The sequence below is a fragment of the Natrix helvetica genome, assembly GCF_964273705.1.
Source record: "Natrix helvetica genome assembly, chromosome: 3".
In the NCBI taxonomy this organism is placed as follows: domain Eukaryota; kingdom Metazoa; phylum Chordata; class Lepidosauria; order Squamata; family Natricidae; genus Natrix; species Natrix helvetica.
Window position 1 is genome coordinate 89,161,255 of NC_138549.1, and position 72,089 is coordinate 89,233,343.

Below are 72,089 nucleotides of genomic sequence, written 5' to 3' on the forward strand. Positions count from 1 at the left end.
TTTTTTTTCTAACAAAGTTTTATTGATTTTTGGGTGTTTTACAAAAGGAAAAGGTATGGGGAAAGTTACAAATTGTGGCAGCCGCAAACTGCGGTAGGTATACCCCCCCTCCAGACTCATGGTATACATTTGCATAGCATTCAAATATTACATAATAACATATAGTCAGTGTGATAAATTCATTAATAATTTCAATCAATTTATGTCATGTGGATTTTCTTACTTATTTGTGTGATCTGAGCTTTCTTGATGTCGCCCCATCTCCCCCCCGTTGGCAGTGCTCCGGCCCCTCCCGTGTCTTGTGCATCTACTGGGATATCTTCTGGTTTTTCTAGGAGTAGTTTATTTTTTTCCATAAAGGCCTGCGCCTCTATGGGTGTATTAATTCTGACTCTTGTCTCCTCCCAGAATATTAACATACCTTCAGGCAGCAACCAATGAAACCACACCCCCTTCTGGTATAATTTATTCGCCAATTGCGAATAATATTTTCTTTTCTCCCTCACTTTCTTGGGGATCTGTTTCAGTATGGTTATCTCCTTATCTTTGTATGTCAGGGCTTGTCCCCTTTGTGTATTCAGAATTTCATCTCTTGTGCTTTTCCTAAGAAATTTAATATGTACCTCCCTGGGGACATTGTGTGTTCTAGCATATGCAGAGTTCACTCTATAAACCTGGTCTATTTCCCACCCCATCTGTTGTTTTTCTTTCTGGATATACTCAGCCAAAATATTTGTCATGATGTCCCTTATGTTTTCATCATCTGTCTCCATCACATTTTGAAACCTAAGATAAAAAGACATTCTCTCAAACTCTATTTTCATTTGTTGGGTGTCAAGCTCTTTGTTTCCCTTTTGCACGCCCTCCACCCCCCCCCCTCATCTCAGCCGCCCCCTGCTCCAAGAGATCCAGTCTCTGTGAGTTCTTATTAATTTTTTCCTGGTTCCCTCTAATTTCTTCTTTCATCTCCTTCAGTTGTTTCTTTATTTCCTCTTGTCCCTGTAGAAGTTGCTGGAACATTTGATGAAACTCCAAGTCCGTAGTTTTAGCTTGTTTAAAGGCTGTCAATGTTGATTGTGTGCTCGGACTTGAGGTTGCAGATGTCGGGGCAGAGGCAGCAAAGCCAGACTTTCCAGGAGGTGGTCTTTTAGATGTCATTGTTGGTAATAAAGGGTCCAGTCAGTATAGAGAGGAATCAATCAGAGTAGTAGAGCAGCCAGGAGAGTCCGGAGGGTAGAGAGACCAGGCACCAGGGAACTCTCTAATCACCCTGGCAGGGAACAGATGTTTTTCACTCCAGAAAGTTCAAAAACAAACAATCCACAAGAGAATTATCCAAATAACACAGAGACAAAGACCGGAAGCCTGAAGCTAAGAGGTGGAGTCAAGTTCAGCTTTCATGAAGACAACGGAAGTGTGCCATCTTGCCCTGCCAACTTCGGGCACTGAGGCAACAAATAAAGTTTTCAAAATTCAAAGTTCCCAAGGCTTCCAGATCGCATTGTCTTAAAACCTGAAGGTTTAAATCTGAAGATCCATTTAGTTGGAGTGTGACCTCTTTGGTTTGGCTCTCCCCCTCCTCCTTCCCTTGGGGCTACGAGCACATTTGTTTCTAGCCGCTTGTCCAAGGGGGGGGGGAATCCCCCTCCCCTCCAGCCGCACCTCTCCAAATTAACAAAAGTTCCAATTAACACGACTGACAAGTTTTAGAGTTGGTGAAGGGTATGAAGAGAGTCTACACCTCACCGCACCGCCGCTGCATCCTTCAGCATTCTTTTTTTCTTCCGGACAGCCTCACAGCGAAGACGCTTCAGCGCGTCTCCCCTTCGTGCTCCTCGGTGCCTGGAGCGAAGCGAGAGCCCCCCGACGGCCGCCACCGATGCAGGGGTCCTCCCGCCGCGCCACTCCTCCGGCAGAACGCCTCTCCGGGGCGTCCTGTGCCCCCCAAGAGGTGGGGAGCCCACCGGGGATGCGCGGGGCGAGCAGTCTCTGCCCGTCGCCGTCAGCCGCCGGAACCGGAACGGTTGCAACTCTTATTATAGTGGGTTTGGGTAAGTGGAAAGGGGATTTCACTAAACTAGAGGATTCTTGCGGAAGCTCAGAGTAAGGACTTGTACCAGCATTCCCAAGGCCTTAGGAATCACATGCAATTTCTCAGGAAGAAACTAGGACAGTAATTGCTAACTTTTTTGATGCCGAGTGCCTAAAGTGCGCTTGTGCGAAACACCAAAATGCAATGCATGTGCCCCCGCCACATATGCGCATACTTCCCCCACGCATGTGCCCTAGCCCCCTTGCCCATTTTTGGCTTCTAGGTTGTGCAGGAGGCCTTCAAGGCCCAAAATCGGGTGCACAGGGCACATATGCCCCCCGTGCCCCATTTTAGCTTGCAGATTGATGCAGGAGGCCTTCAAGGCCCAAAATCGGGTGCACAGGGCACATATGCCCCCCCTGTGCCCCATTTTAGCTTGCAGATTGATGCAGGAGGACTTCCAGGCCCAAAATGGAGTGGTGCCACATGCAATGCCCTGTTTTGGTTTGCAGGTTGGTGCAGGAGGCCTTCCAGGCCCAAAACAGGGTGCGGGGGAGCGTGTACTCATGCAACACCCCAACTGAAATGCGAGCGCCCCCCCTCATACATCCCATCCATGCAAAACGGTGGCCGAGGACCTGCAGGAATGTGTGCGCACGTTTTGCACGGCAGAGACCCAGAAAGCAGCTGGCCGGTGGGAGGCACGCGCGTATGCGCGGTGGAGCTGGGCCGGAGTGATGGCTGGCGTGCCCGCAGAGAGGCCTCTGTGTGCCACCTGTGTCACGCTTGCCATAGGTTTGTCATCACTGAACACCTCCTCCTTGTATATGTATATGTCTTGGTATACGTTTTTGTTATATGTATGTTTGTTTATATATTTATTTCCTATGTTTTATTGTACGCCGCCCCGAGTCCTTCGGGAGAGGGTGCGGCTAAGAAATAAATATTTTTTATTATTATTATTATTATTATTATTATTATTATTATTATTATTATTATTATTATTATTATTATTATTATTATTATTATTATTATTATTATCCTGTTTTCCCCAAAATAAGACCTCCCCAGATAATAAGCTCAATCGGGCTTTTGAGCACATGCACTACAATGATCCCTCCCCACAAAATAAGCCCTTCCCGAAAATATTGCAATACAGCAGTAGCCATGAGGTGACCATGCTCACCACCTCCTGCACCTCAAAAATAATAAGACCTCCCTGAAAATAAGGCCAAGTGCTTATTTCGGGGGTCAAAAGAAAATAAGTCCCCGTCTTATTTTTGGGGAAACACGGTAGGATATCATTGCTTTCCTTGCTGAATTTTTGCAAAGCAAATCTGATGCCTGTGGGTGTTGATCAGGGGTGGGTTCCTGCCAGTTCTAATCTCTTCTATAGAAGAGGTTCCACAAATCTACAGTGCCGTTTAAAACCGGTTCCAGCTCCCTCTCCCCTCCCGTCCGCACATCATCAAGATGAAGAGCGAGAGGAGGAATTCTGGGAGTTGAAGTCCACAAGTCTTAAAGCTGTCTACTTTGAACACCCCTGGGGTTTTTTCTCTAAAGGGTTAGTGGTGCAAGGGTCTTGTAACTTGACAGCTTTAAGACTTGCAGACTTCAGTGCCAGAGTTCCTGAGCCAACATGACTGGAGAAGGAATTATGGGAGTTGAAGTCCACAAGTCTTAAAGCTGTCAAGTTTGAACATCCCTGGGTTTTTTTTTCTAAAGGGTTAGGGATGCAAGGGTGTTGTAACTTGACAGTTTTAAGACTTGCATGCTTCAAATGCCAACATTTTGGTTGCTAAGCAAGAGCGTTGTTAAGTGAGTTTCACCACATTTTACAAGTTGGCCACACCCACCCAGTCACATGGCTGGCAAGCCATTCCCACCCAGTCACATGGCCCGCAAGCCACTCCCACAAAGCAGGCCACACCTTCAGAAGGGGTTCTAAAAATTTTTGAAACCCACCACTGGTGTTGATCATGCCATCCTATGCTGAAAGAACAAACCCTGTCAATGCCTGATATCTTGTGTGTGTGTGTGTCGGTGTCTGTATCTTGGCACGGTTGGGAGAAATAGCCCATGTCTAATTCTCTTTGCTCATTGTCTCCTTGTTATTGTGTTTGGGCTATTAAAATGCCAATGCCATCTAGTACAAAAGACACAATTTCGGTAGGTGTTAGGTTCACTCAGGTATCTTGCCAGCTTGTGCTTGATTGTGCAGCCATGATTATGCAGAGTGTCAGGAGAACTTTATATATAAACTTAACCTCAAGAAATAAGAGAGGAGGAGGGAAAGCCTCAGTGAAAAGCTAAGCCAGCACATTATCTAATTCTCAATGTAAAATAATGCAGGGGTGTGGAAGATGAACATCTGATTTGTCACATCTGATACACTAATGTTTTATCCAAAAGGAAAAACACATTGTAACATGCTCAGTCATCTGCATAAACACCACCTGGCCCTTTGCAGGCACCTACTCAAGTTGCAAAAGTTAATGGCAGCCTATTTGAAGCCATTTCACCGGTAGAAATTGCAGGCTCTTTGCTTTCGCTTCTTCTCTTTCTCTTACTCTCCCTCCCTCCCTCCCTCCAGCCTCCTCCTCCTGGATAATATTTACAAGACTATAAAACATACATTAGTGTCTGGGTTGGACTCTTAACTTGGCAGAATTCCAGGTTGCGTGATTTACAGATGTCAATTTGTCTTTGAATGCATATTATGCCGTTGGCCATTGAGGGTTATATAGTTCTATTTGTTTTAACAGCGTTCCAAACATAAGAAATACAAAATAGCCCTGGAATAGTCAAAGAATGGTTTTCTAAGTTTGGGATATACAAAGAGCACAATGTAGCCTTAATTTATGCATCCCTAATTCAGAAAGTAATCAGGGGTCAGATATTTATTATTTGAAAAAACAAATTAAACAATATGCTACCTAGCCAAATTATCTATTACTACATTTAACATTCTTAAAGTTCTGATGTACTATAACAAAATTAGTCAATTATACAATATACTTAAATCTAAAACAAACACATTCATATTTTAAAAAAGAAAACAATTATAGTAGCTCTGAGCTGAAAGGCCTACAGAATGTGTGTATAAGTGAGGGAGAGGGAGAGAGAGGGGGGGGAGAGGGAATAACTGCTTTTTGGAAGAATCCTAGATTAGACGGAACATCCTATAGGTTAATAAAATGTACATGTTTATGAAATAACAGGGTTATTCTCTGAGATAAATAGAATAGAAAATTCGCTTCATTATTTGTCTCTGAATGAAGCAGTTTTTTTGGTCTCTCTCTCTCTCTCTTTGTGTGTGTGTGTGTGTGTGTGTGTGTGTGTATCTGTCTATACACACACACACATTCATACAGTGTGTGTGTGTATACATACATACATACATACATACATGCATACATATACATACATACAGTATAAGCACATCATTTTCAATAGAAAAATACTGACGGTATGTGCTACCACCAGTATGATCTCGTGAAAAATATTTGATTTTCTTCCCATAGAACAATAGCATCTAGGAACTAGAGCAGGGGTGGCGAACAAGTTCGACAAAAAGAGCCAAAATTTTAAACTGTGAGAGTCAGAGAGCCACACCACGCAGTGACCTGCCAAAACAGACCCGGAAGCAATGTTCCCTCTAATTTTTTTTCGATGTGAGCAGAAAAGTATAGTGTTTGAGCGGCACATTTTCATGCCTGAGCACCCGAATTTTTTTCACAGATGTCACCTAAGACAACAACGAAATCAGTATTATTTGAAACTCAAAGTTATGTTTCTTCAAGGTACCCGCTTAATTCAAAGTGTTATATAATATCAGTATCACTTAACAACGCTCCTGCTTAGCAACCAAAATGTTGGCTCAGAAACTCTGGCATTTGAAGCACGCAACTCTTAAAGCTGTCAAGTTACAAGACCCTTGCACCCCTAACCCTTTAGGGAAAAAAACCCCCAGGGGTCTTCAAACCTGACAGCTTTAAGATTTGTGGACTTCAACTCCCAGAATTTCTCCTCCAGTCCTGTTGGCTCAGGAACTCTGGCATTTGAAGCATGGAAGTCTTAAAGCTGTCAAGTTACAAGACCCTTCCACCACTAGAAAAAAAATGCAGAAGTCTTCAAACCTGACAGCTTTAACACTTGTGGACTTCAACTCCCAGAATTCCTCCTCCAGTCATGTTGCAGCGACGTCATCTGCGTGGATCTGCTCCATCTTTGCTTTCTTCATTGTGGGCAGGGCTTCTGCTGAAGATGCCGACGAGTACGAGTTGCCACCAGAATAACTGCTGCTACCTCCTCCTCCTCCTCCTCCTCCTCCAACAGAATCACCAGATTTGCTCCTGAGCTCAGCGCTGGGTTACCTCTGCCCCCTCCCCCTCCTCCGTGCTTTTGAGGAGCCATGAGGCTTTTTTTCCCCTGCTCCCCCCCGCCTTTCTACTGGCTCCTGCAGCCTCATGGCTCCTCAAAAGCACGGCGGAGGAGGAGGAGGGGGCAGGGGTAACCCAGCGCTGACTGAGCTCAGCTGCTTCGAGCGGAGGGGAGGCGCCGCTGCCACATGCGGAGATGCCGGCTGGAGCTTTGGCGGCTTCATCTCAGCCGCAGCGCCGGGTGGCAAATCCGGCAGTGCTGCCTGTTAGAGGAGGAGGAGGTGGCAGCAGTTCTTCCGGTGGCGGTGGGGGCTTTGGGGCTTCACAACTAGCCTCAGTCGCCCCGTGCTCCTCAAAGCAAGTCTGGGGAAGTCCTTTGCAGGCGGCCCGTTCTAGCTGCCTGCAAAGGACCTCCCCAGCTTCCGAAAGGGAGCGGGCGATCCGAGCCACAGTATACAAAATAATGATAAGAGGCAAAGAGCCTCATTCATTTTGGCCGGGAGCCGCATGCGGCTCGAGAGCCACGTGTTCGCCACCCCTGAACTAGAGATATTAAAATTCACATACATCAGTAAGGAAAAAGAAGAATGAAATTTACATGAAGTGTGAACTGCCAAGTATGGAGGCGTGTTTCATACATGCCTGGTCCTTTGCCCAGATTTTAGATTGACAGATGTGATGGGTAAGAAGCAGAGGATAGTAGGGGTCAGTTTTGTTTCAAAATTCTCAAATGTACCTCACTGCTCACAGCCTGAGTAAGATTTTGCCCACAGGATGGTCCTGGCTTGCGGCCGCAATGGAGTAGGAAGCTGAGCAATGCACCAGTGCCGTGACTATGAGGCGAGGTGGGGGAATGGAGCTGCCCCCACATTCCCCACACTGGCTTACCTCAGGGTCCCTGCAGCCAGGCCATCCATGCCCCGACACCTGCCTCGTCTTGTGGCTGCAGTACCAAAACACTGCTCAGTATCCTCCATTGCAACCACGGGCAAGCAGAAGAAATAGGCCAGCGCCCATCTGCGCTCTTGCTGCACATGGCTGCTGGCGCTGCCGCCATGAGGCAGGTCTCGGGGCATGGATGGCCTGGCTGCAGAGGCTCTGAGGTAAGTCGATTGGAGTGCATGGAACAGCTCCACCATGCTCCCGCCTCATCTCATGGCCACAACACTGTGAGCAACCAGACAGAATGGGCGTGCAGTCAGCTGCACAGGTGCCTAAGTAGGTCTTATTTTGGGGGTAGGGCTTATATTAGGTGCATGTGTAAAAACAAGCTATGGCTTTTCAGGATAGGTCTTATTTTCAGGGAAACAGGGTAGTAAGAATTAATTGAATTCAGAATTCAAGAAGAGTTAGATCGCTTGTGGAAATGTATCGATTCTAATTAATTCTCTTGTCCTCCTACTGAATTCCACCAAAATTCTTTTCTCCGTTGAACGACTTTGTGAAAGCAAATTTACTTTCATCAAATTCAGTTTTTAAAAAAAGGAACACATTTTTTTCCCTACATGACATTAGTTTGAAATGGCCAGTAATTTGTTAAAGGGAGCATTGTTTCTCTGGTGGTGGTGATGGTGTGTGTGTGTGTGTGTATGTGTGTGTGTGTGTGTGTTTCACATTGTTTGCAAAACATGTGGCAATATTTTAGCCATGTAGCCAAATGTTTGGTTTGCCATATAGCTTATATGAGGTATATTACAAAAAAGAGTCAGAATATAGTTAGAGTTAACAACGGAGTCCTGGGCTGCAACTATACAGTGCCAAGTTGAAAATCTCCATTCAGCGATGAAACACATTAAATAAAAAGTATGAATTGGTTGATCCCGAAGTAATCTGCCTTCCAACGTGCTGCGTGGGTAAAATAAGTAATGGCAAATAAAGTGCCTTATATACCACCCATGTCCTTCATGAAGAAAAGTAAGTTTGAACTCAAGGGAACTGTCAATAAATTAACTCATTGACTAATATTGAGGACAGGTTGTTGATTGCAACACTCTATACTGTGACTGAAGTGGCATTCTTGACTGAGAAGTGATTTCAGGGCAAACAGAGGAATAAGTGACAATATCTTGCCTGATTGAAGACCACTTCAAGTCTGTATGTTGTAATTATTCAAAGATTTACATAAAGTTTTTTTTTAGTATTGGTTTGACAGATCCCATAAAGCTCACACCATGTAATCAACCCTTCCCCTTCCAGCAAATCCACTCCTTGCTAATCATCCACCATAGAAGAAACAAAAATAAGTTCCCAAGCCATTATAATTACCTAGCTAGAATTATGGTCCTTTCTGTTAGAGTCATGCCTTTCTCCCATCAAAAAAAAAAAAAAAATCATTTCAAGGCTGATAGAATAAGCATTTCTCTTTGGAGCATCATTTTTCTTTCTTTCTGAGGGAAAATGATTGCATTTGTCAGGAGCTCTCTCTACAAAGTCTTCCTTAGAAGCTATCCATCAAGGCCTCCTGATGGCTTGTTATGTTTCTGGCACCATAACTGCTGCCTTTTGGGAAGAAAGGAGAAATTAGAAATCATTTGCCATAAAAGCCTCCCCCCCTTCTTTGTTTCATGAGAGCTGTTGTCTTTTACTGACCCCTTTTGAAAGTTGAAGTTTTGTATGAGAGAGGGGAGGAGGGATGCCCCTCTTGAAAGAAGGAACGCTGTCTTGTCTTTAATCTAAGGGCAGAATAAGAACCTTAGTAACTGTCTCTAGTACCACTTTAATCAACTTGATGTAGCCTGCTAGGCTATAGGCTTTCTGAGAGTACAAAGAGACACTCCAGTGCGAGGCCTGGAATGGTTACTTTCTCAGGACTTTTGACTAGAAAAGAAATCTCTACGAGATAAGAGATCAGGTCCAGGAGGAGCTGGTGACAGAGCACATGGTGCATACAGAGTGCCTGGAAATGATGCTGTGATGTTGGGTCAGATGACGTTCAATGGCAAAAGCCGGCTGGTCTCTTCATTGAGCTTAATTTTCTTTATCAGGTGGTTGTGCAAAAAGAAGGATACTGGGATGGACTTTTTTGGAGTTCAAAGAGGTTTTTTAAAACAAACAAACAAACAAACCCTCTCTTTATTATAAAGATTCTGGAGTCACAGAGCTTAAAATATGTATCACTGTCCCTTTCATTTCATCCTTCTGAAAAATCAAAGGCATAGGAGAAGAGAAGAAAGATGTGTGTTTTTATTTTACTTTTCCAATGAGTCTGCCTGTTTGAAATAGCATTGTGTTTGTGGGTATGGTTTCCCAATATTGCTTTTGAGAAGGGTAGGTAGGTAGGTAGGTAGGTAGGTAGGTAGGTAGGTAGGTAGATAGATAGATAGATGATAGATAGATAGATGGATAGATAGATAGATGATAGAGATGTAGACCAACAGATAGAGAGAGAAATCTGTGTTGTATACACACATATAAACATACAGGATTTTTAAAAGTTCACATAACATAGAAAGGAGTACAGTTTAACTCCCCCCCCCCCATTGCCTTCTACCAGAATTAGGATCACACTGTGAAACATATTTCTGAGGTAATCTTTTTTATCAATTGATTGAACACTGATTTTGAACAGAGATCATCAACCTTTTTAGGGCATCTTCAGAATTTGCACAGGTTGTCACAGAAAGTTGTTGCCACAAAAGTGGTCCCTCTAGCTCCTAGGATATACTTTACTGTTCGTTCACCCTTTGATTATTTAGGTTAGAAGAATATGCTTCCAGACAATGAACTGGACTGTGACTTTCTCTCATTTGAATTTTCTAAGAATTATTCTGGAATATACAGTATATGGGATTTATAGGCATTTGGGGGAAATAAATATATTATTTGAAGATGACTGTTTTGCTAGAATCAGATAAATAGATTAAATTAATGAGGGCATAGATCCAGGCATGTGTTAAGTGAACTTCACTGGTTTACTAGTTTCATTGTTTACAATCCAACATATAAATACACAAGTAGGTATTGGTATAAATCTTCAAAGAATTGTATCCTAAGAGAACTTCATGAAGGAATTTCCATAGATTTTATATAATCTTTGGCTGCAATGCTGCATGGGATACCGGCTTCCTTAAATACATAATAGCCAATTCAGTTTAAGTCACCTAAGAAGCATGATAGCAGCTTACACTCCTTTCTACATCTGCCTTCCCTTTCTCTAAACTTTATATTTTCTAGAGATTTGAGCACAAGACAAGCAACTGTGTCACACAGACCAGTCCCTAAATGTGTGGAGATTTTCTACAATGCGGTTTTGCTGCATGAAACTAGTGAGCTGATTAAAGTTTAATAACTCCTAAAGAATGAAACCACCATCTTGCTAGAGAGATATCTTTTAAAATTCAGATCCCTATTGTAATTAGGAATCTAGCAAGTTGTATTGTCATCAGCCAAGCCATTGGTCAAACACAGTTGAAGTGAGTGGGCTTCTCTGGGCTTGGAATATCGGTAGGATGAATGTGGTTAGGGTTTAGATGAGAGATCAAAGGGAAATATCAGGGCAGTTGGGTAGACTGGGAGGTTGAAAAAAGCTCCAGAACAAGGCATTAACAAAATCATATCAGCACAAGAAATTTGCATAGTATTGATCTTGACCTAAGGGCACATTTACCTTTTACCTTTGTTCATCTGACTCGGGAGGCAAAACTCATTTTATGACTCCCTGGGCTCACCTTGAATGTTAAAATATGAATGATAGCTATTTCTACAATATGAAACAATTTGTCTACTACAAAGTCCAGTTCATGAGATGTATACAGTCATTTTATTCCCTTTCCTAAAGAGGAAGTTCTTTAATTCAAGTTTCAAGGTTTATTATGTCATCTGGTCCTGAGTAACTGCTATTAGTGGTTTAGAGAAATTAGAATGCATAGCTGAGACTTCTCATAGGGTGGATATTCCACGTTCTTTTTGTAAATTCAAAACAACAGCTTCTGTAGACTTAGATTACATGGTACATATATGATGAAGAACTATGCAGTACGATGAATTGAATGCCCATCATACTAATTAATGAGAGGTTTTTTGGCTTAATCATGTGTTATGAGAATAAAAGTATAGAAGACATATTATTGTATGCTACTGATTTTGCTCTGTCAACAAACAAATAGTTTTCTACCTGGTCCATATCTGTAGAAGGACAAGCACAGCCTGTAAGTGGAGTCAAGGAAGGAATCAGCCTAGAGTTGTTATGTTTCCCACAAGCTGTGTAAGTCCAACCCCTTTTGAATTCTGCTAACTTTTTTCTACGCCAATTTAGTGCTGACCAACAGTTGACTGGATTCTTGTGTATAGCATGAGCAATAAATCAGCTTTATTAGAACTTAATGTGTGTTCCTGATTCTTCAAGTCTGACATATCTACCCAGATAGCAGAAGATGACAGGAAAATGTTGCAGAGTGGTGAAAGCAGTTAGTGGCTAGTGAAGTTAAATGCTGTTTTTTTTTCCAGAATTGCACTTTATTTAAATTTATAGAGCCATGTTGGTCTGCTCAGTCAACAGTATTGGACTTTAACTCTGGGTTAAACTGTTTATTGGTTTAGCACAAGGCTGGACTACACCACTGGACTGGTAGAACCAACTCCTTTGGGTGTCTCTAGAAGAGCAAAAACAAAGAAATTTGGAAGTCAGCATTTCTTATATATATAAAGGAAGAAACTGAAATCCTAAAAAGTGTCCTTTTTCTCAAAAAAACTTTATTCAACTTGAGACAAAAGGATATAGAAGAATACCCATAGGAAGGAATCTAGAATTAACCAATGGCAATGTCTATTTCTGCTTTTGAAAACCATTTATTCTCATTTTGATCCTGAGAAGCCAATACTTTTGGGGCATATTATACTGTAACTACTGAAAATCCCTCTGTGGGAAGGAAAAGGATAGTAGTGAAAAGTGAGTTCTATCTTTGCTTTACTGCTTGTACAAGTTATACTATGTTGATACATGAGCTGTAGTTTACATTTTATCATGTATCCATTCACTAGAAGAATTGGTGTGATCGACAGCCTTCATTGGCAGAGGTATGTGTGGGGGTAAAATAGTGTAGTTTTATCATAAAGGCAGAGCAATCTGATAACAGAGCAAAATAAGGATGACACTGAAGAGTTTCCTTGAGATGTTTGCATCATCCTGAAATGCGAATCAGAAATAACCATGACAGGTGAATGAAAAGAGGAGGAAAAAAAAGTATATTGCAAAAAACAAAAGGAACATTAATAATTCAAGTAAATAAACTTCACAGCACAGAAATAAAACATTGCTGTCAAGGTGATGGAGAATCGTTCCTCAGAGACAAAGAGGAATGTGGAGAGGTTTAACGTTGTCCTTTTCCCCAACAAAGGCTTTTTATTTCCCTAATTTCACTTCACTGCTTATATTATCCGGCCATCCATCCACAACACAGCAAATGTGGTTTACTGCTGTTCATAATCTGGCCTTGCTAAAATGAGTGGGATTTCTATTGCAGTAAATAAAGTTCATTGCTGTGTTAAGATGCTAACAGCATGCCTATTGCAAAGTAACTTTCCCTCTTTTTACCTAATATGCCTTTGCACATCTATATTTAATGTGCACGCAAACACCACTTCCTTTCTATTGCTATCTTAACTCATAGAAATGGCCTTCAGATTTATTCCATCTCCAAAGCTCACTTTTAAAACGGAATTTGCCATTAACATTTGGTGACACAAATTCTTAATATGAGAAGCCAAATTGCTGGAGTATTCTTTTTTTTTACCCAGAAAGATTGCTTCTGGGTTTCTGGTTTCAGAAAAGAAGCAACCTTCCCTCCAAGTTATTTGGGAAATTACTTCCATACAGTGAGCGGCAGATGTTGGTGAAATAGGTAGTTCATGTGGGGGAAGGAATTCCACAATTTTGGTCTTAGCACATATAAAGAGAAAATAAATTAACTCTTGTGCCAGGGACTACAATCTGGGTGTCAGGGGTCTTGGCAAAGGTTAGGGGATGCCACAATGGTTATAAATGTGAGGACAGATTGTAAGTATTTTTTTCCAGTGCTATTTGTAACTTTGAATGATCAGTAAATGAAAGGTTGCAACTCAAAGACTACCTGTAGCGTTAGCTATAGGTTAAGTGGTATAGGAAATGTGTAATTTTGGTAGCCACCCTTTTCTGTAACATTACCTCCACTTGTGAAGAGATTCAAATCACAGGCCACAGAAACTTTTCAAAGACTTCAAGAGCAAAGTTGTATCTACCGTAGGGAGAGACAGTCCTCCTGCGTATAACTAGAGGAAGAATGTCTTCACTGTAGGCCAAGATTTTTTTTCTGCACATTTAAAGGGCAATTGTTTTATAACTGTTACAACCTATACAAATATATATATGCAAATGATTAATTGGGGCCATCATTCAGTAGATTAAATGGCTGACTGATTAATTAGGATATATATTCATTTTACCAAGACCATGATTTGGTTGCTTGCCATTTTTAAATGATGAATTTCACCAATCAGTTCAAATAATAACTAAATAAAATATTTTCTTGTAAGAATCTTTACAAATGCTGAAAGTTTTTCTGTTGCTCATTTAAGACATGACAAAAATCATTTTACTATTCTTTAATTTTGTTCTATATTGTACAATGTTCATATATCGGCTCTTGCCCTAATATGAACTGAACTGAATCAGAATTTGGATTGTGCATATGCCTCTTTGTTTTTTCCATACTGTGAATAAAAAAAACAAATTTGGATATTTTTCATTGTAATTCACGTTTTCCACCTTTTGTCATGAACAGAGAAACCACGGTTAAACATATTGAAACAAGTCAAACAATTAAGGCTTTTCTGAAATTGACAGACTACACTGACTTATTCTAAAGCATTAATCATAACCTCTGTATAGTGAAACATAAAAATGGAAAACTTGTAGTATGTGTGAAAAAAGAGTCTCCAAGGTTCACCAATGTTCCAGTTTATTAAGCCAAGATAAAATGAATCAACCTCTCCTACTCCAGGTATCTAAACATCATCATCATCATCATCAACAACAACAACAACAACAACAACACACTTCATCCTTGCAGCGACATTGACAGACTCTACCTACCAAGGCAAATAGGTGGATGTGGAATGTTGCAACTACATCAAATAGCTGAAGAAGAAAAAAGGGCTTTGGAAGAATATCTGAAGGACAATGAAGATGCATTGAAGTTTATATGCCAGGAAGGCTTGCTGACTACTGGAGAGACCAAGTTAAAGAAAGAGACTGAGGAATTAATTCCCGCTGCACAAGACCAAGCCTTAAGGACAAATGTATACAAAGCCAGAATTGAGAAGACAGCAACAGACAGTAAGTTCCGCCTATGCAAAGAAGCTGAAAGAACAGTGGACCACCTGGTAAGCTGCTGCAAGAAGATTGCACAAACTGACTACAAGCAACAGCATGACAAAGTAGCAACAATGGTGCATTGGAAAATCTGCAAGAAATATAATTTGCCTGTAAGCAAGAACTGGTGGGACCATAAAATAGAAAAAGTCATAGAAAAGGAAGAAGTTAAATTGCTCAGGGACTTCAGAATCCAGAAAGGCAGGCACTTACTACATAACACCCCGGACTTAACAGTTGTCGACAAAAAAGTCTGAATAGAAGAGAAACAACTGTAGAAGATAACAAAATACAAAGACCTACAAATAGAAATAGAACAACTATGGCAAAGACAAGGAAGGGTAGTACCAATAGTAATAGGTGCATTGAGTGCAGTCATAAAACAACTAGAGCACCACTTGAATACCATAGGCATTGACAAATTTGCCATCAATCAATTGCAGAAGGCGGCTTTACTTGGAACTGCTTCCATGCAATGACATCTGTAACACCATCAAATATCCAAATTTGCCTATCCCAGGTCCTTGGTAAGGACTCCATAGGTAGATAAAAATACCAAACTCTGAACATCTGACTGACAGTGTGATGATTAACAACAACAACAACAATAATTGACTATGCAACAAACCATAATTAAATAGTGAACTAGATCCTTGAATTTCTGCTTTGATTTTATTTAAATTTTGTATATTCTCTGCAGGCTGTAATCAGGACTAAAAGGCAATTTTTCCAGTATTTTCAGGTGACAGAGTTCATACTTAATGAAATTCATTAGCTTTCCTGCAATTAGCTAAAACCACAAGAAGAAGAACAATTTATACATTGGCACAAACCAGAGGATTCTTATGTTTATAAATATTCCTCTATGGAGAGAACTGTGTGTGTTAGAATAATTATACATTAGTGCTTCTCTCTCGTTGAGTGAAGGTTACATTCATTCTGTGTCTTTTTTTCCACTAGAGACTTTTTTAAAAAATAAGCAAACACTTAGTTTTAAAGGAAAAAGTTTATTTAGCAAGATAATTTACCTGTGTGTCTTTGGAGAGCCTGTTACACATTCAAACCTTGGACAGATGGCAAATTATATGGATTCAATGTGTGATCTCAGCTGATTGGCGTCTTTTGCCATTCCCCAATGAGGAACATTTCTAAATCTAATTAATCAAAACGAGGGTAAAGTGTTGTGAAATAAATGCTTCTATAAGGTCATTTTCAAGAGTCACCATGTAACTATCCAATCTAGTATGTTCTTGCCAGGGTAGCAGACAATTTGAAAATGTCACAGTATTTAGATTTATGGCATGGCGGTTCTCCTGATAATTCATAACATCAGGGCTGAATTAGCCACTGAGTTGAGTATGCTGTAGTATAAGTTACCAGTCAAGTCAAGGTCCCTGCTGAACTGTAGTAATCTGATGGTAACCTTTCAGCAAGCATAAATTATGCTTTCTCTATGCTGGTTGCTGTGAGATTCCTTAAAAGCTCAGACTTTGGGTGGTGTATGTGTATATTTTAATTAATATTTTAATTAAAGGAGCTAGACGGGATGTACAATTATAAAATTAGTTTCTTTCTAATAATGCAGGATTTTTGCAATCATTCAATGAAATAAGTTTTATAAGCTACTATATAACAGACCCAAAAACACCCCAGCTTTTCACAAAATGGACAATTCACTTATATTGACTTAATTGGTGATGGGCAACATCTGGAGCGCAATAATGTTTTCTCATTTGGATACTGTTACAACACAACAATTAGTTTTTGGAGTTATGCCAGATAAAATTGCTCAGATCTACTCTAAGTCGGACTTTGAATGGGCAGGTTCAGCTGAGATACTTGTGGCTCAGTCTGTGGAATGTTTTGGGATGACTTTGAGTTGGAAACACCCAAGGAAATGGACAGGGCTCTCTGGACTGTTAGTTTGGCTACCTGATTGTGGCAGGTGACCTGTGGTTGGGTCTATGTTATGATGTTGGCTTAATTGAAAGAGGGGGCAGTGCCTTTGGCTTTGAATGAGGCAGTAGTACACTCCTTCCTCAAGAGGCTGTCCTTGGACCAACAATTTTAGACAATTATCGTCCTAACTCCACACTTCCCTTTTTATTATCCAGATCTGTTTCAGTTAGGTTTCTGGGAGGGGTTCAGTACCAAAACAACTTTTCATATATATTGATATCTATAGTGGAGCTAGGATGTAAGTGGTTCATGCATCCTTATGAAATTTGATCTCTCAGAGACCTTTAATGCCATTGGCCACTGTATCCTTCTGGACAGGTGGGGGGAACTGGGAATTCTGTCAACATTCTCTTCTCTCCTGTTTAACATCTATTGTGAAGCCTCTAAGTCAGGCCATCTCCTGGTTTTGGATTCAGTATCATCAATCATGTGATGACACCAAACTATGTATCTTGACCTTAGGCTTCCCAAGTGATGCCGTTGGAGTCCTATTCCAGTGCTTGGAAGCTACGCAGGTTTAAATGAGGAAGAAGTGATTCTAACTCAATCCTATCAAGGCTGTGGATATGGGGGTCTCTGGCCCAGGAATTTTCCACTAATACTTTTAGTTCCCCATTCAAAAGTGGTACACAGTCTGTGAGCGTGCACCCAAAGTAAGCCAGCTGGCTCCATGTCTAAGCAGAACTAGAAGTCACAATCTTCCCAATCCCCAACTCGGCGCCTTTAGCCACCACGACAAATTGGTTCTCATAACTCATAATGCTCTTTTCTATTCTCCCAAACAAGATCCTCATGAAGTAGTTCATGCTGAAAGAATGTCTTGCAGATCTTCCATAGCTGAGAGTAGAACCTGGATATTTATCAGCAATCTATTTTCATCAATCACTTCTAAAGTAAGATCTTGATTATTTGCTGCCAGCTTTCAATAGTGATGCAAAGAGGTGTCTAAGTGTCACATGTGGCCCATATGTTGTGCAATTTTTTACAACAGCAATTTTCTAACCTTTTGCAATCCGGTGTCTTCTATATCCGTTGGACTAATGTCCATCATCTATGGTAGCCGCTGTAAGGAAATCTAGGAAATGTTTTAAAGAAATTGGCACACCCACTTGATATTATGCAGCTGCTAACACTAAAATTTGTCATTATCTTTGGCTTTATACAGAGAACATAATAAATGGGGTAGTTAGGGCAGCAGAATAGATAGTGAACAAGAATGGGCAGCTGGTGGCTCTAGACCAGGTGTGTAAAATTTGCGGCATCACGGCAGCGTCACATGATGTATTGGGACTTTTTCCCCCTTTGCTAAATTGGATGTGGCCAGCATGTGACACATCCAGCTCACGGGCCATGAATTTGACAACCCTGCTCTAGACTATATGAAGGCCCAAGCTCCTTTTGCCACCAACATTGACTTCAAGTACAATTGCTGGAAATTGAGGAGTATGGTTTCTTACTCTTTTAAACAGAAATCATGTGGCAATTTTAATGTCAACCTTGGAGAAAGCTTAACAAACCTTTAAAGAAAAATCTGGAAAAGAAGGATGCAGGAGAAAATCCCCTTTCCCCTTGCTGAAGCCTGGCTTCCCCTCAATTTTAAAAACATGCCCTGACCATCAAGCATTTGATCACTTCTGAACAAATCTATTCCCTGTCCTTTAATTAGCCCCCATAGCTTTATTTTATATGTCACCTCGCCTACTTATTCAAGAGCCCAGTAGTGTCTGACCACCAGTTCTCGAAAATACCTTTTCAATTTCTCCTGTATTCTTCTGTTTTTTTGGCCTAAACAACAGAAGTTGATTAAGTACCCGAGCTACTTCTTTTCACCCCTCCCTGCCTTCCCCAAATATCTATAGGTTGCTTCTAAAGACAAGTCACCTTCTGTGTTAATGAAAAAAATGAAACTCTTCCTTGGCCTTGCTTGCTTTGACTCCTGCTATCAGAATTATAATCACATTACAGAAAGTAATTTAGTGATATCTTGAACATAGAATAATTTTATTGCAGGTTTTTTAGTTCTATGATTACGTCCTTCGGGCCATCAAAGTCAAAGTTTCACATTATACAAGAAAAGTGGAATATCTCCAGACAAATATCTAAAATGAACAAGCAGCATGACTTTTGAGCAAATCATACTTTTGTTCCTAGAAAAATGTATCTGGGGTGGGGGTGGGGAATAACTACCGGTAATTGATAGCTTTCTAAACAACAAAAGTGTGAAGGTTGTTATCCAGTATTAGTTGACTTGTTCATATTTATTTGTTACTTGGCAGTGGACTCCCTACTTTATGTTTCCAATCCATCTTTAACAACACCATTTGATTAATCAAGTTAATGATGACAGTTTTTTATCCTGTGACAAATGGTACACTTATTCAGGCAATGTTACAGATGATCCTTGCTATTGCAAGCAAGCAAGAAAAGAAACATCCATTTGCAAGATTAGATGGTACAGTTTTTCTAATAAAGGAGACCCAAAGGGGGGTTTAATCCAAAAGTAATCTACCATCTGTAAACAATAATGCAAAGATAAATCCAGGCATACCAGGTATGATTCCCACACTTCGTGTGGCATTTGAGAAGCAATTTCAATGCACAAAGTGGACCAAGCCTAGGATTAAACAGCATTTGGGGATGGTTTTACCACCTCATTTTTAATTTGTTTTAGATTTCAGATGCTTCTATATATAGTAGTGTTCAACCTTGGCTAATTTCAGAAAGCTGAGCAAGAGCAGACCTTAGGAGAACTTGAATGGGACACACCAAGAATCACCATGGCTACAAGCTAAAGTGGGAAGTTAAAACATGCCCATTGAAGGGAATAATAAACCACTGTCATACTCTGGCAAAGACAATTACATGGGCACATCCATAAAGTTATCATGATATATATTTGACTCAAAGGCAACTTTAGTTTACATGTAGCTGTAAGTAATGTGAGGTGGAGTGGAAAATGACAGGATGAGTCTTTCAACCCAATTGCTAGGATGTGCAAAATTCTGATTCAAACTAAAATAGGGGTAGGTAGCTGTGGTTCAGCATGTTTAAGGCAGCTCAAACATTGCCTTAACATGCTGTGCAATTCAGATGATTAATTTTGGGGGCCTAATATTTGAACATAGCTATTGTCCAGCATTGGTGTACAGAGTGTAGTATGACTGCAGCCAGTGATTTCCGATTTGTAGATCTTTCTATCCAAGCCAGGGCATATGGTGTGGTGGTTCTGGAAAAATGTCTTGTCTTTTTATTTTTCTTAGGGAGATCAGTTGATTGCTTTCAATATGTGGCTTTAAGAATAGATAACTTCTGAAAAGAAAGTTGTGAAAAAATAATACATGTCTTTATTAAACTTAACTCTCAATTTGAAATAGGGCAATACTTGTGAGAAAAAACTACTGTTGTATGGAAGAAGCCAGAATGAGAAGAGTGATGGATATGAAATGGTTCTATTTTTAATATAATGTTTAGTAAGAATGTTAAAAAGGTAAAGGTAACGGTTCCCCTCGCACATATGTGCTAGTCGTTCCCGACTCTAGGGGCGATGCTCATCTGTTTCAAAGCCAAAGAACCAGCGTTGTCTGAAGACGTCTCTGTGGTCATGTGGCCGGCATGACTAAATGCCGAAGGCGCACAGAACACTGTTACCTTCCCACCAAAGGTGGTGCCTAAATGGAATATTTTGGACTATTGCCAGAACATGCAAAAATATTATTTTAATCTTGATCAAATAAACCGACTCTATAATCTTCCCTTTTATTGCTAAAAGTCTTAATTTGTAATTCAATGAAATATTGTCATAGAAATTGATTTCTCTTCATTTCTTCTTTATCCCATCACACAAACTTCTTCAAAGCTTCAACAACCGTCTTATAAATCCAATAGGAAAACATTTTCCAGGTCACTTTATTGGTTTATAATAATTCTCTTTTAATTTTAAATTTAAAACTTAATTAATTTTAATTTTTAAAACTTAAAGCAGTTTGTTTTGTATATCTAGTAAAGCATTCTTTTCCAAATTTTCTCTTGGCCTGTCATTTGTTATTCTACTTTGGGTACTTTCTTTGCTTCTTGGATAAAATTTGTTCCAAATTTGTTAATCCTTCATTAGCTTCTTTAAGACATAGTTTACACATACAAGCAGACATCATTACTGACAGTGCTGATATTGTAGTTATTAATTTCTGGTTCCATTCTTAAAAGATCTACTTTAGTATTATATTTTATAATATTGTGTAACATTCCTAGCATTAATTGAATAAGATTTTATATTTTTTCCTTCTGCTTAAAAGCTTTAGTCCCCTCTAGTGTCCAATTTTTAAAATAAACATTTATATTTTATGATTGCAATTGCCAAAGTAACCAAACTAAGTCTTAGAAGTTGTTTATGTTTTATAATATTTATCTTATATAATAGTAAAAGTAGATATTCAAAATTTATCTGGAACATTAGTCAATTTGTAACTTTCTTAGATGAAAACTTTAGCTGTTTGCTATTTATTTCAAATTCTTTTAAGTTTTCAACTTAATCTTTGTAATTAATTTTTCTTTTGTTCAGAGTTGAAGATAAACTCACTCCAAAAAGACATTTTAAACCTGTCATTCTAAAGATCACTAAAAGCTTTAGAAAAGTAATAGACGATTTCTGAAAGTGATTAGATGATGAGTTTTACAAATGTAGTGTCCTTTTTAAAGGTCTCTGCTGTGATTGCAAGCAAGATGCCTGATCATGTCATCTCCCGGCACTCAAACCTGTAAAAAACAACAACTGTCTTGCAGTTTCCTCATGAGAAACAGCCATTGGAACATATATTGGTGTAATGACTTAATAGCTAGCCATCAACATCCTAATTAACAACTAAAAGTCACACACGAGCAGGCACCATATAAATACAATGTGTAGAATAGCCACATACACATATTATGGACAGAGAGAAGTTTCCTGTTGAAGGGTTCTACTATGAGCCTGAAAGCTTGAAAAAATAAACCTTTGGTCCCAGTGAGCAACTCAGATTGGATCCTGCAACATTTCCCTGGATCATGTATATTTGCCTTCATTTGCGGTAGTCTTCACCCTCTCCTTATCTGGAGAGATTCCAAGGAACTGATCTACTCATCAGTTCCTTGATCTTTGCTATGAGTCATCAGCAGCTCTTTTGCAGAACTGTCTTCAATTCACCATACCTTTCTTGGAAGTCCAGAACCAAAATGGATGTAAAAACATCTCAAAATACTTTCACCCTTTTTCTTTATGAAATCTATCTTGAAATGTTGCACTGAATTTATGTTTCAAAGCAGGAGTGGATTCCTGCCAGTTCTAACCTCTTCTATAGAAGAGGTTCTGCAAATCTACCGTGCCGATTAGAACCAGTTCCATCTCCCTCCCACTGCCTATCCGCACCATGCTTGCCCTGTCCGCTACTCACTGTTTGGCTGGCTCACCAATCGCCCCGCCCGCCTATAAGAGTCCTATCTAAACCTTAAAGTCTTAAAACTGTCAAGTTTGAACATCCCTGGGTTTTTTTTCTAAAGGGTTAGGGGTGCAAGGGTCTTGTAACTTGACAGCTTTAAGACTTGAGTGCTTCAAATGCCAGAGTTTCTGAGCCAACATTTTGGTTGCTAAGCAAGAGCGTTGTTAAGTGAGTTTCACCACATTTTACAAGTTGGCCATGCCCACCCAGTCACATGACTGCCAAGCCACTCCCACTCGGTTACATGGCCGGCAAGCCACTCCCACCCAGTCACATGGCTGGCAAGCCACTCCCACAAAGCAGGCCACACCTACAGAAGAGGTTCTAAAAAATTTTGAAACCCACCACTGATTCAAAGTTATACAGTTGCACATCACGCAAACAAGCTTCTGTTAAAAAGTAAGTCTAAAACAATTATTAAAAACAATTAAACATTAATAAAAATAAGACCAAAGGAGAATGGATCAACATCCTATATAATATATAACCATCTCACAGGCTTCCTGTTTTGATGGGTTCCTTATACTTTCCTGAAAAACCATGTTTTAAGAGATTTCCAGAAGGCCTGTAGGATCAGGGTTGATTTTATCTTTAAGGGGGATTAATGTTCCAGAGGGCAACCTCCATAGCAAAAAAAGCCTGGATCTCGTCAGATGGAAGTCTTACTGGACCTGGTGGGATGGGTATATGGATCCCAATAGAGCTTATAACATGGGTAAAATTATAATTGTTTTGGAAGCATATAACAATATAATAATAACATTTTGACCAGTGTATGCAAGAGTGAAGAAACCATCACCCAAATTATCCTTTTTCAAATGGTTAAAGCATGATTACTGCACTGAACACAGTGAACTCTCTCATGCTTAGAATATAGGAAATAAAAAAAATGCAATCTGCTCAAAAGGAATATAAATATTATAAAGGGGAAACTGTGCATGTCAAAGTTGCCATGCCCATTCATAAATCCAAGTGAATGAACTTGATACTGCAGAGAATACCTGGATTACAATATACTAGAACAAATAAAAGCTATGTTGTTTTTGATGTTTATTATCACCAATTCTAGAAAATATGGATGATGTTTTTCAACAGAAACTATATATTTTTTCAAACAGTTATGGCATTTGTTGAATAACTGTTTCAAGGGTGATTCAAAAGCTATGTAAAGGTAATTTGTTGGAGAAGGAAGAATTTAGTATTCCATATTTTCTGTATATGGAATATTACCCTATAAAGTTGATTTCATTTTTTGGGAATAAATAATTTCTTTAGTAGATGGGGGCAATGTAGTAGATGCAACATACCATGAGTCTAGTGATACATTTGTCAAAGTATCTTACGACATTCTAATTAGCAAAAGAGTTACAATAAGTATGGGCTGAAATGAATGATAATTAAATGAATATATAACTGGCTAAAAAAAAGCATACTTCAATTATACTCGTGAATAATTTTCATTAAACTGGGGTTACATATAAAATGGGCTCCTACAAAGTTCAATCCTCTGCCTTGTACTATTCATCATTTTCATTAATGACTTGGATGAACATTGATAGAATGCTTATCCAATTTGCAGGTGCCAAAAAAAGTGCGCCCTAGAAGAGAGAAACAATAAAAATATCTTACGAGTTTAGAAAAAAAACCTTTACTTTAGCAAAGTGAAACCAAATGTATACGGAATGCAGGATGCAGCAAATCATTTTAAAAAATGTACCAGCAGTTGATTATTAACTGAATATGAAAAGCAATGTGATATGGCTGCAAACAATGAAAATTCAATTTTAGGTTATATCAAGATAAAGAGTACCCAAATTACAGAAAATACCATTTCAAGAACTCTGTCTAATTCTGGGCAACATACTTAAAAAGAAATTCAGAAACTGGAAAAGTTCCAAGAAGGAGATAGATCATTTATTATTATTATTTTTTAGAAATTCCAAATGTTGTAACTGATGCAATTACATAAACCCCATGGAGATCATTAAATTTACATAACAAATATGTCAGGCAGAACAAATAGAGGAATTTACAATTATCAATATTCAGGAATTATAGTTTTTTTAAAAATAATAATAATAATAATAATGTCCAGTCTTCCTTAACTCTGAAAGAAAAATTCAATCAGTCTATGCACTGGTGTTTTGTATCGTTGAAAGAGTTTGTAATAAAACCTTACATGTCATCCTATCATGGATTACTATTTTTCTAGGATTAATAAAGTTGCATCATACTTGCTGAAATTCACTGTGCTCGGCTTCACAATTTGTATAGCTACTGCAAACACTGCATACAAACTGAGGGCTGAATAATTATTTTGCATGAACTGTAAAAGCTGAAAGCGTTTGATATATTTAACTGCTGGTGTTATTTTAACTATCTGTTATTTTTATTAAAATAATTCTACATCTTACTTTGTATTAGAATATTGCTTTGGGGAGGGAGGGAACTGTTTCCTAAGAAAAAAAATGCCCTGTGATTTATAGGTCAAAAAATTGCAACGTTTTCCCAGAAGTTCATATTTTGTACTTGCATTGTATACATGGGTAAACTTGGAGCAAGATTCTCTGGTTTCTTTAATCGTAGCCTGCTTATTGCCTATATATTTATTCATTTATATTGAGCAACTCCATCAATGTACCACAGTGATAGTTGAGAAGGGCACATAATTGTAATTTGTTCCCTTCACTTTTTCAAAAAATCTGTCCTAAAGAGATTTAGGGTTAGCAGGATTGATAAGGGCCAACATAAGAGCTTTTTCTTTGATATGTATTATAACAGCAGGCAAAACAAAACAAAACAAAACAACACAGAGACCCTGGTTATCCTAGAGAGCAGAGCACTACACTCAGTAGTAGTCAGTTCTTTGGGACTGATTATGGCCTATTGAGGCAGAAAACTTGTTCGAGTTCAAACTCTTTGAATTCCTTGTTCCCTCAATAGTGTGTCCAAAAAGAGCATTCAATGGCTCATGTAGCAAAATCACCGCCAGCCTAAATTGTTCCTATTTCTCTTTTGCATATGGCGGGCCAGAAAACTTTCAACACTCCTCGGCAGCCCCATCAGGCTTTGATATGGGCAACACTGCCATAACAGCCTGCATTAGGGAACTTATATTTTATTCTTCTTTTCAGTGTACATAAAAATCCCAGCTTAGTCCTTTTTTGTCTTTTGGATCCTTTGAACTCTTTCAGGCGATTTCTCAAGACTTTCTGTGCTTTGACGGTGCTGTGCATTCACTGTAAAAGCAGTCAAAGCCATAATGCGGCCACAAGCAAAACTGTGAGTGTCTTAAGGAGAGACCACACAACTCCAGCGAGCATTTGCATATTTTAGCAACTCAAGCCAGTGTAAGTCTAAAATTAAAAGAAGACCCCACCTCCTTGATCAGATGGCTCTAATTAAATAACTCTGCCCCTGTCTGGTTTTAGCAAGACCATTCTCCTACCTGTTTCAAAATGCTGGGTTTTCAAGGGCATTGTAAACCCCGTCATGACATTACCCTGAGAATATGTTTGCACTGCAAAAGAGAGATTGAAGTATAAAGTGTTGATTCAGATACAAAAGTAGACACCCTGAAGTAGCCAGCCTTAGGCTCAAAGGGAGCAAGGCCAAAGACGGACTGCTCAGTTCATTTTCCACCTCAGTAGCTGGGGTAATCCAGCCTAGCCAGCTGCTAACAAGATTGGGTCTGAAGTTTACCTCCACAATGAGATAATCAGATTACTAGCCACAAAGATCAAATAATGACCCAGCTTTAGAGCAAGTTCAGTAGGCCCTTGATAGCACTGTGTGGTCCTTGAAACTTGATTAAAAAATTAAATGGCTATACTTTGTCTCAATATTTCACATTGGAATTCTAAGTGACTCAATTATTCTTTACAGGCAGAAGTATCAGACTTTGGATTTTTTTTTAAAAAAAAATCTCCTTCTCCTGCTCAGTTTATATATTTATTGATTAAAAAAGAATATACTACAACAGCAATGCAGAAGAGATAGGTGATTGATAGATTGTGCCTGTTAAGCCCTTGTTCTTTTGAGCTGGGTTTTTAAAAGAAGCAGGTTGAATGTTTAAACTGGTGAGGTTGAAGAACTGTGCTCAGCATAATTGCTGGGAAGGTGGTTACAAAATAGGATCCGTTTCTCCAAACTCCTTTAAAACAAGCAACCAAATCAAACAAACAAAAATTTGAGCCCATCTCTCTTTTGACGAAATCATGCCAGCATGCTACCACTGGGACTAAAACAGCATTGGTTTCAATGGCAAGCAATGCCATTTGAAAGTTTTTCAGATTTGGCTCCTGTATGATAGCGGTTTCAGAAGTAAAGGGATTATTCTGAGAGGCATACAAATGTGATTGTCTCACAGCAGATGGTGCGCACTGCTTCACCTTTGAGAAAAGTTAATTAAGCCAAGCATATTGTGCCCATAGAGAGGAAAATGTAGATGAATATTAAGCAATCAAACTCGGGGTCTCCTTTTTTCATGCCTCTGCAATGGGACACAGAATCCCATTGAAAAAAGAATTATGTACAGAATCAAATTAATTCACAGCCAACTTTACTCTCTTCCCACGTTTTAACAGGGGTGCACACCAGGCCCTTCAGAAGTTTTGTCCACAATCAATGGGCCACACTGCTGCGTCCACTAAATTAAATGAATCAGTGCAGAAAAATCTCTTGTGAGATATTAAAAGGGTGAAAGACTGTTTAATTCAAATCCTTCCCTAGGCTTTTCACAGTCTCCTTTTAAATGGTACAGTATTAAAAAAATATTTAAAAAAAAAAATCGCAGAGCAAATCACTAAACAGACACAATTACCCCCTTGTTAATAAAAATGAACACTTCAGCCGCATTTTTAAAAGCTGGTTTAAGTTTTGGTTTCTGTTTGCTGTTAATTCTGCTAATAGAACATTAAATTGGAATGCAGTAATTGCTGGTGAGGTGTTAGAGTAAAAACAAATCAATTAGCACAGTTAATTGTTCTTTATGAATATACAACTTTCCTTGACAAAGAATAAAACATGAATGCTTTCTACTATTGATTTTTAAATGGTTGTTAAAATTAATTGTTGGCTATGAAAGATCGTATTAATTTGTGATGAAGCCTGGAAGCCAAGTGAAGCATCAGCCTTATATCTATTAACCAGCCCTTTTTGTTCTAAAATGTAGCTGCTAATCAAATAGTTGTGGAAGGAGCTATCATTTGACAGAATTTTCTTCTTTTTTAAGTTGCTTGGTGAAGATGTATCTCTTGAGAACTGTCTAAAAGGAACACAAGTGACTTGAAGGCAACTCCCCCCCCCCCCCCCATTATTGCAACACAATGGTTTGATTATAAAGCAGACTGGGGAGACCTGTAGATTCCAGATGCTGCTGTCCTGAAAATAGGGATAAGAAAAATAAAATAAAAAGCAAATCCTTCTGAGAATGCTTTTCAACTATAAGAGTGTGAGCCACTAAAGTAGAATCCATGATGCAGAAATGGATCTGCACATGATATCCCAAAGTCTTTCTTCATTCAAAAATTGCATAGGGAGATTCTAGAGGAAGAAATGCAATTATCAACAAGATATAAATTTGGAAAATATGTAGGGAAAAAAGTATATATTTGGGAAAGTTGTGTGCACAAGAAACAAATTACTTATGGAATAAAAATATGTGCATATAAAAATGCCATTCATTTATTTACTTATTTATCAAATTTGTATCACTGCAATCACCAGATCCTTGATACATCACAATGCATAAGAGCAAAACCAAGCATTTAAAATCAGACAAACAGAAGCACCAAAACATTTAAAATTGTAACATCATACAACCATAGATAATTTTAAAAAAATATATCAAACTAACAATTTTATAATTGGCTGTCTGGTAGGACTCACATTTTTAAACATATTCAGAAGGCCAGACCAGTTAGGAATAAGTATATATTACAGAAAGCTATGTATAAAATTTGAACTTTAGGGAAAATCACATATCATAACTGTTGAATTTTTCATTTCAAGAAAAATAACCCACAGAAAACATTTATAGGCTTGTACTTCAGCATGTTTGGCTAACATGCTCCCCCCCTCCCCTGTTTAGACTAATTCACACATCCTAACCTGCAACTTCAGAAGTTAGGTACTTAGTAAGGTACTATGTTGCCTGGGGCTAATGGGGTAGAGTTCAGTCATATTTGGAGGACTATGAGTTCCCCATTCCTGGCGTCCATATTCAGTATGCTGACTGGAGAATTCCGAGAGTTGAAGTTCACACAGTTTAAGTTGCTATGTTTGAGAAAGACTGGATTAGAGGAACTGCCTGATTTACATCTGTGAACTAGTACTTTATTCAAAGAAAAAAATGTCACAAAGTGGGAGACCTCATACTTTACACATGAAAAGGAGTACACAAACAGTTGCTTTTCAGCATTTATGGGCCTCTTATCATTTTTATTGGCAACGATGAAGGTTACCCTCAATTTACTTTAAGCTGATAAATTTTAAAAAATAATAACAGAAAGAAAAAAAAGGACCAAAACAAAAAGATCCATACATTGGTAAAAAAAAAATTAAGTCCTTAAAACAGGGGTGCCCAACCCTCAGGCCACGGACTGGCATTGGTCCACAGCCTGACAGGAAACAGGCCACACAACTGAGTGAAGCCCCATCCATGCACACACAGGACACGATCCACACCTTGCCAGTCTGCAGAAAAAAGCACTCGTCACAGAACCGGTCCCTGCCTTAAAAGATATATTTTTTCTGTTGTAGTTTTTATTTAAAGTATACTTTTTATTCTATATATATCTAATGTAAATATTATATAAGTATGTGTATACATATACATACATAAATACATAAATACATACATACATACATACATACATACATACATACACATGTATACACGTACTTGTGCATTTATTTGCATAATTATTTTTAATAAAATACTTTATATAAAGATTGTGCATTGTTTTAACCTACTGTATTTTGTATAAATGAAATTCATATTTGATTATATTTATCTGTACAAAGTCTACGTTGATAGGCAGTTTGATCATAGGTGGCAAGTATAATAGGTCTTCAGTAAACAAGGCCATAGGTCAGTGATGGCTAACCCTTTTCTAAAATTGTGTGTGTGCGCGTGCATGTCCAAACCCACAATGGAATGCGCCCCATCCACCTGTGCATGTATGCACGACACCCCCCCTGTGCATGCATGCGCGCACACAATATTATTCTCCAAAAATGTTAGTTTTTGTCACACAGTCACATTTATCTGGCCCACTACTTTTCTCCTGAATTATAAATAATAATAATATAATAGTAATTATAGGACATTGTAAAAACATGTGTTTTAAAGAAGCATTGTTCTTATTAGATCTCCAACAAAATTACATCTACAACTAACCCAAATGTCTCTTGCTTGCCTGTTTTTATAAACCCTGCTTGATTCTCTAAGATCTTAGCTCTGCTACTTGTACATTTGATCCCTTTCCTTCTCAGCTGGCCTGGATAAGGGCCGGAGAAGTAGTTTCAAGCAATAATCAGTACTTCTTCATAGGAAGGAGAAATGCAAGCAGCATTAGAAGAACCCTGGTCCTTACTAGTATTAGACAATTATCACCCTATCTTCAACCTACCATTTTTGTGAAAGGATATTAAGAAAGTGGTGAGGTAACAGAGAGCCCTGGAGGATACAAATTGTCTTGAGCCTTGGCTGCCTAGGCCTAGTCATTGGACACAATTCTCCCTGGTTCCTCTCAGAGATGACTTGTGGTAGGATTTAACCATTCTTATCCTGGATTCTTGCCAGATTTTAGTATTGGCAGCCATAGGCTGAGAGCCAGAGGAAAACATTTATAATGGTTCTACTTGTTCCTTAGTGGACAGATCTAATTGGTGGTTGCTGGAAGGAATGTTCACCATGGTTTGTCACAGGCCATGGTTTGTCGCCCACCATGGTTTGTCGCAGGCTTTGTTCTCTCCACAATTCTAATTAATATTTACATAAAGTTCCTCAGAGAAGCCCTCTTGATTGCGATTTCATGACCACTGTGGCAACAATGGATCTGTCAGATCTACTTGATCTGATCTTTACTTTGGAACAGAACAGATATGAACTGCATATGGATGAACATGAATTTGTCCTTTGCTGTGGTTGGATCATTTATGTGAAGTGTGGACTCCTTAGACCTCTGTTTAATCAGTTTTGTCTGGTCCCTAATGATCCCTAATGAATCCAAATGGTTTCTAAGAGATACTGGACATTTCTCCAAAAATCTGTCAAGCAATTCTAGCTAGTGCATGGCCTACCTCAGAAACTTGAAAACATCTTTAGCACTGGATAAAAATGGCCCTGCAAGATCTTTCTTCAATTAATAAAATTAAAAGTTTTTGATTAGAGCACTTCACCATTTACTGCTGGTTTATCCATTTAAAAGGATATCTAGTAGCCCCACTTGTGTTTTTGTATGTTTTAATTTGTGGATTTGTGTTTTTAGTGGGCATTACCTAATCTGGGGCCAATTCTGCTGTGCATTTCCAATATAATGTCAAAAGTCCAATATGTACTGAATGTTAGAAAAGCCACTGCATATTTATAGCAACCATATCATTATTAAATGATGATGATGTTGGATCTTACACTACTTGGCTGCCACCTTTCCTCATGTACAAAGGATTTTTTTTTCTTTGAAAGAAGATGGTAGCATGGCTTATTGCTGAGAAAACCATGATATATGTAGTAGAATATTAACTATGTCTTTGAAATGTAGAAGTTTGGTTTTGTGATGTCTTGACTTGTTTTCCTTCAAGCAACCTTCCAGTAAAAGAAAAGCCCAGGGAACCATAAAATCAAAACTCACAAAATCTGTAGTATTTCCAAGAGCTTTTTAAGTTTTATGTTGAGTGATTTAAAAAAGAGAAGAACATTTAGGTCATTTTAATATGACTAACACCCGAATCTAAATGTCACATCGATGACCTTATCTCTATCTATTTATAGCTTTGCTTTTTAGGTTCAGAACAGATGTGGAGGACAATTAAAGCCTACAGATAATTCAAAATCCTGCATTGCCAACATGTTAACACTGATATTTTACGTTATGTATAAGAATGGATACAATGAAGGACAACTTGCCATGGTCAATTTGCCTCAAGGCAAGAATTACACTGATATCAAATAAATGGTGGAATAGACTCATTAAAGAAAGGATGCAAAAGGAGGGACAGAATGAAATGTGAATGGAAAAAATTAAAATATTTTGTAATTATTTTAATAAATTTAATTTAATTATTGAATTCTCCCACGGCGACTTGGCCATGGTGAGTTGTCCCGTTGTGACTGGGCTGTGGCAAGTTGTCCCACTCTGTAATGAAGAACAGCAGATGAAATGCTCATCAAACGGACGTGTGGATAGAAATCAAAAGGGATATACTATAGCTGAAATGGGTGGGTGAATCCCTCCTTGACTTCTTTTCTTAGCCAGCTCTGCCCTACAATTAAGGATCATTCTGGAGGATACCATCCCCCATCCACTGGATGAACCAATGGAAGAGTCAGTAGCCTGATAGGAGATGAGATCTTTTTATGAATATCTCCAACTGGAGAAGCAGATGCTTTTATTTTGACATCAAAGTAAGGGGTTTCTGCTGTAACCTAAAGAACATATACTCGATACTATCACCATTCCATTTCTTCTTCTTCCCCAAAGCACCATCTGTTTCAGGGTAGAGCAACAAAGCTTCTCTAAAGTTGAACATGTTATTATTTTGCAATTATTTGGTTTAGACCCATTGTCCATTTCAATGAGTCTCACATCTACCTTACTTTCTTTTTTCCCCCACCCTTCTCAACTTCCTCAAAGTTTTCCAGACATATTAGCAAAATTAAAAAGAAAAATGTTCATACGGGTAGTCCTTGACTTATGACCACAATTGGGACCAGACTTCCATTACTAAGCACTGTGAGTTGAGCCCAATTTTACAACCTTTTTGCTTCGGTCATTAAGCAAATCACCATAGACATTAAGCAAATCCAGTTTCCCCCCATTGACATAGCTGGTTGGGATCCCTCTTGGGCCCTTATAAATGGCAAACCCCCTGGGTTGCTCCTTATAAATGGCAATCCTGTGACTGATGAATATTGCAGCCATTGTAAATGTATTCCAATTGCCTGGCAACCAAATTTTGATCACGTAATCATGAGGCTGCTTGCAACGGTCATGAATGTGAGGATTGGTATAAGTCACTTTTTTCAGTTCAGCCATAACTTCAAAGAGTTTCTATTTGTATGATCGTAAGTCAAGGACTACCTATAATATAGGACCCCAGGTACACTGTCTTATTTTGCACGTAATGTATCCTCGCAGACCTAGCATTAATTGCCATATTCATTCTAATGGTTCTAACAAGTCACAAGTCACTTAGAACTGAAATCCTTTGGTGCTTAGCCAAGTCTGATTTAATGTGATCCAAAGGAATCTCAAGTGCATTGCAGCGATTGGTCAGATGAACATGGCAAGATGTGATTGGTAGATAATAGTAACTTTCTATTTTATCATTTATTGATATCCGAAGCAAACAGCTGTTTTGTGGATGGAGAGGATCTTTATTTGCAGTTCCATTGTATTGTAAATCAATTTATTTATTTAGAATATCTATATGGCTGCCCACTCACTTTCAATGACTCTAGGCCCGTGATGGCGAACTGATGGCATGTGTGCCACAGGTGGCACGTGGAGCCATTTCTGGGGGCACTTGAGTCGTTGCCCTGTCAGCTGATTTTCAGCCTTGATTTTCGGCCATTTTTTGCCCTCGGAGGCAAAAGGAAAAAGTTTGGGAACAGACTTCTGGTTTGCGCGTTGGGCTGTTTTTCGCCCTCCGGAGGCTTCAGGGAAGCCTCCTGAAGCCTCCTGAGGAAGAAAAAGGGCCCAATGTTTAACCCAAAAGTCCATTCTGACTCACTCTCTCACTCTGCACCACCAATAGTAGTACCTCTGTTGACTTTTTTTGCTCAGGGTCATTAGTCTCCATATAATAAACAAGGTGTCCCCAACCTCTAGGCCACAGCCCACTATCAGGCCACGGCCTATTTGGAATTGGGCCACATGAGTGGCTGGCAGAAGCGCATATGCACAGCTCAACTAGTGCAAGTGGCAGGCTGGGTGGGAATCGTGTGTGTGTGTGTGTGTGTGTGTGCTGGCCCACTGCTCATAAAAATTGAGTTGCATGTGTGCATGCTGGCCTGCCGCTCACGTGGCCCAGTTCCCCCCCCCCACCAGTTGGGCCGCCAAACCACACAGGTTGGGGACCGCTGTAGTAAACAATTTTTCTTAATATAATTCTAATTTCTTTTGTAGAAATTAAAAACTTCTATGTGCCATCTATTTTAAACAATAATGTTTGTGGTTTTAATTAAAAAAAAGAATAAAGATAACTGATTTCTTTCTTGCTACTTCCCTCCCCCCATTGTTAATGTTGACAAAGCAAAAAGAAGAAACTAAAGTGTGCATATACAATAGACAGAGGAATCATTTTATAAGCATTCTGTAACCATTGGCAGTTATTGAACTACCTTGCAAGATGAAATGCTTTATTTTTTATTTTTTAAATATGCTTCTCTCTATCATTCTGATCTGTGACTGTAATAAAAAATTCTTTTCTTAAAATGCTGCTGGGCATTATGCTACAATAATGCAGAAATCAACAACTTTATTTTTTTCGATTAGCTTTTGGGGCTATGGCTGTTAACAGAGTCATCAGAAGAGACAGATCTGGAATTTGTGGTCTTTTTTCCTTCTCATATTTGGGGACTTTTCAGAAGATCAGCTGAAAACGGTACCATTGAATTTCAGGGGCGTGTGTCAGGGTTCCAAATAGCATCCAAAATTAAATCAGAGTCCAAGGCAAAGTATTGCTCAAAGTTACAATTTATTATGCTGGCACATCTGGGAAAATCCGAATCTGAAAGCTTCATGGTTTTCCCCACCCAGTTGAAAGTTCAAGATCTTACCCCACACCCACAAGTCCATGACATGGTCCAATCTTCCACTGCTATGCTGGCAGTTCCACCTATCCAGTTCTGGTCAGGTGCAGAGATCCCAAGACAAAGGATGACCTTGGCAATCTAAAAGGAATTTTATTTTGGTTACATCACATCCTACTCCTTACTATCCCCTTCCCATTTTCCCACTATAGAAACAGCATAGAAGATAGAAGGGTGGCAGGCCAAAGATCCAAAAGGAACCTGGCTGCAGGCTTGACAATGTGATCTTTGGGAGTTCAAAGTGCCTAGGGAGGGGATCCGTGGGACTACCTCTTCCCAATTTCATCCAACAGAATAGATCTTTTATGGGTTTTGTTGTCTTGGAAGCTACATTTGGTGAGGCAGTGGGTCTTTTCTGCTGTGGCACCTACATTGCGGAATCTTCACTCCGCAGAGATGAGGTCAATCTCATTATTCCTGAACTTTTGAAAGTCTCTCAAGATCTGGTTATGCCAACAAGTCTGAGGATCCCAGTTGACAAGTGAATTCATGAGGTTATTCTGATAATATTAATATTTGTCTGTCTATTATTTTCTTTCCCTGTTTTAATTCTGCTTTTATAGTTTTAAATGCTTTAAAAATAATAATTATATAAATGATTTGGCAATGATTGTTTTATGTACATATATATATATAGCCCAGGTATATAGTCCATATATATATTAGCCCAGGTTCAAATCCCAGTAAGAGTATGGCTAGCTGATGAGAGCTAAATAGCTTGAAATAGATCTATACTAGTCTCCTTTTATTTATTTATCAGCACAAATACAACACAAACATAGCAAAGGCAACATTAAAAATAAAAATATGGTTTGCTGCCTGGATGGTCTTCTGTAATGAGCCGAAGGACAGAAAGGGGGAGTAGTGAGCTTCCTCCCATATTTGGGCATACCAGGGGTTGTAACACAAATACATACCTATTTCCCTGGCTCAGCTGATAAGGAGGAGAGCCTGTGGCTTAGTGGCTTAGTGGCTAATACATCTGTCTAACATGTAATACAGCCCAGGTTCTAATCCCAGTAAGGGTATGGCTAGCTGATGAGAGCTACATAGCTTGAAATAGATCTATACTAGTCTCCCTTTATTTATCAACACAAATACAATATATGTATGTATGTATGTATGTATGTATGTATGTATGTATGTATTTGTGTTACAACCCCTGGTATGCCTTTATTTATTTATCAGTACAAATACAACACAAATATCTATATCTATATCTATATCTATATCTATATCTATATCTATATCTATATCTATCTATCTATCTATCTATCTATCTATCTATCTATCTATCATCTATCATCTATCATCTATCTATCTATCTATCTATCTATCTATCTATCTATCTATCTATCTATCTATCTATCTATCTATCATCTATCTATCTATCTATCTATCTATCTATCTATCTATCTATCTATCTATCTATATATCTATATCAGTGGTAGGTTTCAAAAATTTTCACCACCGGTTCGGTGGGTGTGGCTAGATGGGGGCATGTGGCTTGACATCACTCACACACACTCAGTCATATGACCCCTCCACCAAGCCATGCCCACCGAACCGGTGGTGAAATTTTTGGGAGTTTTTGAAATTTGTTTGTTTGTTTTTTTGATACTCCGACCCCAGATCCAGAATGCCTGGGGATGGCAGTGGTCCTCTTGGTTTTCCCTCTGTTGCCCTTCCTGGCTGAAAAGCTGTGGCCGGCAGGCTGTGGAAACAGGGTCGCCCTCTTCCCCAGGGTCTGGGGGCCTGAGCGCATCCTCAGTGAAGTCACAGCCAAGGTCCAGTTGGAAGTCTTCTCCTGCGTGCTCATCTCCCTGACAGGACCTGGTTGGCCCGGTGGCCTGGCTCAGCATGCCAGAAGCAGTGGGATGCCGCAGCTGCAACTGCGAGGAAGGCCCGTCAGAGGCGAGAAGGGGCTCTCCTTCCGCAACCATCACAGCCAGGCCTGCAGCTTGCATCGGCATTGATGCATACATGCATAGCTTCGTGCTTTGCTGTCCAGGATTTGGCTCTGGCCCTCTAACTGGCTCACAGCCGTTGAATGCGCTTTACATTCCTGATCCATCACAGGAGTGGCAGCGGTGCAGATCATGGCTAAGAGCTTCTTTTGCCAGCCAGCTGCTGAAAAGTTCTCTGGTTGGCCAGTGAGAAGAAAGAGCCGCTGTTGCAAGCCCAGAAGCATCTGGGTGGGTGGGCGGAGTCTCCTGCCGTCGCTACTACCGGTTCGGCTGATCTGAGCTAATTTGGCAGCAACCCACCTCTGATTGGTGATCAACAATAAAATATTTATTTGGGTTTATCCATGAGTGGTTCTGGCTGTTTGCAGTGGACAGCTTGTGAAGATCCCATCCAGTGGTGAGTTGCTAACCGGTTTGGTTGTGCTCGTGCGTGTGCTAACATGTGCGCACAATGCTTTGCCGTTTGCGCAAAAGCATTCAGGCACAAACACCACTAATCCCATCTGGTTTGATTCTGTCAGAAACTGTATCAAGAAGGGCATTGTCCAGATCCTGCATTGCTAGTCTTAGAGGCAACCTCATAAGCAGGTCAAGGAGACCGAAGGAAAAAAAACTTTGGATCCTGTACATGCCTCTAGCTATTCTTAGGATAGTATAGCCACCATGATTTTGTATGGTACTGTCTATTATACCTCCACCCTAAGCTCATGAGGACAAAAATTAGGGGTCAGGAATGTCCTTCCTTCCTCATTTCATATATAAAACCACCTCATTGGTCATTGTGGGATATCGTGATGTGATTGTCTTGCACAGAATTGAAGATATGGCTGTTGAAAATGCAATATTCAATTCAAACTTCAACTTTTTTCAATAATACAAAAAACAAGAACCGCCTGAAGGAAGCATTCAGTAAATGTTACCTTGGAAAGTAATGACATGTGATTTGAGGTCGTATACAATCTATCTCCTTTTCACTTCAGTTTCTTTACAAACCTATCCTGCATTTGTCCTCTCTTTGTATCTGTATAATGATGTAGGTACAGCTACAGGGCTAACCCTTTCAAATTCTTCCCTCCTGTTGTCTTTGGCAAATGTGTCGGCAGATGCTCTGGGGTTACATCAGTGGAAGCTGATGTGACACAGTTGCCGAAGAGAAAAAGACAATATAGTTTTCACATGTGAGCATATTCGAGAGATGCTTGCTTTGATGAGATGCAGTCATAGAGTTTCGGTACTTGAATCTGGAAGATTTTCATGCCCTTTGACTGTCTCTAGTTCTCTCAAAGTTGCTCAAGATAGTTAATGCACTGATTTACCACTCAGAGAGAGAAGTAAGCTATAATTGTCCAACTTTTGGAAAGTTACCAAGGCTGTTTTTTTTAAAAAAAATAGTTGAGCACTTGTACAAAAAATAAATAAAAATGGAACATAAAATAAGAAAGGGTCTTGAGCAATTATGTGGCATCTTTTACCCTTTTTAAGCTTCTTACCCAAATCTGTTTTTAATGACTCAGTTAATAATAAAACAACCATTAATGTAAACCAGCATTTTTGGTCTTTGATTGAATCAGACCTTCAGCATGAGTAATAGTGAAATATCCTGGGAATTGTTTTACTTCATATTGGATAGACCATAGAATCATGATCTCAGTTAAAGACTGGGACTGTTATATTTGATAGTCAGAATACCGAGATTCTGAATATTTTGGAAGTAAATTGATACATGCTATATTTTATGAGGGCAATACAATATCTATTTGATTGAACATTTTTGAAGAAAATTAAGAACTTTGGCAATTCACAGTTGAAAGCACAGTTCTGCTATCTTTCAAAGATTCTGTCTTTTCTCACTGCCTCATCACATCCATTCCCATTAAAATTCCACTTAGATCTTGAGAATAATAACTGCTCTTGTAATATAAATGAGAAGATTCTATGATGACCATAGTCCACCCTGCAAATACTTGCAAGTGTTTTGATTAGCTGCATGGATGATGACAGAGTTCTCTACAATTGGCTCCCAAAGAAGCTGCTAAGACATGAAGAGCCATTTGCAGTTTGTAGTAGCCACCAAATCAGCATACAACAAATCTCAAAGAAAACCATTAAAAAATATTCAAACAATACAGATAAGATTATTTTGCAAGGCTATATTAAAGAGACGTGGCTTCATATATAAAGCAAGAGAAGGCTAATTGTAGTTCTTACTGGATTGTATTCTACAATTTGGGAATTGAATATATTTATTTTATGTTGATTGAGGGGAAAATAATGCAATTTCTGCCAAACACAAGTTTGAGATATATAATGGAACATTCTAAATTTGTTCTCTTTGAAATTACTTGTGTAAAATAAACTTGGTTATTGTCAGCATCACTTAACTAGGAAGTGGCTAGCTAATACTGGCTAGTTAATTTGTATCAATAATAAATTGCATTGAATGATATTAATGGAGAAAAACTATTGGGGTGGTACATAAACAACGGTACATTCAGTTCTGAACAGCTGCATACTAGAATTTAATATCTATTAAGTAAGCTTCAAGGGACAGGATGACTTTTGCCTGCTAGGATAAAAATTAAACTAGAATTCAGAAATAATAGAAATCTTGATCAATAATATCCATGGTGGCAGTTTGTCTTGCATTTTCTATTAAACTTTTCTTTAGCCATAAAACTGCATTAAAGCCCTTATGAAAATTTCTAAAGCACAATACTTCAGTTCTTGAATAGTTAAAACAACAAATCAACTAAAATCATCCTGAATTATATGGCCATTGTTATAATTTGGAACAATACAGTGCTTGTAAAATCTAGGCTAACTAACATCTGTGCCATTATTTGTCTACAGAAAACTATACCTTTCCATCATTTTAAGAAATACTATCTACAATAGGGAACTTTAGGCTCACTGTCATAATGCCCTTATGAAGTTGTGGGGTAGTCCATTTCGAACACAGCTCCAAAGATACATTCCGTCTAGTTGTTTAGGTGTTATCTGAATCATTAGGAAACCTAAGGAAATATCTTATGTTGATTCAAACCATTAATCTATTTTGTGTCATATTGATCTATTTTATTTTGAATAATTGATTGGCAATTTTGCTTTTCTCTTTCTAACAAGAGATTTTCCAATTGTATGTGGAGATGCCAGGAAGTAAAGCCAAGGCCTCCTGCATGCAGTGTATGCCTAATTTATGGCTAATCTTAAACATCTTGCATGTTAATTTTACTGTCAACTTTACTATATGCCACTTAATGTTGGCCCACTAATAATGAAGAGCAATCTGGAATCAGCGATACAACTTTTTGTCTGTGCCTTTGTCTGTGTATTCTCCATGTGCGTCCTTCAGAACAGATTTAGGGTGTATGTGTGTATGTGGGGTTGAAGAAAACGAGGATTGCTCCACTGCATAAGAAGAACTCTGCCTGGAGATACCATAGTCTAGGTCTATTTGAGCTATATTGACAATTTGCAACTGTATGTTATAACTTTTCTAATCTGAGTGTTAAGAAAACAATATTGCTACAGGCTGACAGTGATATAACAATAAAGAATTTTGCAAGACTTATATACTAAAACCTATATTTTTAAGTGAGCTTCCTTAGTTTGACCACTCCTTGAGTACCAGGGCTAATGAGCTGTCAACTATGTCTGTTTTGAGGTCTCCACCTTGGCCCCTTGGCTATTGAAGATTTCCCTTAAACTTTCGGTAGAAATTCCCTTGCAGTTTCATCTTAAGGTTACAATTATAGTACACTTTTAATGACACATATCACTTCTTGGTTCATATATGAAGTCATAAAAATTATTGATTTTCAACCAAGTTAATTAAGAATCTTTAACACAGACCTTGGCAGCAAAGATTTAAAAAGCGGTCCTGTTTCTGTGCCTAACAAAGGTTAATTTTGGCATGTAATTAACTCATCATCCAGCAGATGACTTTATGAGTTCATTCACACATAAGATTTTAGAGAAAGCAGGGAACATTTTAAAATAGCTGGGTAGCGAAAGTGATCCTGCTGCACTAATATGCAAATATCTTTTTTTTTATAAAATTGAAATAGAGTAGCGAATCACATTGAAAAATGGTTATCTAAAAAAAAAATCTGTTTTAGATATAGCAACCATAAAACGATCTTCTGAAGAACATTTTGTCCAAGGGAACATGGTACAGCAGACTTTGAAATTATTCCTCTTATTTTTATACAGTAGAAAAGTTGAGGATAATTATTATTTTATAAACTAAATATGGGGGGGAAATTCCAAATCCTCCCAAAATCTGAACTGATTAAAGATTCGTTTTTATCTTTTCCTTTTTTATTTCTGTGCATAAAAAGATTATTTTTTTTATATAAAATATGTCTTAGACCGGGTATCCTAAAATTATTTGGCCCTGTTGAACTGACTTAACATTTATTGGATTCAGTGCTAAATTGAAGGCATGACAGATAAGTTCATGAAAACAGAAATATAAGCTGTCCCTTAAACAGAATACTAGCCAGAAACTTGAACCCAAAATACCAAACCATATATTTGGATAGCAGAAGCAACAGCAGAATCTGGGCACGGAGTTAAAAGAGGGATCAGTCTAGAATCCCCACAATCTGCCACAAACAGATTACACCCAACCAACCTTGGATTTTGTTTACTCTTATCTAACTCCAAGCAAGTGTTAACTGTTAGTTGAAAAGTTTCCTGTGCATAGGAGTTTTAGCAATTAATTGGACCGTCATGTGTGAACCTTGTCTTTCGTGCCTGACAGTTTGCCCCCTCATAGTATGGCAAAAATAACATTTCCTAAAAGACAATTAATCTCTCCACATCATATCTGAAATTAATACATTGCCTCAAATTAGAGTTGCATGCAAGTACCTACTTCTGAGTGTGATATAAGGTTTACAAATCAACAGAACAGTCCTATAGTGAAACATTTTCAATATTAACCTGATATACAATATCCTATCAGAATCTTTCCCACGGGATATTACTGTGCCGTAGGATTTCTTGTCCTTCACTAATTTCAGCATCCATTTATTTCTAAAATGATAACTGGAATTGTTTGTTTGTCTAATTTAACACTGGGCATATCTGAATAAAATCTGGTCTAATTATTTATTTCAATGTGGGGCAACAGAACTGATACAAGTGATACATCCACTATCACTTTATTAGGAAGCATTGCTTCTAAATATAGTTACACTGAGAGCTGTGTTCACAGAAATCCTTAGGACAGTGACGGCTAACCTTTTTCTAAAGGTGTGCCAAAATTGTGCATGCATGCGCTATTGCACGTGCACACACGCCCACCCCCCTGTGCATGTGCACATGACCCCCCTGCGTATGTGCCCGCCCCACGCGGGGGGAATTTTCGCCCTCCCCAGTTGCCGGAGGTTTTCCTGAAGCCTGGGGAGGGTGAAAACAGCCTCCCCTGGCCCTCTGGAAAGCCGAAAATCAGTTGGCTGGCATGCACAAGCATGCCGGAGCTGAGGGCTGCCATGCTGGAAAATATGGCTCTGTGTGCCACTTGTGGCACACATGCCATAGGTTCACCATCACGGCCTTAGGACTTAAGAATAACAGAATATAAGGCTCCTTGAGATTGGCCTCGCCTCCAAATCTCATTAGAATAGAAGATCATCCACTAATCAATTTTCTCACAATTCATTAGTCAAAACATACCTGGTAAATGAATTTTCAATCTACCCATTCCCTTTTGCCACTAAACTCACAAATCTCCTCCCTCACCCTCAGATCATTAGCTGTCTATGCACACACAGACCTCTGCACTTTCTATTATCAGTTACATGTTCATATCCATTCTTTCTCTTTTCTTCATCTGCAGACACCTGAGTTTAGCAATACATGAATGTTTGACAGTTTGTAGGATCATGCATGCAGTTGATGAAACTTTGTGACAGTTGATTCAAATTGGGAAAAAAATAACATGTTTGTTTGTTTGCTTGTTTGTTTGAAGTGTCCGTGTCACAGTGCAAAGTTGTACAGTTAGGAAAATTGCCTAAAAACTAGTTAACCTCTGCATACATATTTGGGTATAGAACAATGAGTCCCATGATCATACATTCATATGAATCTACACAGTTATATTCATATACTAAACAAAATTCCTTCACCTACTCCTCTTCTTCTACCTCCCCCCTCAAAAAAACTCAGTTCTTCACCTACTCTTCTTCTACCTCCGCTCCTCAAAAAAACTCAGTTCTTCACCTACTCCTCTTCTTCTACCTCCCCCCTCAAAAAAACTCAGTTCTTCAGCTACTCCTCTTCTACCTCCCCCTCTCAAAAAAACTCAGTTCTTCAGCTACATCTGGAAATGTCATAATACCGGATTAAAAATACCTTATCAGTTTTGACCTGATATAATAAAACATGTCAGTAATATTCTTACATTACTATTTTCTTCTTGTTTTCTATTCTCAGTCCCAGAACTACTTTGGTTGATATTACAATAGTCTATTATGTATCCTCTCCTCTACGAGGTTTGTTCACACACCCTGTTAAATGAAAATCTATATAGCATCTGACAAGTGGTAGCTATTGCTTGTTACATTTATAGTAATTATGACAGATCCATGTAAGATTGTAAGATTGAAGCAAAGGGCTTGCTGTTTCCTCAAATCAAAAATATACTCATAGAAACAAGACTGAAGGCCTCGGCCAAAGCAAGCATTGCATAAGTACATAGGATGAAAATCACAATTACAATAAATCGTGAGGTTAGGCACATGGAACATAGAGGTTTCTAAATATAACATCTGAGATGAAAGCGCTAAAATCCATTGTTAAATTCCAAGTTATCCTTATCACTTGAGCATAAAATTTAACATAAGACGCTCTGCCATCCTTAGTCCCACCAAACCCTGGCAATTTGTGAAAAACTTTCCTGCAAACAGATTCTGAGACACTGACAAACTGAATCCTCATTAAAACCAAGAAAGGTTAAGGGGAAAAAAAATAACCTATTTAAAACGAGATAACCCACCAGACTTAGAGCTGTAAATTGACAATAGGATTTATATAAATCCATAATTGTATCTTTTTACCTGTGGTTAGGCTAGTTAATGATGAAAAAAGCGCAAAGCTTATTGTAAGGTTTTAATGAGGATTTTCCTCTCTTCCCTTCTCTTTCCTTCTATCTTTCTTTCTCCTTTTTGCAGTGTTAAAAAAAAAATCACTAAATTAAATTTCTGCCAATTTTCTCCATTGCAAATTGAGCACCACCCTGTGAGCAAAACACCCCACCAAGTACCTTAAATCAGTTACAGCTAAATGTGTAAGTCAGCGTGTGCCGTAGCCTTTAGTCATGAAGAATATATTAGATTTTAAAAATAAATGGCTTTCTGCTGAGTCTTCATTGCAGTGGCTTTCTGACTTTTAATTAAATTTTCAGTACTTGTGGGTGCTTCTTCACGTACTCTGGACAAAGATCTCACAATGTATGTATCATTATGTGCCAAGAAAAGAAACTAAATTGAAGATTATTAAGCTTGTTCACTTCTTTGTCATTTGCTAGCAAAATGCCTAGGAACTTCATTGCAGTTGAAGAGTGAAACAGGCACTTCTAAAGAGGATGCAATTATCTGGCTACTCTAAACTGTTAAATGATATACATTATGCATTTATGGCCTATTTCTTTGGTGTTAAATTAATTTAGTGTAAATTAATAAAATTGGTCTGCACTATTAATGCAAAGTGGAAAAGGAAAATAACCGTGAGCATCTTTACATTCAACGATATTGAAAATGTGCAGGTTTTTTTCTTTGTTATTAAGAAAAAACAGTAACCAAAATAATTTAAGCAGTTAAACTGATATGGAGGATAAGCATAAGTACTTACATGGAGAACTAATGAATAGAATTGTAAAGTATTACAGGTAAATATGCTAATAAGGCATAATCTTATAGAAGAAGAAATATTTTCTTATCAAGAGTCACTCAGTCATAGATCAAGTTCTGTACATTGCCAATGCTGTATATTATGAGAGGCAAATTAAATAGAACTAAAAAGGGTACTGTTTGTGACTTCACAAAGTACAATCTTTCTAACTATGATACCCTCAACTATAGTCATACATGTAATTAAGCCAAGCCAAGGTCACATGATTTCTTAGTATAGTCTAAAAAGTTGGCAAATGCTAATCTAGATGATAAGAATTTCTCTCAGCAACAAATGAAATGGAGTTGTTTAAAAGTTACGTGTGCATTTGCATTTGTACTGATTATTTATTTGCTTTGTTCTTTCTTCTGAGCTCCATGTTCCTTGTTAACATTAGTTTTGGGAGCAGCTAGATGAATTGATTTTATTAAGATATGAGTGTTCAGAATAAATTCTACAGTTTTCAGAGCAGTTGTCTTACGGTAGTTCTCTGTTCCCGCCGGAACAGGTTCTTTCAAAATGCAGAATATGTCCATAACAGGCAAATTCTGATTCTTGCCTCACAGAGGATAGTCTCACTAGAAACTGATTCTGCAACTTGCTAAGACTGTTCCTTTCTTCACAACATATTCCACAGTATTTTCTGATAGTTACATAACAGACATTTGACTGACATCCCAGTAGAGCAATATCTGTTATACGTAGAATAAAGCAAAGGGATGGGTGGGAAGGACACAGAACACCCTGAAATATTAGAATGCATTTCTATTTGGGGGCAGGATATTTTTCCCACAGGTTCCCGGCCCCATATCACTTCAGGTTACAAAATAATTATAAGTAGTTTTAATCATCATCATCATCATCTTAACTGTGCTGATATAGGAGCAAATCCTCAGCAAAACATTTTTTACTGAATTGTATAAAATTAAACATTTAATGTGGATGATCCAGACCAATTTGGCCTGAAAATGGATTGATCTAGCTCTATCAGCGCTAGGTTATTGGCTTAAAGTAAATAGTCTCTCGAATAAAACATTTTTTCTGTCCTTATTATATAATATTATGTTTTAAAAGATATTTTAGAGTAACATTTTTATTTCTAGATTTCTGCAAATTTGGTAGATTATTGTTATGACATAAGCAGAAGCAACAATTTTACAGATCTAAAGATTGATTTTCATCCATTTGAATTGCATTTTGATTTAGATCATATTTTCTGATTTATTGATCTGAACATGTTTGGATGGGAACTGTTTTTCCAAACATGGGTAAATGAACTGAATTTGGACACTTTCATTCCATAACCTAAGTATATTTCCCAATTTGTTTCAAAAAGTGGTTCACTTTTTACAATCAATTCAATTGACTTTAAATCAAAATATTGAATCAAAGCTATTTACAGTTCTAATAGACTGACAGATGAAATAAAAAGCGTATTGATGGAGTTTCTCCAATTAGTGTGCTGGAATGACAGGAAGTCATGAATTCAAAGTATTCAGACCATGGAAGGGCAGAAGATCTGTTCTGTATGAAATATAAGCAACATACCTGAATGAGCATGGCCTAACAACAATGCACTGGGCCCTTTATAACCTGCTTCTTTCTGTTGCCTCTGCACAAACAGCATTTCTCTCTGCTTCTGCCTCCTAGTGGGCTGTCTGAAAGAGGCTATACATATGTATTAACTTATTAAGCAGTGGTATAGATTCTCACAAGTTGAAACACAAGGCATGCTGTGCCTGTGCTCAAGTGTCTCCAGGAGGCTCAAGATTAATAGAAATGCAAATGGAGCATCTGCAGAAGGCCATGTGATTAGAGCCTTCTCCCCTCACACCTCAAAGTCAAAAGCAAAAAATAAAATAAAAAATTAAACCGGCCTGTGAAATGCAATAGCAAACAAAAAAAATGGATGATATAATATGCTAAATCAGTTTCCAGTTTCAACCAGTCAGCAAAACATTCAGCCCCATGCCATGCAAAACAGCACTGCCCCAGCACTGCAGAAACTAATTGCATCAGAATCCTAGAGGATGTGTTAGTCCTCATGGATATGTCCTCGTGGAAAAACTCTGCAGAACATCAGTAAATGCAGTTCACTGAAGCAAGGAAAAGCTTTTAATTTCTGCTTTTATCTTATGTCCCTGCTCTTGCTCAGCGACTCTATTATTAAGCTCAAGAGTAGCTCAGAAATTCAGAATATTCATTTCAAGTAAGGGCTTTAGAGTGAATCAGGCTGAAAGTGAAATCCAGTTTGAAAATGCCCTTTAGTTTTCAAACCAAACATGAAAATAGGAGGTTAGCGTCTGCTACAAAATGATATTCATCTTCCTCTTATTCTTTTGATTTTAAGAATCTACTTTAATCATTTACACTGCCTTCCCACTTCTGAACAGTGTATTTATTTATAATAACATATACTGTATATGTCTGCATAATTAAAAAATAACGCTGGGTGATATACTAGAACAAAATAACACAACTGAAAGGGACCTTGGAGGTCTTTTAGCCGAACCCCTGCTCAAGTCCAAGCCCTGCTTGTAGTAGGAAAAGTGGCTATGCAATCTCTTCTTGAAAACCTCCAGGCCACATCAGGTGGACCACACATAATAATAATAATAATAATAATAATAATAATAATAATAATAATAATAATAATAATAATAATAATAATAATTTTATTTGATTAGCCGCAACCCTCTCCCGAAGGACTCGGGGCGGCGTACAATCAAAACGGATAAAAATACACATAAGACAAACATATATACAAAAAGAACAGAGACATATACATATGTGCATGGAGGAGAGTTGACTTATAAGTGAAAGACAGTTAAAAACACAATTTAAAATCCCCTTAAATAAAATTACTAAATTAAAAAACCCATCAGGAGCGATACGAAGTTATGGTTGAGCCAGGCCAGCTATTTGGAAAAGGTGGGTCTTGAGCTTGACACGGAAGGAGCGGAGGTCAGTAGTGGTCCTAATATCCGGGGGGAGGTCATTCCACAGGGCTGGGCCCGCCACAGAGAAGGCTCTGCTCCTAGGCGCCGCCCATGGCACTGTCTGGTGGACGGCACCTGGAGAAGTCCCTCTCTGTGCGAGCGGATGGGTCGTAGGGATGTATGGGGCAGAATACGATCCCGCAGGTAACTAGGTCCTGAGCCATGGAGCGCTTTAAAGATCGTAATCAAGACCTTGAAACGCACTCGATAGACCACAGGAAGCCAGTGCAGCTCGCGCAGGAGAGGTGTCACATGGGAGTACTTAGTACTCCCCATAATCACCCGCGCGGCCGCATTCTGGACCAACTGCAGTCTCCGAGTGCATTTCAAGGGAAGCCCCATGTAGAGAGCGTTACAGTAGTCCAGGCGAGACGTCACCAGCGCATGGGTGACTGTGCGTAGGGCGTCCCGGTCCAATAGGGGGCGCAATTGGCGCACCAGGCGAACCTGGTGGAACGCCCCCCTGGCCACGGCTGTCACATGTTCATCCATGGACAGCCTGGCATCTAGGAGGACACCCAAATTGCGCGCCCGCTCCATGGGGGCGAGTTGAATGCCCCCAATGGCCAGGGATGGAATTATCTGGTTGAACCGGGGAGCCGGAACCCACAGCCACTCCGTCTTGGAAGGGTTGAGCCTGAGTCGGTTGTCATCCATCCAGACCCGTACGGCTTCCACACACCGGGACATCACTTCGACGGCCTCATTGGGGTGGTTCGGGGTGGAAATGTACAGCTGAGTATCATCAGCGTACAGATGATATCCCACCCTGAAACCACGGATGATCTCACCCAGCGGCTTCATGTATGTGTTGAACAGGAGTGGCGAGAGGACCGACCCCTGTGGTACCCCACAAGTCAGGGGGCATAGGGTCGACCTCTGCTCCCCTGCCAACACACGTTGCGTCCGGCCAGAGAGGTAGGAGCCGAACCACCGCAAACGGTGCCCCAGACCCCCAACCCCTCCAGTCGGTGCAACAGGATACCATGGTCGATGGTATCAAAAGCCGCCGAGAGGTCTAATAGGACCAGGATAGAGGAACAGCCCCTATCTCTGGCCCTCCAGAGATCATCTACCAACGCGACCAAGGCCGTCTCTGTGCTGTGCCCAGGGCGAAAGCCGGACTGGCGCGGGTCTAGATAATCATTCTCCTCCAGATGTCGTGGAAACTGAGAAGCCACCACACTCTCTACAACCTTCGCCAAAAAGGGAAGGTTGGAGACAGGACGATAATTGGCCAGCTCCGTAGGGTCCAGGGAAGGCTTCTTGAGCAAGGGTCTCACCACCGCCTCTTTCAAGGCGGCCGGGAGAGACCCCTCACCCAACGCAGCATTCACGAGGCCCAGGAGCCAGTCGCGTGTAACCTCCCAGGATGCCAGTACAAGCCAGGAGGGACACGGGTCCAGTAAACATGTGGTAGGTCGCAGTCGTCCACGCAATCTGTCCAAATCCTCGATGACAACCAAGTCAAACTCCTCCCAAAAAGGTTTCTCAAGACTCGCCACTGGCGTCTCGACTGGGCCACTGAAGGGGACCCAATCCTTCCGGATTTGAGCGACTTTATCCTGCAGATATTTCCCAAACTCCTCTGCCCTACCCTGTAGAGGGGCCTCCCGCGGCCTCTGAAACAGAAGGGAGCGGGACACCCGAAACAGGGTGGCAGGGCGGTTCTCTGCGGATGCAATGAGAGCGGCACAATATTGACGTTTGGCCGTTCTCAATGCCACTAGGTACGTCCTTAAATGGGCTCGTACCTGTGCTCAGTCAAATTCGGATCGGGAGGATCTCCAACGACTCTCTAGGCATCTCTTGCGGCGCTTCATCACCCTTAGCTCCTCGGTAAACCAAGGAGCCAGGGTGGATCATTGCCGCCGGAGAGGCCGCAAAGGCGCCACCCGGTTCAAGGCCCCGGTAGTCGCATTATTCCACGCGGCCACCAGGTCCTCTACCCGAGGGCGGGTCAGGGCTGCAGGAGGTGGCCCAAGCTCCGTCTGGAACCTGTCTGGTTCCATCAAGCGCCTGGGGCGGAACCATCTAGTGTTTTCCGGTTCCGCCTCCCCGCAGCGAGGGGTAGCACCAGGGAAGTCAAGTCGGAGGAGTGAGTGATCTGACCATGACAGAGAAGTGATGGTTAAATTCACTCCTCCCAGATCACTCAACCACTGGCGAGAGACAAAAACAAGGTCCAAGGTGTGACCTCCCTCGTGTGTCGGGCCCTGAATCATTTGAGTCAGGTCCATGGCTATCATGGAAGCCATGAACTCCCGAACCCCCTCTGATGCTTCTCCCACCGATGGCAGGTTAAAATCCCCCATCACTATAAGTTTGGGGGTCTCAACCGCCACCGATGAGATCAGCTCGAGGAGCTCAGGCAGGGTCGCTGATGTATGGCGGGGAGCCAGGTATACTATCAGCAGGCCCAACTGCCTCCCAGGGCCCCATTTCACAACAAGGGATTCACATCTGGACGTCTGTGGCACAGTGGACTCCCTCGGCTCTAAGTCCTCCCGGATAATCACTGCTACCCCACCGCCCCTTCCCCGGGCCCGGGGCTGGTGAAATGCTTGGTAACCTGGTGGGCACATTTCCACGAGGGGTAACCCTCCCTCGTGGCCCAACCAGGTTTCCGTTATTCCCGCGAGGTCCGGCTCCCCCTCCAAAATTAGATCATGAATGAGGGGGGCCTTATTGACAACGGACCTCGCATTGCATAACAACAGCCTCAGGCCCTGGGCCTGCAGATCCTGACCACCTAGAACGCGGGGGTTGGTACAAGCGACCGGGTGTAACCAGCACCCACGGTCTCCCAACCGACTGCGAGTTGTTAATCTGTCCTCGTATCTGCCCCTCCCTACGACTGTTGGAATCAAGGAGCCCTGTATAGGAATGATATCCTCTCCCCCCTCCTCCTCTCTGCTCCTTCTGCTCAAGACCCCACCTGGTGACCTGGCTCTGTCATCGCTCCTGATCTGACCCACCCACCCCCCAACCCCTAAACCCCTAAAAGAATTTAAAAAACATTTAACTAAAAACCCCCTAAGTCTCCGCTTCCTCCACCTCTCGGGATTAATGAATCCGTCATCAAGGTGGGCCCTTGAAAAGACGGAGGGCCACACCTGCGAAAGGGGGGACTCCCGCAGTAGGATTAGGTCTAGCCTAGAGTACATATGCTGTTAAAAAATTCATCAGGGCCTAGGCTCTGTGCTGTAGATGGTGTGGTCAATACGCCATAGTCCAATAAAATTGAAAAAGCCGGGTTCCGGTGCAAAGAGAATCGTCCAGTCCAAGATGAGGGGGGGTAGTGATGATAATAAGCTGGTCAGGTGCCGGTCAGTAAGTGGGGGCTAGTGGGTGGTCAGTGGTGGATGGCGAGGGGTAGATGGATTTTTGCTTGATAATGGGCAAGGGGCAGATGGTCAGTCAGATGAAGATAGGGAGGTAAAAAACCTCCAGGGCACGCACGGATGAAAAACAGGGGCAGTTGTTAGTCCAAAAGCCAGCAGGGGGGGGGGGTAAACGGAGCAGTCAAGGAGGTGGCTGGCAGGAGGTAAAAACTCCCCTGCCAAGTCTGATGTTAAACCTCCTGCCAGTTCCCAACAAGCCTGCCAGTTCCCAGCAAGCCTCCCCCCAGCCTCCAAGCAGCCTCCTGGAACGCAGCCCTTCTCCTACCAGGCCTTCGGCATTTAGGTCTTGCCTAGGCCTGCATCCAAGTTCTAAGCACTCCAGCACTCCAGCCAAACCATTACAAGCCCCAATGCCGCTCCTACCGGCCTCCAGTCCTTCCTGCTCCAGTCCTTGGCTCGCTCCAAGCTACAAGCCTCCAAAAACGACCACAGCACGCCCCCGCATGCTCCAGGCGCCGTTTCTTCGCCTTTCGCCATTCTTCCGAGCTCCTCCAAACCTCTCCGCTCTCAGAACGGCGAACTCAACTCCTCCAGTCTCAAAAACGGCGTTTCTGGGCGGCGTCTCTCATCGGCAGCTCACCGGTCCACTCTCCGAGCTATTTCCAGGTCTTCAAGCCACCCTGGGAGACCCCCTTGGGTCATAAAAAGACCCAGGGTGGCTGTTTATTGGACACCTGGCCCCCATGATGTAAAAAGGGGGCTGGCAGCACCCCTGCTCCCTTAAAAGAGCTCGTGGATCTAAGGAGCTCTCAGGCAGACCGCCATTGCTCCAGGAAGCTCCTCCTCCTCCTCCAAGACGTCTCACCAAATATAGGAAACATAATATAAGAAGAAAAAAAATAGCACAGCCAAAAGAAATGAAACAATTAAATGATGAACAGAAAGTAAACTTAACTGCAAGATGGTAAATATTTTTTGAGTACATTGTTATTTAATATACAGTATATAAAAATGAATTTCGCAGCATTATCCATCACATGCTGCATCAGAAAGGGAAGCAACAAACAAAGCATCCATTACATGGATCAGCCTGAAAGTTTGTCAGACCCAATCAAAACTTTCCAAAAGTCCATTGTTCTTTCCAAAAGGACAATGTTAACTTAGAGAATTCCCCTGGTTGTATGTTTCTTGGTTGGCACAAACATTTGGCTGATATGCTGTAGATTGCCTCTGAAGGTCCTTCTTTCAATTTCAATTAATGGACAGTCCTAGGAATATATGGAGGATATAAGCGGTGTGTGTGTGTGTGTGACATAAATCCAATTCAAGTGACAGAACCACAATTTTCACTCACACTAATGATAGCTCTACAGGTGTAAATTGGGAGTACAATTCATTCAGGGCCCCCCCACATTTATAAACCAATCCAGTTTTTAAATGACATAATACCATAAGTTAACAGTGGGAATTTCATGGGAAGAAATGGTGTTAGGACCACTTAAAATAGTCCTCTCTGCAACGGGAATATAAACTGCATATTTATTTACAGTGTTTCTATATTGGCAATTTCATGCAGACTCCCATAATCCAATTTAGTTTAACTTTTAATCAACCAAGCTGCCAGCTATCTGCTTGTCTAAATTTCCCAGCATCTTGTTTCTCACAATAGCATATTGTGCATATTCCTGCAAGTGTCTTTTCCTGTTCATGCCTTCATTTTATTCACAGCATATGTAGTTGGATCATGGGGAAATAAAATACTGTAGGAACTCTAAGGCTGGCAGATGGCCATCAGGACTGGGTCATAAGTACCTTTTGATTGGTCATAGCTTTAGATAGTCATGAGTCAAGGACTACCTGAAACTCATCTCATGTTGTGTAAAATACCATAGATTTAAACATCGCTTATGCTATGGTTAAAAATCCTAAAGGGGAAAACAACTCAAGAAGTGTGGGAAACACTGAAAATACTATCATAAAATCTTAGTCCAACACAATACCACTGAAAAAGAAAAACAAGAAATGCGAGAAGAAACCAGCATGGATACACACACACACAAAAGCAAGGTTTTACATCTAGGTAGGAAAAACCAAAGGTGCAAGTACAGATTAGGCAAAACCTGGCTCAAAAGCAGTAACTTTTGAGGACACACCTGTTCCGATTGGCTGGCCTGGCATAATCATAACTGCTACCTCCTGGCAAACATATTAACTGGTATTTTAGGGGAATTGTTTTTTAAATTTGATTTTATGGGATATTTGTAGGGGTTTTAAACTATTTACTCAGCTGTACAGTTCTGTTAAACCTTTTTATCCTCCTTCGTATCTATTTATCTATTTAATAATTTTAATTGCTTAATTTTATAGTTATTTATATGATGTATTTCTGATATGGACTGTACACCGCCCCGAGTCCCTTTCGGGAGAGGGGGCGGTCTATAAGCGCTCAGTAAATAAATAAATAAATAAATAAATAAATAAATAAATAAATAAATAAATAAATAAATAAATAAATAAATAAATAAATAAATAAATAAACTGTGCGAGACGGATCTTGGAGTCCCAGTGGACAATTACTTAAACATGAGCCAGCAGTGTGCAGCAGCAATCAAATAAGCTAATACAATCCTTGGTTGTATAAACAGAGCAGTGGTGGGTTCCAGATCCCGTTGCAACCAGTACGCTGCAACGAGGCTGGGCGTTCACCACATGCATGCGCAGCACGCATAGAGCACGCACATGCATACTCACTGCATGCAACGCTCCAGCTGCTCGGCAGAGCATCACGCAGGCGTGATGCACTCCATGTATGTTGTGGCCCAGCAGCAGCCAGCTGAGCTGGTGGACTCTGACAGCTCAGACCATTATGGGACTGCTCTGGAGGATGAGGAAGACTCTGGAGGGTGTTTGGAGTCAGAGCAGGAACTAGAGAGGCCTGTGGGCCCCCAGGTGGCATCTGAGTCAGGGAGCAGTGAGGAGGAACAGAGGGAGGTTGTCCCTGATGTGCGTGTGCGTAGAGCTGAGAGGAGAAGGGAGCAGCTGTGGAGAAGACGTCATAGAAGGAAGTAGGGACAGCTGACTAAGGTTGTGGCCCCTGCCAAAGAGTTTATAGGTGGAGCAATGGGAGGGGAATCTTTGCAGGAAACAACAGTCCATTTTACTAGCCGTTGAAAAAGCATTCCGTAAGTCTAATCTTGATTTCTTGAAGATAACTTTCTAGGCTCCTAGCCAAGGGGTGGCTTTATCTATGTAATTAGTCATGGAAGACAGCCAAGCCTGTGTCTGCATATTCATTGGAATCACAGGACAGAACAATGTGTGTGTGCGAATGCCCCGATCAGCTCAAATAGAGATAAGGAGAGTGGGTGGGCGGGCCCTCCGGAGCACCATACCAGAACGGTACCTGGTGCTCCCAGCAGGCACCAGTCGTATCCCACCACTGAAACAGAGGCATAGAATCAAAATCATGTGAAGTATTAGCACCACTTTACAAATTCTTAGTAAGACCACATCTGGAACACTGCATCTAGTTTTGGTCACATTACAAAAAAGATTTGAGACTTTGGAAAAAGTGCAAAGAAGAACAACTAAGATGATTAAGGGCCTGGAGACAAAAACATATGAAGAATGGTTGCAGGAATTAGGTATGGCCAGTCTAGAGAGAAGAAGGACTAGGGGTGACATGATAACAGTATTCCAGTATTTGAGGGGCTGCCACAAAGAAGAGGGGGTCAACTTATTTTCCAAAGCCCCAAAGCTCAAGACAAGAAACCATTCAAGGAGAGAAGCAATCTGGAATTAAGCAGAAAGTGGTAACAGTGAGGACAATTAACCAGTGAAAGATGTTGTCTTCAGAAGTTGTAGGTGCTTCATCACTGAAGGTTTTTAAGAAAAGACTAGACAACCACTATCTGAATTGGTATAGGGCTGTGATGGCAAACCTATGGCACGCGTGCCACAGGTGGCACACAGAGCCCTCTCTGTGGGCATGCGAGCTGTCGCCCCAGCTCAGCTCCACCATGCATGTGTGTGTGCTTCCCTTCAGCCACTTTTGAGTCTCTGCTGTGCATGCACGGTGGGTGGGGTGCATGCAGAGGATGCATGCGCTTGCATAGTGGTGGGGAGAGCCCTCCGTGGCCTGTCTTTGGTCCCAGGACGTTGCAGGGAGGCCTACTAGGCCCCAAACTGGGTGCATGGGGGTCGTGTGCACAATGCGTGGGGAAAAGTGTGGGTGGGGGTCACACATGCATGTGAAGGGGCGTGGCGTGTGGGGATTTGTCGCATGCACATTTCATTATGGGTGCAGGGGCACTTGTGCTTTTGGTACGCAACAACAAAAAGGTTAGCCATCACTGGTATACAGTCTCCTGCCTGAGCAGCAGGTTGGACTCCAAGATCCCTTCCAGCTCTACTCTGATTGAACATTGTGAGATGAAATCCTAGTAAGGCTTACAGAAATGGGTTTTGGGGTGTTTACATCTCTCCCTATGGACTTATTCTGACCCCCCCCCTCTCCACGCCTGTGAAGAAACCAGAACACAGACTTGGTTGTTTGCCACTATTTAATTTGCCGAGATAACAAATCCTTTGGCTGAGGGCCCAGACAACTCACGTTCAAGATAAACAACCCAAATAGTCCCAAGAGCAGACACGGCTAGAATACATGGATTTTCTTGACTGCTAATTCGAACGATTGTTTCCTGCAAATGTCCCCTCCCAACGCCTCACCTATAAGCTCTCTTGGGAGGGGCCAATCCACAACCACCTGTGCTGAATCATTTTCTGTGAGTCTGCCTACGTAGTTGCTGTTTCCGTTTCTCAGCCCTTCTTAATCTAGCATCAGGAACAAACTGCCTTTGATCCTCCACACTGCTCCATGCCTCAGGCGCCTCCTGATGGCCAACCAGCCCCTCTGGTCCCTGCTCTGAATCTGAACCCTGCACAGGGTCCTCCACATCATTCAGGGCAGACTCAAATGATCCCTCGCTATCCGAGTCCATCAGCAGCTCAACCGGATCCTGCTGGGCCACAACAAGACTACATAGGGATGGTGGTGGAAAAGGAACATACTTGGTGGAAGAAAATCATCTAACTATAGCAGGCTTAATTTTTATAGTAGAAACATATGCCCTCTTTGCAACAGGAGAAACAATAGACACGCGAGTGAAAAATGTAGCTTCCAGTGTCTTTTATGGAAGTTTCACAATTAAAAATCTGGCCCTGGATGACAAGTAGTCATTTGAGATTAATGGCTTTTTCTGTTATGGATTTGTCTAGTAACTCCTAAAGTGATCACCATTGTCCTATGTTGTAAGAATGAATTCCATAATTTGACATCCTGTGTGAATTACAGTTAGTCCTCGACTTAACAACAGTTTGTTTAGTGACTGTTCAAAGTTACAATGACACTGAAAAATGTGACTTATGTCTGTTTTTCACGGACATGACTTTTGCAGCCTCCCCAATGTCATGTGATCAAAAGTCAGATGCTTGGCAGCTGACTCATCTTTTTGATGGCTGCAATGTTCCAGAATCATGTGATTTCCTTTTGTGACCTTCTCACAAGCAAAGTTAATGGGGAAGGCAGATTCACTTAACAACCGAGTTATTAACCTATCAACTGTGGCAAGAGAGGTCGTAAAATAGGGCAAAACTCACTTAACAAATGTCTCACTTAACAACAGAAATTTCAGGCTCAATTGTGGTCGTAGGTCGAGGATTACCTGTAGTATTGTCATTTGTCTAGCCTGACTATTTCCATCCGTCAGTTCCATCAAGAACGCCTTTGATTCCTGTATTAGAAGTAGGAATGGTCACTATCTTCATCTAATGCATCATTTGATTTTAGTTAGCAAAACTGAGATACCAAGGCTTTGAAAGATCCCCACTGAAATCCATGAAAGCATCTTTTGGACAGTTAGGCTGATACTTCAGTTCATCACTTCAAGACTGCTTCATTTGTTTATTGATGCTAATTTTCAGATATTGTTAAGATGCCTTTTGTCAAATTCTCATAGTGATTGGCTGGTAGGTAATCCCTGTGAAAAACTTGAAAATAATGGGACTCCCTGCTACCTCATTGGTATAGGAACTAATAGATTTTTTTTCTTTTTTTAGTTCAGAAGAAAAAGTTAGAGAGGAAGCAAAATGGTGGGGAAAGTTGAAAACTGGAAGACTCTTGAGGGACAGGATTCCTTTGGACATTTGTAATGAAAAAGATTTGCTGCGTTATAGAAACATTCGCCATTTGCCTCCATTATGTTATGCTTGTATATTTGTAAATCAATATCTCAAAAACACCCTAGGTTTTCAACCCTCACTCTTTCACAACTGAAAGAAACTTAATCTGGCCAGCATTGCCTCAGGAAACTGCAGTACTTTGGGAAGAGAATATACCGAAGAACATGCTTCTTTTTGGATGTACTTTCACTTCCTTATGTCTTGAACACAAAACTCCTGGCAGAAGTAATGTCATCTTATGCAAATGGAGCTGTGCTTTTGGCGCTCCCCCTCCCCTTCTGCCACCAGTCATATAAATGAGATGGCAGTGTACGTCTTGTGCATTATTTGTATTTGTACAGTGAGCGTGTATAGCCTTAGGAAAACCTCTTGGACTCATTTGATTGCAACTGCACTCTTAAATCTCACTTACTCTCTGTGATTTTGACAGAGAAAGGAGTCCGAGTGTGGTTTTTCACATTTTCTGAAGGTTTTATGATGTGGAAGCTTGAAAGTGACTATCCTGATGGCACAGTTGGCTCACAGCTGCCAGTATACTTACTGTCCCTGTAAATGAAATAATGCACTCTTGAGCACTTTCCCTTCCTCAGAATAAGACTCCTGAGCAGCTGTTGCTGCCTTCAGAGTACTTTTGTATAACACATGAAGGATAAAAAATACATCTATGTCCAATTTGAAAGAATGTATGGGAGCTTGGAAGTGACACCAAACATTTCTTCCTATAAAGGACAGTCTATCAGCATGCCATTGCTTTGCCTGGAGAGTCACCTTTCCTAACACAAGCAACCCTAACTTCAAAATTAAAGATGGCTACTCATTTTGGTTTGGCTCAGTTTCCCATTTTTAGAATCCAAAACTCATTTTGTCCTCTTTCTCATCATTTTCTGTGTTTTTAAAAATCTGAATATTTATTTACATGCTTCTTTGAATAAGAATATTTTGTACATACGTTTTCTAAAATGCAACACATTTTCTCTAATACAATACTGCTGAAATAGACAAAAACACGTGCTACTTGGAAAATTTCATATTATACTGTTTTATCTGTTATTTGTTAAGAGCATGATTATGCTTTAATAAAGCATAAAAGCTTAAAAGCTCCACTTGCTGATTCTTACCATTAAAGAAAGGGAGGAACTTGGGCTCAGACAGCTATGCTTTTGTGTTATTTTTAGGGACAGTTGGAAATGGTAATAAAAACTATTTAATCCCAGATACAAAACAAAAAACAAAAAAATAGAAAGGGCATCAGAAGCAGGCATTTTTTCCATACCACAAAAGAGTTCTTCTGCAAAGCAAAGCAAACTAGGTATTAAAAGAATCAAAGATGAACTATGTTGCTTGCTTATTATTGCCTTTTTAAGGACAAGATATGTATGTGTAGCACATTCTCTTCCTTGGGTTCTAAAATATCTTGTACAACCTCTGTAAGATGATCTGCACTCTTTTTTTTTTGCCCTTGGTGCTGCTGATGTTGCTTATGATTGTTTCATAGCTATGGAGTTTGGAACTATTGGATAGTCTGATTCTCAGAAAAAAATGTTGAAATAGGCCATTTAAGAGCCAAAATAGAGGGTGGGGGGAGAGGGGAAAAGAGAGAGAGGGAGAGAGAAAGAGGCAGGAAGGCAGGGAGGGGTGCGGGGTGGGTGGGAGAACCACTGCTTTTTTGCACTAAAGAAAATGCACATGCCTCCTATGGCCCTGCTACAAAAGGAGTTGGGGAAAAAATCCAAAAGCCATGATCTGCATGCCTTCCCTATTTTTTTTAAATGATATTTTAATATGTTGATTATCACTGAGCTTAGTAGCTACCAATTGTATACAGTTTGCTGCTGCACAGAAAAAGATTCCCAGACACAGTAATTGGTCTGAGTAATAAAATGCCACAGTTTTCAATTATTATTGCATTTCCCTGTTAACAGTGCATGGAAATCAAAGGCAGATTTAGGTTTCTGGGGATTCAGGGAGCTGAGTCAGTGGCATCCTGCAGATATACTCTTATCTCAATACTTCAAAACCACCTTTGTTGCTGGCTGAGAACCACCCAGCCATTGTTGGATTGCTTCTGTTTTGAAAGCATTGGGGAGAGTGCAAGCAATCTTAGCTTGTTACATTTCCCTTTGAAATACTACACTACATGAGCTATTTTTCGTGCAACATATTAGTAAGATACAAAGAGGGATACCCAAGTGATTTTTGCTTCTGAAGCCAAAGCAGCTGGCCCTTCAAACATACTGTTCCAAATTCTACCTGGTTTTATTAGCTAATATTTCTGCCTTCATTTACTATATCCTAAGTTAATCACTGGTTAATAATAGTGATGATAATTCATTATTATAGTTGATAATTATATAATTGGCAACCAGATCATGTTCATCTTACTTTTGCTTTTTGTATTCGTAGAGTTCTTTGAGATCATGCTCTTGAAACTGCTAAACTCTAGCAATATATTTCCTGGAAAATAAGTATCATAGATCTTCATAAGAACATACTCTTCAATGACTCCAAATGATTGTACTCACTATGTTGATGCATCCATAGCTAACACTATCTTAAAATAAACTATATTAATATTAGAAGCAATCGCAACCCAGACCAGATTTGTTGTCTACTGGACCTGTGTCTGAAACCATTTGCTTCACCTTCACCTACAGAGGTGACTTCTACATACCAAAATATGGCTGTGCCATGGGTTCCCCTGTGTCACCCATTGTTGCCAACCTATACATGGAAGAAGTGGAGAAGAAAGTACTCAGCTCCTTCCAGGGGATGGCACCAACCCATCCATGATCTGCATGCCTTCCCTATTTTTCAAGTATGTCAATGACATCTGGGTTAAAATCAAGGTCCAGGTAGCATATGGCCTTCACAGATGATACAAACACCATGGAGTCAAATATCAAGTTCACCAGGGAAGACACCAAAGATAACAGGTTGGCATTCCTCGACTATAAGGTTCTGATTAGGACCTGTAGCAACCTAGAAATAGAGATGTACAGGAATCCACCCACATAGACCAAGGCCTGCTATTTGCTTTTCACCATTCACTTCAACACAAACTAGGAGTCATTGACATCACAAGACAGAAGAAGGAAAGCAGGCACTTGGGAACAGCTCTTAAGGCCTGAGGGTATACAAATTGGGCCATTATTAAATCAGTGTTTCAATCCAACAAAAGAATGGCAGACAGAGCTGAGATTTAGAGTCAATGGAAGAATGTAGTCATTCCTTACATGGCTGGTGTATCGAAGGAGTTAAAATGAATATTTGAAAAACACCTGTATTCTTCAAACCCACTGATACACTGAGACAGAGGCTTGTCCACCTAAAGATCAGACACCTAAACATAAGAAGAGTAATGTAATGTATGCAGTCCAAGGAATTAATGAGCTACCTAGGGTAAAGGATTTAAGGGTTGGAACATTTACATCCCAACGACTCTCTGCCTTCTCACCTAATGAGCCTATCCAGATTAGATGAAAAATGAAACCTCCCTGGAGGACATATATAGGATTCCCCTAACCAACTTGCTCAGATTTAAGAAGCTACTTGGATTAGCAGCAAAAATGTTTCGAACCAACAAGAACTCCAATTGCAATAACTCAACTTCCAGATAACTTTATCAGGATGACAGAATCTTCATGGGTCTATTAACAAAGCTATTTAAAAATGACTTTCCTTTTAACTTTTACATATGAAAATAAATATATAAACTTAATTTTAACTAAGTTTAAAGTTACAGTAAGGTTACAGTAACAGAATCTTGCAAGCTTGAAAGCACTCCCCATACTTTTTAAATTGTAGAGAACCAGTGATGGTCAATTTTGAGATGCTTTTTCGACCCTTATTCGAATACTGCTTTGGACTCAGATTCTCTTATGAGCCTATTGTCCTGGCTGCATCTTTCTCCTGTCTTTGAGAGTAAGTCTCACAGCCCATTACACCTATTCACATGTAACATGTAACATGGATGAAATGTAAGTAGAAAAGATTGCAAAGCAAGGCTGCCCAAAGTCAAGTTTAATTCTTGTTGATTACATGGATATATCCATGTAGATTTTTTCTGACAGCAATATGGAAGTAGCATGCCACAGCTTTCTTCAGGGATGGGTTTTTTTTTTGAATTTTTTGAATCCTGCCTATAGTCATTGAATCTATTGGTGGTCTTTCATTTAACTACAATCCAAGTTCTACCCTCCTTTATATTTTTTTGAGCCAAGGTTCTATAGAAGCTGCTACCTGTTGTAGGAAGAAAATATTGTAAATTGCTGTAAATAGTCAAAAATTCACCAAAAATTCCATAAACTAAAGGCATTTTTCCTTGTTTACAGGGGAGTTGAAATCTTCTCATTGTTCATATATTATTTCTCTCTGCCATTCCCTTGGCATAAAATACTTGGTTTCAGTAGGTCTCTCTACCTCCATGACTAGAGAACCATGATCAAATGAAGAATACTCCAATCAAAGCAGTATATCTTCTGTAACGAAGTTAGAATTTTACCCATAGTTTGTGATGGGTAAACTGCCCAGATTCCATGGGCCACAAATGAGCCATAAATGGTTTTAGATCTCCTCAAACATTTCTTTCCTGAATCCTTTCTCAAAACTCGCTTTTCAGATTGTAGTTTATTATTATTTTTCACTGTAGTTAGGGTTTAAATGAGGAATCTCAATTCCATTTTTCCATTACCTAGGGTACTTCAGAATTACATTGGTAAAAATTGACTGATTTTCCAAAATTTCACGGTGATTTCCTACTATTTAAGATCAAAAACTGATGAGCTCATTCTAAACAGACTTACTTAAAATGAAAACAAGTAGAACTCCCTCATCACATTATCCAAACGGGAAAATAATTAACTTGCTCATTTGTGTGACATTATGACATCATCAACTTATTGCCTCCAGGCCTTGCTAAAAATTTAATGGAGAAAATGTAAATTTTGACTGCCAAAAGGCTGTGGTTCCCTCATAGAAGCTGAATATTTAATATTATTGAATGATTTTATTTTTGGTGGTTAGGTAGTATACTATCTGGAGTTATATTTCATGAGATGACCAGCTATATTAATATGATAAATAAATATGATACATTAACTACTTATTAAGATTTTTTAAAATTTAAAAGTGCATTTTAATAAAAAAATTTAAGTTGTTTCCAAAGTTAAAATACAAAATAGGGGGGGGGGGAGGAAGGAAAACCAAACAAGCATCAAATGGTGACAATAAAAATTTAAAAATGTGTACAAAAAACCCCAAAATAATAAATATATTACTAACACTAATATAAGCCATAAAATGTCCACTCTGGTTGAATGCTGAAAAATATATCAAAAATATCTGGTACATTCTTCGCCTCCCCCTTATTTTACAGGTCTACAAGTAATTATAAACTTTCCTATCTATACTTAATAAAAACAATATGTTACATAGAAAAATGCCACCAGTGTTTGAGGGTCTGATCACATTGACCCACCATCTGCTCTTTATATATAAAAAAGCAGTCAAGAGATAAAAGTGCATTTTTAAATTCAGATTTGGAAATTGAAAATCTAGAGCTTGGTTTTGCTTCTTCTCTTTCTTTTCTTTCTTCCTAGCATTTTCCTGCAAGTTCAGGGTCCAAATTTTTGGGATCAACCAAATGTTGATCCGTTGGTCGCAACAGGAATTGAATTGTCAACTTGCCACCGAAGCCTGATTTTGTGGGCTGAAACAGAGTGACTGGTCCAAAGCCACCCAGCTACCTTTCATGCCTAAGGCAGGACTAGCTCACAGTCTCCTGGTTTCTAGCCTGGTGGCTTAACCACTAGACCAAACTGTCACTTATTGTTTTTTCCTCTTATATTTGCCAAATATCCATAACCAAGTGTTTATTGTGCTTTCAGTTAAGTGTATAGCCATTTAGAATCTGTTTTTTTTTTTTTTGCTATCTCCAAATGTAACTCCATTTCCATCCTCCCTAGTTCCTTTCTCCATTGAATATTTGGAAAGCATACGTTTCTACACCTCAATTTTTCTCTGTCCTGTCCCTTCTCTAAAATTATTAGAACTAACATACTGATGTACTCACAGTACAGAGCAGTGGTGAAATTCAATTTGTTTTACTACTGGTTCTGTGGGCGTGGCTTGGTGGGCATGGCAGGGGAAGGATACTGCGAAATCCCCATTCCCTCCCCACTCTGGGGCCAGCCAGGATTGGTATTTGCCAATTCTCCGAACTACTCAAAATTTCCGCTACCGGTTCTCCAGAATCTGTCAGAACCTGCTGGATTTCACCCCTGGTATAGAGTCATGATGAAGTTGAACAGCCTATTAGTTAAATAAATAAATGGTGTTATCTGATTGTACGCGGCTGTTATCTGACTGTACGCGGCTGTTTCTTTCACAATGAAAGTAAGCATTAAATACATCTAAATTATTCATTTTAAAGTAGATATTCTCCCTTTTGGAAAGCACAGTACCTAAATCTTCCATGTACATTACACACTGATCTTGATTCCCATGAGTAGAAAAAATAATACTTCCTTCTCTCCTACATTTTACAAGCAGAAAAAAATTGTAATAAATTGTATACTTGAAGAATTAAAAAAAAGTAATTAACAATGATTAAACACAATCAACTCACATTTCCCTGTATTTTTTTGGTTTGTAGCATTTTAAAATACATTTTCATATTCTGGAATTCTCCTACACTGTCATTGTATTCCCCCGCCATTCCAATTTGCCTTTCCAATTACTTTTTCCCTCCAGTCTTTCTTCATTTTTTTCTTTCTGATATTTGATTGTTAAAACAGTTTCCTTCAAGTTTCCCTTTCCTTTCTGTTATTATAGTATTTATTACTAATAATTGCTTTCTGTTTTAGTGTTTTAATTGCAGAAGAAGTTAAAGCTTGAGGCTGTGGTTCTAAACACAGATACTTGAAAGCAACTACACTAATGTCAATGGCATCACTTTCAAATAGGACGGTTTTACCAGACTATTAAATTCTCTCGCGTACATCAAAGACTAATAATTATAAATTTAGGCAGAAGAAGAAGATACTCATCTGGAAATCCCAAGGTTTCTATTGGGGTTTTAAGTAGCCTCCATTCAAAGTTGTGATTAGATCCAGTTCTACTTAGACAACATCCTGCACATTTCAACCATGTTGTACTTCAAATCAGTGGTGGGTTCCTACCGGTTCAGACCGGTTCGACCAAACCAGTAGTGGTTTGGCGGCCTGGGTCACTGGAACCGGCAGCGACCCAGGCCTACCACACCCCTGAACTGGTTCTCTGGGTGGCGCCACAGGCACCACCATCTTGTTTTTTGGTACTGCATATGCGCAGAACAATTTTATTTGTACTGCGCATGAGCGCATCACACACACAAGTGAACTGGCAGTAGTGCCTGCTGGAACCAACCCCTGGTTCAAATGCATTAGTCTGATGTGCAGCGAGGAAATGTGAAGAGAAATTAAACAGTCAATAACTAGCAATCAATGATTAACAGCAGTTTGCAAATGAAGATTTACACATTTGCCTTTTTTGAGGTAATGCATTTTTCATTGTTCTCATCTAAAGCTTGTTTTCATCTATTATGAAGTATGAACTTGTTCTCATCTCATAGGAACTAGTGAATTGAGCAATTGACTCCGCAAAGTAACATCCAACTTTTTATAGTTGCAGTTAAGCTAGGGGCCATTCTCAGAGTACATACTGTAAACTATAAATACAGGCCTCAGAGTAGACTGTAGTTATAAGTCAAGGACTATCTGTATATGAATGACATCACCATTATTAGCCTGCATTGTCCCAAAGGTGTTTTTTTCAAGAGGCAACTGGGCTTTCTTTGAAGGCCTCTCGCTTCTCATCAAAGAAGCTTCTTCAGCTCTGACTGGATGGTAGGGAATGGAATAATTTATATGTCAGGGTTCCAAATGGCATCCAAAAGTAAATCAGAGTCCAAGGCAAAGTATTGCTCAAAGTTACAATTTATTAAGAGAGCCATGTTGGCACATCTGGGAAAACCCAAATCTGAAAGCATCCTGATTTTCCCCACCTAGTTGAAAGTTGAAAGTTGAAGATCTTGCCCCCACACCCACATGGTCCAATCTTCCACTGCCATGTTTGGCTTTCTAGAAAGAATTTTGTTATGGCTACATTGCCTCACACTCCTTACAATCCCCTCTCCCATTTTCCCACAATAGAAAAGGCATATTAGAATAATAGAAAGTGTGGCAGGCTAAAGATCCAAACGAAAAGATGGCTGCAGGCCTTACATTATATTTCTTGCAGATAGCTGGTGATTTGCATTATTTTAGAGAACTGTTGAGGCCACTTGGAGGTTTATCTGTGTCCTCAGGGTCATTTGAGTCATTGGGAAGTTAGAGCTGTGCTTTCTACAGAATGTTTTCTGCCCTATGCCCCTTCATATTGAACACAGGTGCGGCTGTTGGGGATGAGTCCGTGTTGTCTGCATCTCTTGAAAAAAAAAAGCACCTGAATGACCGAGAATCTCCATAGACGTCAACCTACATTGTTATATTTTTATAACAGTAAAGTATTGTTATATACTTTCTGCATGAATCCATGTGAAACCTTTCTGCATGAATCCATGTTAACATTTTTAGTTAACAATAATTTGAAGTACGTATTTAGCTTTCTGTGCAAGTTATTTGCATTTGATAACAAAATAATAGCCTGGAATTATGACATGATCACACGACAGAGAAGACATATCTTAGAAAATAAGATGAACAGTATGAACCCTGAAAAAATGTGGCTAACAGAGGACTCTTTCAATCCTTCTTAAATGTAAGTCAGTGCCTGGCTAAGTTGACTCTTTTATTAACCAGGTCCTGCATGAAATCTATACATTTAGGGGAAAAGGACTGCATGGGTTGTGAAATGAGAATCAGTTTGGTTAGTGGAGGCTATGCTGACCTTTAACAAAATACCTTTAGGAAGATGCTGTCACAGCAGTAGTAAAGGGTGACCTTCACTTTCATTAATGTTTGAAGAAGCAACTAGGAAAATGTTTGTTTTAGGAAAAAAACAATTGGAAGGAAAGAACAAGTATGAATGATATTGAAACAGTTGAGCCAAATATGATGAATAAAGACAAAACATATTAATGTCAAATACTTTTAGAATCCTTTTTATTTTCTTAGACAGGGAGTTCTTACTCAGTATTTGCCTTCATGAATCCTTTTCACTTCCTTCTCCCATTTATTTACCTCGTAGACAAATTTGTACTATATTTGAAAGCAGAGCCTTGTTTTTTTTCTATGAACTCTGCCATATACACAAAGTATGTATCATATCTGACATCTACACAATAGTGATAAGAGAATGGTAGTACTAAACATAATAGACACGCTAACTGCATTCTTGTCTTATGGACATTGCTGCCTTTTAAATGTTTAGATGGTAAGAAAAGAAAGGAAAAGAAAAGAAATCCCAGCTATTACGATGCCCTCGACGTGATGTCCCGGTGCCTGGAGGCTGTGCGGATCTGGATGGGGAGGAACAGGCTCAAGCTCAATCCCTCCAAGACTGAGTGGCTGTGGTTTCCGTCATCCCGATTTGTACATCTTGTCCCATCTTTGACGATAGGGGGAGAAATTTTAGCCCCCTCAGAGAAGGCTTGCAATCTGGGAGTCCTCCTGGATATGCGGCTTAGTTTAGAAGAACACCTGACGGCCGTGACCAGGGGGGCCTTTTACCAGGTTCGCCTGGTACGTCAGTTGCGCCCCTTCCTGGATCGGGATGCTCTGTGCACAGTCACTCATGCCCTCGTCCTTTCTCGCCTGGACTACTGCAATGCTCTCTACATGGGGCTGCCCTTGAAGAGCACCCAGAGGCTTCAGCTGGTCCAGAATGCGGCCGCGCGGGTTGTCATGGGGGTACCTAGGTGCTTCCATGTTACACCCCTTTTAGGCGGCCTGCACTGGTTGCCGGTTGTTTTCCGCATGCGATTCAAGGTATTAATTATGACCTTTAAAGCGCTCCATGGCTTAGGCCCAGGGTACCTGCAAGACCACCTACTGCCACCAGTAGTCTCCCACCGTCCAGTATGATCCCCAGAGTTGGCCTCTTCAGGGTGCCGTCGGCCAGACAGTGTCGGCTGGTGACCCCCAGGGGGAGAGCCTTCTCTGTGGGAGCGCCTTCCCTCTGGAATGAGCTGCCCCCGGAGCTTCGCATAATTCCTGACCTCCGGTCCTTCCGATGCGCCCTAAAAAGTTGGCTTTTCCAGCAAGCCGGCCTGGCCTGTTAATTTTAACTTATTTTAAATGTATTGTCTTTTAAATTCGGTTTGTTTTTTTGGATATGTATTTAATTTTTTTTTTTTTTACTTTTGGGATGTGTTTTTTTTTTAATGTTGTATGCCGCCCTGAGTCCTTTTGGAGAAGGGCGGCATATAAATCCAAACAAACAAACAAACAAACAAACAGCTATTAAAGAAGCAGGCATGTTGATTTTGTTGGGATAGGTTCATTTTTCAAGAAAGAAAAAACTCTTCTTACCTCTGATTCATTTGTAAACAGCTGGTTCAGTTTGGCAGTGTTATAAATGACACTGAAAACCTAATAAGGAATTGCTGGTTGGTTTGCCATATATCTGAAAGACAGGATACATAACAAAAATAATAATCAGAAATGCATGCTTTTTAAGAAGTTCTATTCAAAGCAAAAAAAGAAGAAGCTCTGAATAAATCATTATTACAGGTCAATTCTTATATGCGCCTACTCAGTAATATAACTCATAAAAATAGGAGATGATTAACACCCACAAAAGTGTTACAGCCACCTATCTTAGTATGGTGTCTTTCTGCAATACAGTACCAATTGGTCATGCAGGCTGAGTTTCCTGGGTGCTGTAATCCCAACACATCTAAAAGGCATATAAATATTAGAAAGTTGATTTTCATTTTCTTATAATCTGGCAATATTTAGAATTCTAGAGTTGGAACAATCCTTGGAGGTTTTCTAGCCGAACTCCTTCCCAGAACAGAATGGTCAAACAATCCTGAAGAAATAACTGTCTAACATTTGCTTGAAAACAACCATGACTCCTAAAAGCAGGCTCCTCCACTGCATAATAGTTCTCATAATTTTTTGTGTTTGGATCTCTCTTTCTAAATGTCCCACCCACTGGTCAGTAGGGGCCTGCTGGATTTAGGGGGACGGGTGTTCTAAATGGGAGGGACTACTACCAAGAAGATGCAATATCTAGGTCCCACTAGAATGCAACATTTAATGCAAGGGATATCTCCCTTAGCATTATCTTGTTTTGGCTATACCCACCTAGCTCCTTTAACTGCTTTTAATTGGATTTAACCTTCATGTCATTATTATTTTCATTGCATTTCTCTGACATCTTTCCTTGAATTATGGTTACCAGAACTGGAATGTTATATGCAATGTTGTATAGTGTGACCAATGCAGCATAGGCAGGACTATCATTTCTTATGATGCTGATACAGGTAGTCCTTGCTTAGTGACATTAATTGGGATTGGAATTTCCATAGATAAGTGAAGCAGTTGTTAGGCAAAACATCGCATGATCACACTGCTTAGTAACAGCAGTTCCAGCAGTCCCAGTTGCGGTCATTAGGGAAGATCTTCATACTTCTCCTGAACAATTTTTGACTCCATCCCACTGCCTTCTCCCTGACTGGGCCCAGTAAGCTCCTTTTAGCAGGCAAAGCTCTGCCAGCCTTTTGCATTCATTTCTGCTTCAACTGACCCATCTACCTATTTCTCTCCCCCCCCCCCCCCAATCCATGCCCTCTCAGCTGCCCTGCACTCTGCTGCCACCAGCCTCTTTAGAGGCATTACAAAAAAACAACAGGTACAAGTAAGATGCTGGTGTCTCTGATGTTTGACAAATGCAGACCTAGCCTTCTAACTTTATGGATTCCAATCTACATGGAAATAATTACTGATGATAAAATTAGCCTCTTCTCCCTTTTAATTGGGGTTATGTTATATAAACAATATAAACTTTGATATAAATAGAAAATGCTAAATACTGAATGATAGACTGATTTAAGTCAGGGATTAAATTTCACATTTGTTAATAATCTTAAATATGTAGGTAATCCATGATTTACAATTAGAGTTTCCAAAACAGACATGGATACATTGAGGAGCAATCCTGTTTTGATGTTTTGGAGGGGAGATATAGGAAAGGACTGTCTTTGGAACAATTATACCCCTAATGAATATTTAGTTTCTAAAGATATTCAAAATGTTATTTTCCCAATATTTGTAAAGTTTGCCAGGATATACCATTCTATGTCTTAGACTACAATCCCACCATAACATATAAAGTCACTACAGTGGATAAAATACATCAGGAATTTATTGCTAAAAAAACCCCAAGTAAATCATTCAAGGACTGCTCCCATATTTTACATACTCCTAATTTTGTTGTTATAATGTTAGAGTTATACAATATAATCTATATATGTTATATAATTTATCTCTTCCCCTTCGTCTCTGACTCCCTCTCTCTTTCCCCTCTCTCCCCAAAATCAAGACCTGACATTAATCTGGACTCTTTAATTTTTACTTATAACATTTTATAGAAGGGCTGTCAAACTCCTGGCCCATGGACCAGATGTCTCAGGCGCTGGCCATGCCCACACCTGGTTTAGCGGGGGGAAATGTCCTGTTATGTCATGTGATGCTGCCATGCCGAGTTTGATACCTCTGTTTTATAGCATAAAGAGCAATTTCTAATTTTATGGGAAATCCTCCAGGTACCCAATGGCTAGCTGCCAACCCACCCCCCCTCCCCAACTTTCTTCTGTTAGGGTATTCCTTGGATAATGATGGTTATTGAGGCTGCAATCCTGGCACTCCCCAATACTGTTGTTAACCAAGAATTGCAGCTTGTTAAGCGAATCCCAGGCAGATTGTAAGCAGGCCGTCAGATGTGGCACAATACATGCCAGGGCGGGGGGTAACTGTTAGGAGAAGGGGGAAGATGCACAAGTTGTCCACGAGGTGCTGTGCAAAAATAGCAAGGCTGGGCATGATTGCTACCAGGCAAAAGAAGGTACAGACAACTTACCAGAGTGACCTGCAATCTTCTCTGCTGGCTTCCCCATTGATTTTCTTTGTTGGAACATGGCAGGCAAGTGTTGTGGTCCACCAGCACCTGCGGAGCTGGCAGCAGAGTCGGACAGTGAGGAGGTTGGGGAGGAACATGGGCCAATCCTGGAATCTGGGGAAGGCTCAGACGAGGGCTCTGCATCAGAGGCAGAGAGGGGGCCAGGGCCATCTGGGAGTTATGTGCTGCTTCCGGAGCCTCCAGAGTCTGACATCAGCAAGGCAGAGGAACAGGGGGAGCCTGTTCCCAGTGTCCGTATGTGCAGAGCTGCCAGAAGGCAAAAACAGTTAAAGACAAAATGGGTGACTTGGGAGAGGCTTGGAGATATTGGCCTCTTCCATAAGACAATAAAGGAGGAGCAAAGCACATGAGCCTTTGCAGGAAGCATTTTTTTTCGTTCTGGTTGGTTTAAATTCTGAAGCTCTGTTTTGACTCTGTGCTCCATGTGGCCTTGCAAAGCTAATTGCCAGTTAGGTCTTTGGCAGCATTGCAAGGGAGATAAAGGTGTGTGCTGATCAGCCTTAAGACTTTGGCAGACTTCTGTTGGACTCTTTATAAACTATTTGTGACTCATTATGGGCTGTGAATGAACATAATTCACAACTGTTGAAATAAATAAGAGGGTTTTGGGGACAAAGCATGTTTTTTACTGTTTCAGGAAACCTAGGTCAGTACAACAAGGTTACAAATGGTGATCACGACTGCAAGATGCTGCAACTGTTGCTAAATGTGAGCCAGTTGCTGAGTGCACAGATCACAATCATGCGACTATCGGCTGCTGGGACAGTTGAAACTTTGAAGATCATCATAAGTCTCCTTTTTCAGTTGCCATCATAACTGAACAGTTGCTGAACAAATTGTTAGTAAGCAAGGACTACCTGTAATATATATTAAGAATTATTTGGAAGCTTTATTTTCCTTTCTTTTCTTTTTTTGTCCTTCAATATATTTCTCTGTCACAGGTTTTATTCTTTTTTTGAACCACCAATAACCAGATTGACCCAGACTCAAGACAAAACATTGGTAATTTGGACAATTGATTGCGTTTTTTTAAGTTCCTTCAGTGGCTGAGGAAATTTTTTATTTTACAAAAGGAAAGTTTACTAATAAAAAAGGAATTCACTTACAATTTACTTGTTGCCAATTCCAATGATTACAAAAGTAGAAAATCCATAAAAATGGATTTTCCATAAGCGCTTTATCTACACTATATTCTTTAAAGTCCGATTTCACTACATTTCATACCTTTCTGTAATATTTTCCACAGAGCATCAGTCCTTGTTCCACAGAGTTCAATCTTTTATCTTTTTTCGTTTCTGTTTTCTATTTCTGTCCTATCCAAGCCTTTAATATTTTTTTCTGCTTTGTTGGTCCAGGGCTGGGCTTCTTGATTCTTCTTCCTCTTCCCAATCTTTGCTGCCTCTGAGGAAAATGGCTTGAAGGACATTTTACCTCACACCACCTCTGAGGGAAGGAAATAAAAATCTCTTTTTCCTCAGTTTTCTCAGCTATCGCCTCCTTTCCTGTTGTCTCTTCTCATCAAGACTATCTATCCTTTAGTTTGCCTCTTTATTATGACTCCTGGACTTTGATTTTGTTTTTTCAACCACTTCTTCATAAGGTCTATGGCTGAAGAACTCCCAAATAGCCATCTTGCCTTTCCTCCTCCTCTTGCCTGATTGATTGGCAGCTGCTGTTGGATTGCCATCTGAGTCATTCTGTCGGTGGGGAGAGGGCCAAGAAAGAGCACAGGGAATTATCATTTGTTTAGGTAGCAGAGCCTCCTAGCTCCACGTTTAGTAATTTGTGCTCAAATTAAATCCTAATTTTAATCTATAGTTTTTCTCTAAACCCAAGGATTCTAATGCAGGCTCTTTGCATTCAGTCACTGGGCCTGGTTTATATTAATCCATGGTGTATAGGAACCACTCTGAGTTCATTAAACTTGGTTTATGGGTGGGGAAGGTAAAATAGCAATCAAACTAAGTATATTATTTAATCTTCCAAATTCTTCCACCACGCACACAAGCTGAAAATGTTAGTCTCTCCCCTTCTACTAGTCCTATGATCACTGTCATGCCTCCTGCTGCCTTCTGTGGGAGATTTAAAAATGCAATTTGAAAAAGGTTGCCCAGCATTATTTTTTTATCTCCTATTCCATGATCTGCTCCTAACTAGAGATTCCCAGGACTGAATGAGAAAGACACTTTTTTCCTACTGAGCAATAATCTGGCATAGACTTGTAAACATTTTCTACTGATGTCTATATTGCTTGCTTATTATATAGCAGCAACAGCTGCCTCCAACTCTT